At 46.4% G+C, this 72,089-nt stretch overlaps 1 protein-coding gene across 1 annotated transcript; it reads right to left on the bottom strand.

Annotated features, from left to right (window-relative positions):
• Nucleotides 1-39,768: 39,768 nt before the first annotated feature.
• Nucleotides 39,769-70,078, bottom strand: LOC119402271 (uncharacterized). Its single transcript, XM_037669406.2, has 5 exons — nt 69,978-70,078; nt 53,174-53,200; nt 49,854-49,982; nt 42,785-43,085; nt 39,769-40,707 (listed from the first exon to the last, which is right to left on the bottom strand). The coding sequence occupies exons 3-5, from the start codon at nt 49,951-49,953 to the stop codon at nt 40,386-40,388; spliced, it is 723 nt and encodes a 240-aa protein (XP_037525334.1). The 5' UTR covers nt 49,954-49,982; nt 53,174-53,200; nt 69,978-70,078; the 3' UTR covers nt 39,769-40,385.
• Between the last annotated feature and the right edge of the window lie 2,011 nt (nt 70,079-72,089).

The raw sequence follows: 72,089 nt of genomic DNA, 5'->3' as shown, positions 1-72,089 counted from the left end.
GCAAAACTTGGTTGGAGTGGTCGTGTAAGAAATGAACATACCATTATAATTCTTCAACGTAATTATTTAGTGTAGTTACCGTCCCTGCCATTGCTACAGTCCTCATATGTGGGCATGATTCGATCACCCTAGTTTGCATCATTCTAGCGAGCGGAGAAATCCCTTGTACAAAAAAATAGGCAGCATTGTCGCAATATTGTCAACGCTGCCTCGGACGTTGTGTTGTCATTTTCATCACCGTCCCATTGATCAGCATTGGGTGTTGAAGTGTCACTGAGTCTGCTAAAACATCGCCGTTCGTAATGATCACTATCATCATCGGTCTATATAAAGTGCAGTGCTGGACGAAAGGCTAGTCGCCAATAATCTCTCGTGTACCCAGCCTTGTGCAAGCCGATTGCATCGCTCTAGACAACTATTCACATTAAGAGATGTTTTATTAGCTCGTCAGAAAAAAAAAAACTACTCAAGTACGCTTACCAGATTTTCCGGTGCGTTAGCCATATCGTTGTGGATGGGGGCAGTTAATACCTCGGAAGTACTCCTGTACTTCGTGGCTCCGTTCTGTCGAACATAGTTTAAGACGCCGACACTCATCTATGATTGTTTCCAGGAATGTCCTGTATTTGAGCCAATGCAATACACGGAAATATAAAAGTCGCATTGTCTGGTAATTTCCAAAATGTGCTGCATAAACGCTATCTATCATCCGGAGAAGTGCTTTTTGTTACTCGCTCAGTGACTAAAGCCCTCAAATATTTTTTTTCTTTTCAGTGCACATGGTCTTCGTCGCCAGTGAAGTGATCTTCGCTGTTGCGAACTTCGGAGCTTTCATCATGATGCTCATCGCTTATTCATCCTTTTAATATTTTTTAAAACTTTTTTCCCCACCTTCATCGCTTCTTTTTTTTTTTGTGCAATGTGCCTAACTTTCTACAATAATTCATAGTTTAATACTGTGCGCGTCTTACTCCCTAAACCTCATAACTTTTCGTGATTATTGAGTGTCACTTCATTTTATCTTTCGCTCATCATCATTACACTGTTCATTTTTCATTTCATTTATAATCATTTTATCAAAAACAGCTGCCTCATGTGTGTTGATCATATTGTTGTTTTAGTTCTAAAAGACGTGTAAATGAGTGAGTGAGTGAGTGAGTGAGTGAGTGAGTGAGTGAGTGAGTGAGTGAGTGAGTGAGTGAGTGAGTGAGTGAGTGAGTGAGTGAGTGAGTGAGTGAGTGAGTGAGTGAGTGAGTGAGTGAGTGAGTGAGTGAGTGAGTGAGTGAGTGAGTGAGTGCAAAACTTTCACCATCTCCTACTAAAGGAAACCATGCGGGGATGCGAAGCAGCGCATGGGTCGAATTAAAGTTCCGTTCATCACGGGCACCTTGCCCGATGTTAACGCGTCCTTGTAAGTGGAGCACACGACGAATTCACTGTAGTTGCTGTTGCTGTTACTCGTCCCAAACTCTTCTTGGAGCACGCCACGCGGGTTCAGCACTCGTCTATTCGGGAACAGAACTATTCGGGAAAATGACCGGATATATGCTATTAAGGGACGCTGGGTTTGGGTAGGAGTTTGCAGGAGTCTGAGCGTGACCACCTGCGGTCTGTTTAGCTTGTAATGTGGCGGCGGGAAGACCATCCTCTCTAAGTAACATTATTTAGTAATTTCATTCTGCCGCCTAGAAGCATCCCTGTGTTAGGGGTAAAAGTCACCCGATCAAAGGGCAGCGCAGTCGGCAAAGCCACGCGCAGCCTCGTGGGCAGACTCGAAGTTCATGGGAAACCCCTCGATCGCGCGACATGGGCAGGGAACCAAAAGAGGGAGTGTGTGGAGCTGTCACCGTTTTTTGGAGCATTTCTCAATTTCAACTACCTGCCAGGCTACCCAGCCTTTCTGGAATGCATAGGCGTATCTACCGGGGGGCAAAGAGGGCGCTAGCCCCCCTCCCCCCACTTCCGACACTGGTCATTGTCGGCTGCAGACTGGAAAACTAAAAAGTGAGGCAAAGATTTACTTGAACGCAGCAATAACGTAATTACGTAAAAAAATTGGGGGACGCTTAAGCTGTATCTTTAAGAATTGAATTCGATAGCGATATCCTGCCCCTAGTGCGCACTTTGAACACTACGAGTGTTTAACAGAGGCGCGCACTAAGGTGTGTGCCTTAGTAATGGGTAGCATGCTTTAAACCAGGAGCAATTATGCGCGAGAAACTTTTTCGAAGTTGCGATGCACCCACTACGTGGCCCTAAGGGAATACGCGCAGTATTGTGTGTGTCTTTTGCAATGGGTGGCTGTCTTTAAACCACCAAGTCGTTATGATATTGACATGGTGTGACGCCCGATGGCAATGTACGCTTGTACCACGCAATATTACTGCGATATTACATTTCGTACTGTGATACCTGTATACCGGACGCGTATTTTTGGGGAGCATGAAAGTTACTTTCAGTGCAGCTCCAAGCAGAGGCGTGGCTCTGTGGTAGAACACCTGCTTGCCACGCAGACGGCCTGGGTTCTATTCTCACTCGGACCCAACATTTTTATTATTTTGCTTGCAGCTTTTTCGATTTTTCGGTCACGGACAAGATGATGATTTTTCGCTCACAACCAGCGTTCCGGACACCGACGGCGGAATTTCTGCGATACGAGCTCTTTAACGCTATCGCGTTAAATGTTTCCTACACTTCTGCTGTGACGACTGTCCTCCGTGTCTCATGACAACGCATTTTAGGCTCTCTGTAGTGCGGGCTGCCTATTCCACGCTTTCACGCCTTGCGCCCGTGCATTGCAGAGGAGGCTATCGCAAAGCTGGGGCTCTATAAGATTACAGCAATCTGTCGCGATTTTATTTTGTTCAGCTTGGCCCGAAATTTAAGTAATCGGCGATGGAAATACGGGCGAGAACCAGTAAACGTTTTATAGCCCGATCAAACTCTCTCATTTTTCAGAAACTTAGTTTATTTCTTTCAAAACGAACAGCATCGCCACTGCTTAATATCCAACTGCTGTGAGTTGAGTGTGCAGAAGTGTCGAGTATTTTAGTTGTGCCTATCCAGGAGAGCTAAAAAAGATTCCCACTCTAGTCTCCGATTAGCCTGCTTCACAAGCTGCTTATAATGTGGTAGCCTGCAGCGATCGCGGCGGCTACCATATGAAACCTATGATACCATACGATACAATGCAGCAGACTCAGCACATTGAAAAGCCCAGCTTTCACGTTTGCACTATAGCTTGATCTACCTCAACAGAAAGATGATCAGCGTCCACGGTTTCCTATAGAGTAAGAAGGCTGCCTACCTGCGAAGGATTGAGTGTGTTCCTTATAATGTTTTTTTCTCTCTCCAGCTCTCTGTCGGCAACGATGAGTTCACAGAGAGTTGTATACGCGCCAAAACAGCTCAGCGTCGTTATACTACAACTGAAAGTATCTGTTATACACATTTGAATTCATCTCACCCGCTGCTATAAGTAGCCGCTGTCATTGTTGGTGGACAGCCTTCTTGAATTACGGTCGGAATGAGGCACTGTCTGGCTATTCGAAAAAAACTTGCAGTGGCTCAGATCGGCTATGCCAGAATATACGTAGCGTTAGCAAAGGTTCAGCTGATTATTCTTAGCTTTCCAGATTGTGTAGGATGATTAGCCTTCTTCTGTTCATTCTTCGTACGCTGAACCGCTAATTGCCAGGCAACTACTTCGGGATCCGATGAGATAAGCTTATCGGCTCTTCTGCGCCGTCGAGTAGCATTTGCGCTCTCCTTCTCCATGGCGTTACCCACCTGCAAACGCCAGTCAGAGGCGCTATCATGCGGCCCCAGCGCAGTGCCATACGGCGACTGCACAGCGAAGGCGAATAGCTGCGCGCGCGCCGGCGCCACTGTGTCTATGGCTACGACATCACTCCTCTCGAATGCGGCGCAGACCAGCAGCGGCGAGCCGCGCGCGGCGGTGGCGGAGTCTACGCGCGCGCCGGCGCCAACGTGTCTGCCGCGCTAACGACGCCACTCCTCCCGAACGCGCAGACCAGCAGTAGCGGTGTCGAACAGCGCGTGAGATGCCAGCTCCGGTGACCCAGCTCTGTGACATCACTGATCCTCGCGGATGCGCAGCACGGCTCATGACACTCCACGCGAAATCGGCTCCGGCTAGGCAAGTGTAGCTAAAGCTTCAAAACAAATTAGCCATTGTTCAGCAAAGTAATGCGCTGCTTATTGTGCACACTTCATTTTGACGCCGCGAGTTTTCGCAGACCTGTGACGTCGCGTAACAAGGAGGCGATTTTATGGCACACCGAAAATTTTTGACGAATAGCGAAGAACCAATGTCGAACAATACGCCATATTGAATATAGTTTATTACTTTTTACGTATTCACGCGTAAGTGGTAATTACGCGGTGGATCACTTAGGCGTCATTTGTTGCGTCGTATTAAAAGCACGTGCTGTGAGCATGACCCAGAAAATTTCGACCAATGATTAACAGCTAGCAACCTATACGGAAGGAAACAATGCCGCGCAGTTCAACGTTATAATCGCCCACATTTCTTCAAATAACACGTGAGCTTACACAGCTTACGTAGGCTTTACTTGGAGTAGCCGGAGGGGATCAGTAAAAGCCACTTTACCGCTTTCCCGTTCACCCCACTCCCAAGCTGGGAAAAGTAGGAGGGCAAGGAACGACACCTAGCATATAAATTCGTAGTCATTTACAATCTTATAGTACACGGAAGCAGCTCCACGAGGCTTCTTATAAATATTAATCTACTGAACTTGGTCTTCTTCTTTAGAAAGATTTTATATTAGAGGGCTCTAACAGCAAAAAGCTTGACACTCGGCTTATTCTGAAGACTTCTGCGAAGTACCTTGCTTTGTCAGCCACATGTTTTGTTCAATAAGTGAGAACTTAAGGTACTACAGTCATAGCAGGTTCTTCACACTCACTGTATTTACAAAGCCAAACTGAGACTGTGAAGCTTGCAGGTGGAATGCTCAGATGAAGAACAGGTTAAAGATGGCTGTACTTTTTAAACTTGGCGGTAAAATTTCCAAAATGTTGTAAAGGAAAAAGGGGTTGTAAAAAAATGGGTTGTAAAGGAAAAAGACGGACTAAAAGCTTGTTCGTGTAATCACAGTTTAAGTGCAGTGCAGTGCCCTCATTGTCCACCCCACCAATTACTTTAACGCGGTAAACGACGAAGAAGGACGTCAAAAACGCCACCCGTGGCCCCACACCGGAAGGGGCCATACTAGATGCGCGGGGTCATTACATTGCCCGTTTGGGGGAAGGTGGGTGCGCAGAGGCTCTATTGCTGTCGCTACCTAAACGAACACAATGTCCGCGTCAAGCAAAACCCTTCTTACTGACCTTCCTGACTTTTCTTTCTTTTTTCTTTTTTGTATTGCTGTTATTGTTGTTGTCGTTGTCGTTATCCCCCCCCCCTTTTTTTTCTCTGTTACTTGTTACGTTCCTACTTCCCTTCATTTCTGTCCTTTCCCCTCCACTCTCAACATGCTATAAGGGGACACACACACGCTGAATTTTATGTCCTGAGGAAGACGGGGCTCCCGTCAAAACGTAGACAAAATAAACAGTTGTTTTTCTGAAGGCCCATATACTTTCATACTTATACATATATATATATATATATATATATATATATATATATATATATATATATATATATATATATATATATATATATATATATATATGGAATGCCCTGACGGCCGCTTTCGAGTCGCTATTTACGTTGTCTGTCATTCCGTCTTGCATGGCGAGTGCAATGGGCACTTACTCGGCCACCTCCGGTTCCGTCGTCCTAATCGAGGCACAGTTGGTGACTTTTGCCAGTGTGTCTCGACGCAAACCGCAAAAGCTTTGCCGTCTCGGTACGTGGCGGGTTCCACGAAGCTTGCTTCGATCTTATCATTGGTGATTTCGTTTAGTATCTTTGACGCTCTTGCATTGTGATGACCTGCGTTGTGCAGAGGATGGCGGTTGCGGGGGGGCGGATCGACGACGAGCTTTTTCCCTCATTTATGTGCGGATTTGGGTGTTGCTAGCTAACTTCTTGTTGGTGGCGAGTCCGATCTCCTCCAGAATCGGCCTACTGACCGGCATGGTGCAGAGCCGAGTTAGCTGGGCCCGTTCCTGAGCCTCGGCAATTTCCTCCATGGCGTTGTGTATGCCGATCATGGAAGGTCCTCGGTATGCAATCTGACAGGCAGCCCGAGTGCTCGCTTGACGATTTTTCTGAGGGCATTCTGCTTGTCCCGGTCTGCTCAGAGCCAGTTGCGCATGGCCACCGTGTAGTGAAGTTACACAGCACACAGGCGTTGATGAGCCGAAGGTGCTTCTCCTCGTTGAGGCCTCGACGTCGCTTCGAGGCCCTTCGAACAAAGCGAAAAGCGTTATCGGTCTTTGCGATGATCTTGCACAACGCAGTTCTGTTGCCGCCACGCGATTCGATGAACATACCCAGGACTATGATGGTGTCGACCCTAGGTATCGGGTCGCCGCTCCGAGTGAACAGGTGAATGTCACTTTCCGAGACCGGCTTCCAGCCCTCGGGTCTGCCCCTTTTTCTTTTAGATGCGAAGTATCTTAAGGCGGAGCTCAATCCGGTGATGGTGATGATGTGCGGCGTGACCACCCTTACTGCGCATGCGCATACCCTCCGCACACCTCCTCTCCACTCCCTCTCACCATTCCCCCTGGCCTCAATCCTTTCCCCTTACCCCTCCACTACCCTCTCCTCTTCCCGTCTCCACTTTCCCTCTCCCATACCCCTTTCCACTCTTCCTCTGAAACGCGGGCTAGACATGCCGAAATTCTCTCCTGCGCAACGCCCGCGATGAGCTCGAGCGCATGCGCGACCCCTCCCCTTTTCTCTCCTCTCCTACGCTGCCCCCCTCTCGCCTGCCTGTTGACCGTGTTAACCGCTCGCCCTGTGAGAATAGCGGCCAGGCTAGATGGAAGATACGACGCGCGTAGCGTCCCTCTTCGCGTTCCACGACGCGAGGTCGGTAGCATGCCCAACGAACGCCAACGGAACGCGATCGTACAGGTGCTCCGGCTTCGCATCGCCTCATGGTCCCCTATAGCGGGATATGGTGTAATTTTCTGTAAAGCAGGAGCTCGGATTCCGCCGGGGAGCACCTGAGTCCGACGGGTAGCAGGTGCTGTTCCGTGACGTATACCGCCTCTTGCATGGTACTTTCCACTTGTCCTTCACTACCGCCGGTGCACTAGAACGCGATGTGATCGGTGTAGATGGTCTGTTTGATACCTTGGACTTGGGCCAGCTTCCTCGAGAGTACGACCATGCAGATGTTGGAAAGAGAGGGCAAAATGGCGTAGCCTTGTGGCGTACCCCGTGGGCCCAGGGGCACTTCGCGGGAGGCGAAGTCGCTAAACCGCAGCTTCGCTTTCCTCCCGGTCAGGAACGAGCGGACGTAGTTATGCAGTCTGGGGCCCAAATCGAGGTCGAGAAGCCAGGTTGTATTCGTGGAGAGCGTTGTCAAACGCCCCTTCTTGAGATCGAGTCCGAGCAAGGCCCTGGTGTCCCTGGTACTGTCGTCGATGATTTGATGTTTGATCATCTTCATGGCGTCCTGCGTCGGCAGGCCGGCTGGGAAGTCAATCATGTTGTGGGTATTGACGTTGTTGTCTTCGAGATATCTGTTAAGCTTGTTGAGGACTACGTGCTCCGCCCCTTTCCCGACACAGAATATGAAAGAGATGGGTCGGAGGTTATCAAACATTCGGTGCCTTGTCTGGTTTCGGGATCAGGACGGGGTTGGCGATCTTCCATTTTTCATGGACGCTGTCGTTTTTCCAGGTCTAGCTGACCTTCTCGGTGAGGTTTGTGATCGAACGGCTCGTCGAGATTCCGTAGCATCTTATTGGTGACGCCGTCGGGACCCGGCGCCGACTTGCTGTTCAGTGAAAAAAATGGCTTGCCTGACTTCCGGCCCGGTGAAGTCTTCGTCCAGCTTAGGACGGGCCGGGCCGAGGTACTCGGGAAACTGGACCTCCTCATCTCCCTGCTTTACGGGCAGGTACTTCTCCATGAGGTTGGCAAACAGCTCGTCCCTGGAGCACGACCTGGTAGCTTCGTGCAGGGCTCCGGCGAGCGTGCGCCTCTGATTGGACCTTGTGCCGCCTTCATCGAGGATGTTTGAGCAAGCCCCAGGATTTGCCGCTGCGCATCTGGCACACGATCGAGTAGTGTGCCAGATTTGTTGCTATAGCATTCATTCCTTCGCCGTTGGGGCGAAAGAATGCCCAACAAACGCTCAACTACGTCTGTGAAGACACGTCTCACTTTCGTGTTATACCGATTCCTATGACAGAGGGATCAGCCATGTTTTTTCTTGCTTCTATATGTCTTTTCTGCCTTTTCTGTCTCCGTTTATTTGCATTTCTGTCTTTCTCTCACTTTTTCTTTTTCTTCCTATCTTTCTATGTCTCACTCTCGCTCTATTTCTCGCTTGCTTTCTCTTTCTTTCCCTTTCATGCATTTCCTGTGTGTCTCTTTCTTTCTCCTTCTGCGTGTCTTTCTTTCCATTTCTCTCTTTTTCATACTTCGTATTCGACGCTTTACTCTTTTCCTCATCTTTCTTTTAATCCTACTCTCCTCCTCATCCTCACTTTCCTTTTCACTCCCCTCGCTATACTATACTAGATAAGGCTATGCTACGATCTGCTAGCGCTCCTGGACAGCCAAGAGGTTCAGATGCTCGCCCTCGGATTGTTGGTACGCGGGTTCGAATATCGCCTCGCCAAGAAATTTTCACCGCTGAGAATCCCTCTTTTTCTTTCTCGCTCTTCTATCTCATTCATTCTCTCTCCCTGCGCTCGTTCTTTCGCCCATCAATGTTATTGCATACCGCAGAGGACAAATCAGCGCAGGTGTTCCGGGAGCGAAGCAGGAGTGGTCGAATAGAGCGTGTGACGGTTTATGATGACGATAATTTGCTATCCATGACACACGGCAAACATCGACCATAACAGCCCTGCTGCAATAAGTAAATAAATAAATAAGTAAATATATAGGTAAATACATAAATAATTGAATAGGAAAATAAATTAAATAAATAAATACGTAGACAATATCTAAACGAAGGAGTAAACAAATAAATTAATAAGGAAGGTAGTATGTGAGAATGTTAATAAATAAAAAGTTTTGCAGATCCCACGTACCGTGGGAGTCGATGTTATGCGAAGCATGCGGCGGGAAGATGACTGTGACGTAATTTTTTTACTGAGAGAAATGTTACAAAATGACGCTAAAGGTTTGTATATATTTTTATACGCACACATATACGTTGAAGAGCCGAATATGTGTTATGTAACCAGTTGCTTATAGTTGGGTAACGCTGCCAACGGCAACGTGGCTCATACGAACAGCAGAAGCGGTAACCTGATATGTAGTGCTTATGCTTGTCCGTTATGATGGAGGACGCATGCACGTTTCACTAACATGTGTGCATGTGTAGAAGAGGCTCTTGACAGTTCTTGATCATCACTGATCATCTGTGCTCACTGATCATCACCGTCATCAGTGAGCGCCAGCAGCTGGTCATGACTTGTCATAGCATCGAATCGTGATCGCGGTGACGAGGGGCCATGTATTGTGAAGTAAGACGTATAATACAGCTGTTGGAAATTGTGAATATGTCGGTCATTTCGTTGACAAATTCTCTGCCCATATAGGCCGACGAGGCTGGTAGGCCTGGATAGTAGTGATGCAGAACTATCGGTAAAATGACTTATCGATAGTATCGATAGTGTTTTTTAAACTATCGATAGTGTGGACAAACTATCGATAGCACTACTATCGACAAACTATCGATAGTGCAATCGGTAGTACCATGGTTAATATTACTAGCGCTATTATTGCCGCACGTGTTACTGCGGCATGATATTACTGCCACACGTGTTTATTGCTTTGTTTTGATGTATTCGGGTTTCATCCGCAAAGACTGTTAGCAACGTTTGACGCAGACCGCGCGTAATGTTTGAGAAGCTTCACGATTGTTTGATATAATTCTGTTAAGATTAAGCACCGGACGCGAATAGTCAAGTTTATCCGAGAGCTTACGCGACAACCAGCGATAACGCTGGATGGTTCGGTTACAGATCTACATAGACGACGCGTTCCACCGATGATCAGATTACACGACGGCCGACGACTGTTCTCGCCGCTATCAGTGCGTAGCCTGTATCGCTTGTATTAAATGCGAAGCATTTCTTAGCGAACCTTTGGCAATTTGAGCGTTTCTATCTACGTATCTACAGTGAAACTCCGGTGATACGATCACAGCTCATACGAATTTCGGGGTGATACGAATTTTTCGTTGGTCCCGGCCAAGGCCCATTGGCCTGCAATGTATTGAAGTACGGTTGTTGCGCACCGATTTTCACCCAGCGACGTTTCATACGAACGTACGCTTTACACAGCCCAGGTACGACGAGGTTCTCTCCGCGCTGTGAAGGAAGACGCGCCAAGCACGTGCGAGCGCGGGAACGCAAGCGTGGGCATGCGCGCCACACCGCCAAATCGTCAGAACAGAATAAACCTTCAGAGACGCGTCAGGGCCTCCGAGATTTTGTGCGCGAATCTATGAGGCTCTTATGTGCCTCCGTGTGCCTTCGCGTTTAGATTACAGAGGAGATTAGCGTCATGCCTTTTTTCTAACGCGTCGACGCGGCCTGCTGTCGTTGTACTGTGTTTACACGTGCCTGCCTCGTGCATCAGACATCCTGTCAAAGGTGGACGAGGACCGAAAGAAGGCGAGGACGGTTTTGGCGAAGGAGTCAGGCCTCAAAACGTCAAAATGCGCGACTGTTCATGTCGCACTTGTGCGGGCACGGCCGTAAATATCCCAAAAAACATCCCCAACACCACCGCGATAACAAAATCCATCGCATCAAAGCGCTTCTTTTGTTACTATCGCTGCAGCACTCCAGTGTGATGCAAAATAGCATACTAAAATTTGGAAGGGGCTACTGCTGTCGCGGGCAGTGTGTCGGAACGGAACAAAAACCGAAAACGAAAAACGAAAAAAAACGATAATTTTGACCGGAACGAAAACGTACCGAAACTTTATCTATTATTTCGTTCCGGAGTGAAACCGAAATTTTTTTTATCGTTTTTCGATTCACGAGAAAACCTGGCAATCCGGAACAACTGAGCTCATGCAATGTGAGCAATTATGCATATCTCAGGGTACAGTATTAACGTGTTCCTCAGGCAGGAATTCCACAGCAAAGATATGTTGAAATTGTGCGAAAAACGAAAACAGTGGCAACCAGAGATGCTTGTATTAACGCAAGTGGACTTCTGTGCGCCTGCCACGTAGACCAAAGTGGAGAGGGCATTGTCGGCGCTGAAGTTTGTTACAGCGAAAGCTGTTATGAGATCACATCAGCTGATTCTGGCGTCGTAGTTCTCCGCCGCCGCCGGCGTCAGTGACCGCTATGGCATGAAATATGAAAACAAAATGAAATGAGAAACAAATTTCTTGGAACGGATGGGATTTTTACCCGCGCCCTCTGCGTGGCAGTTGAGTCTTCCACCACAATGCTACGCTGGTGCTCGTAACTCCTTCGCAAAAATACTCTATACAGTCGTCAAGTCGGGAAAGGAATCGTGCTAACATGTATAATATAGCGTGACTGAAGAGTAAAATAACCACCAGTCATCACACAATGCTAATTACACAAAGAATGTGTGGTTTAATGCTTCCCACCCACTGCAAATACCCAGCCATAATTCTTCATCGTCATCAGCCACAGCCCAAAGTGCACATAATGCCTTACGGATGTATAGCGGGTACCACGATTCTCTAAATAATGACAATAAATAGCATAGTGGGAGCCCCGCTGCTTCAGAAAAATTACATTGATTAATGGCGTAGTGGATATCTTACATGTGTACTTTTATTAGTTGCCCCAAGAGACTTTACACCGGGCTCTACAAAGTCCGCTCTTCCAGCTTTCGCTGTGACTGTGCTGCGTGTTCCGCGCAGGCCTGGCGATTTTGTAGCGTTAGCTACACTGGCCTAGCCGAGCCAGTTTCGCCTGGCTCCTCAAGAGCCGTGCTGCGCATGCGCGAGGATCAGTGATGTCACACAGCTGGCGCATCGGAGCCGGCACCTCCCGCGCGCGACTCACTGCCGCCGGTCTGCGCTTTCCAGAGGAGTGACGTCGTAGCCGTGGCAGACGCACTGGCGCCGGCGCGCGCGCAGGTATTCGCCTTCGCTGTGCAGTCGCCGTCTGATACTGCGAGGGAGTCGCTTGATAGCGCCTCTGACTGGCGTTTGCCACTGTGGCTCAGCCATGGAGAAGGAGAGCGCAAATTCTGCTCAACGGCGCAGAAGAGCGGAGAAGCTTAACTAATTGGATCCCGAAGTAGTTGCCTGGCAAAATAAAGGTATACATGTGCCGCATAATACGTATACCGTGTGTGTGTCATTGCAGTAGCAGTAAGCATGATAATCAAGCTAATCCTAGACAATCAGGTAAGCTAGGAACAATCTGCTGAACCTTTGCTAACGCTGCGTTATGCTGTCAAAGCCGAGCTAAGCCACTGCAACATTTTTTATACGCACATAAGAATGTACAATGAATGACGTGCTGCCTCTGAGATCGTGCTCACACCTTTGACAAAAAGCACTGAGCGCGATAAAAAAACTTTGAAGGGCATAGTGGTTTGTGCTAGATAGGAATTCGTGGTACAGTGACTTTCGCTCCTCTGAAGAACGTGTTTTACCCCTGTCCCACTTTCTTAAGAGGGGGGCAAGTAACTACGTAGTTGCCCTCCTCTTAAGAAGCTGGAAGTTAAGGTAATCATAAAAAACAATAGGTTTGTGATACAAATCACAAATGTAATGTTTCTTTCTGATTGCCTAAACTTCAAACATCCGCATACGAAAAAAGTGTTCCAAACCGTTACAGAACATTTTTATTTCGTTCCGGAACACAAACGGAACGAAACTTTTTGCTATGGAACGAAACTCAAACCGAAACGATAAACATTTCGTTCCGACACCCTTGTCGCGGGTCACAACGCACCTGGTTAATTATTTAAGTACGCGCGTATGGGCCGTATATTTACGAGTGCTGGTGTGATTGCCGACATCTAAAAAATTAACTGACAATAATTCAGGGTTCTTCCTGACGCTGCTGTGGCCCTGAGAGACAATAAATATATACGCCAGCTTTCTTTTGTCGCATGCTAATTTTCCATGCTTTCTGGTTATACGAATTTCGAATGATACGAATATTTCTCGTGGTCCTGTGAGATTCGTATCACCGAGGTTTCTATCTATCTATCTATCTATCTATCTATCTATCTATCTATCTATCTATCTATCTATCTATCTATCTATCTATCTATCTATCTATCTATCTATCAATCAATCAATCTATCTATCTATCTATCTATCTATCTATCTATCTATCTATCTATCTATCTATCTATCTATCTATCTATCTATCATCTATCTATCTATCTATCTATCTATCTATCTATCTATCTATCTATCTATCTATCTCTCTATCTATCTAGCCGCCTACGTCTGGGTGCTCTCATGATCGCCTCCTTAGCTTGGTATAGACCAAAATTGGCACAGTAGGGTAAGATGAATTGACAAATATGACTGCGTGGTCATGACATGAATAACGTGAAAATCCTGTCGCATATGTCGTCAAACTCCGCAGTGTACGGTTATGGCCGCGGTGTGCGGGTATGCGCCACAGGTAATTCACAGTTTATATCTACCCAGGAACGGTGAGAACGGATATTGCTAATTTAAATGAGAGAGTGGTAAGAAAAACTCGGCAGATCCCACGTACCGTGGGAATCGATGCTATGCGAAGCATGCGCGGCATGGTGACAGTGCTTAATTTTTCGCATTGAGAGAAACGTTACGGAATGACGCTAGAGAAATGTGGAAGTGGCATACGCGCACTCATATGTTGAAGAGTGGCATATGTATTTTAAAACCAGTTGTTTACATACAGTTGCGTAATGATGCCAACAGCAACATGGGTGTTACCAACACCAGACGCGGGAAGCTGATATGTAGTGCTTATATTCTTCAATACTGGATAGCGCGAATCCGAACAAGACAAAGAAGGAACACAGATGCACAGGACAGGCGTTACTCGCAACTAAGCTTAATTCAGGAAAGTTTCCCTAGATGTACACATAGCCGAGTGGCGCGCGCAGGCGCACTGCGTGTACGTTACAGTCACAGTTGCAGTTGTTACAGTTGTTATGCTTATACTTGTCCGTTATGACGGAGAACGCACGCACGTTTCACGAAACCGTGTTCATGTGTGAAAAGGTTTCTTGACAGTTATTGAACAAGGTCATCATCACCGTGATCGGTGAGCCGCAGCAGCTGGACCGGACTTGTTAAATCAGATCCGTTCGTGATCGCGGCTACGAGGGTTCTAAGTACAGTGAAGTGCGACCATTGCAGGTTTACAACTGGTGGAAATACTGGATGCCTTTTACGATGAAATCATCTATGATGTCTCCTGTCTTGGATGTGGCAGCGAGGTCTTTTGATGTCGTGTCCACATCCAAGCCGTATATCACGCAGTATAAGGACCAGGCGTTGTTGGGTCATGATAAATCAATGTTGCAGTCACCGGTAATTATGAAAGGCCTGGTTCGCTCGGCCTATTTATTATAGGAAGCATTGATCCCGGTTTTTGCGCAACCCACGTGGTCCGCAACGTGGACCACGTGTACAAGTGGATGCTAGTGGAGCGTCTTCCAGGGGTGTTCTGTCTTCAGCTTCCTCGCTTTCCTTGCGCCCGCCGCGATGGTGTAGCGGTTACGGTGCGTGGCTGCTGACCCGAAGGTGACGGGTTCGATCCCGGTCGCGGCAGTTGAATTTCGATGGAGGCAAAATGCTAGATGTCCGTGTACTGTGCGATCTTGGTAGAAGTTAAAGAATGCCAGATGGTCAATATTTGCAGAGCCCTTCGGTACGGCGTCTCTCATAATCATATCGTAGTTTCGGGGCATAAACCCCAAACATTATTGTTATTATCACATTCCTTGCGTGTCAATGTGTGTGTCTTCGTGGATACTTTGTTGGTTAAGACTCTGTATCACCTGTGGCCCATACCCGTATAACATGAATTCTGGTATGCGGCTATGTGCCACACGTGACTGATAGAAAGGGTCTCATGACGGGCGCGACAGGTATTTTGCGTTATTCATGCCTTGACCAGTGAATCGCGTGCGTCATACACCGATCCCCGACTATGCCAATTTTGGTATATGTCATGGAGACGACCAAGAGAGCGCCCAGACGTAGGCGGCTAGATAGATAGATAGATACGTAGACAGAAACGGCCAATGTGCCTGAGGTTCGCTAAGAAATGGTTCGCATTCAAAACCTACATCGGCAGTATTTGCCAGATGAATGAAAAGAATAAGAATTAGAATTGCAGCAGGAATCGAACCCAAGCATTCTGCGTGGCAATCAGATATTCTACCACAGAGCCACGCCAGGTTTATAATCTGGTGTAGAAAAAGAGCCTAAGCAGGCGAAATGTCGGTGCAAGGTCAATTGCGTTTGTGGTGCTGGTTATCTAATTTTACAAGAAAGCAATAAAGACTACATATGTACTCCTACGATATAAGCCTCAGATCAAATTAACGTCTGTGGTTCCAGTGTTAGCTCCGCTGATGTAGGCGTCTAATAAACATCACGTTTGTATTCCTATGATTCAGCAAACTATATCGAAGCGTTGCTCGACCCCGGAAGAATACGCTGACGAAGGTTACGCATGACATTGACATGACTGCAGCATAATGTGCAATTAACCTCGATAATACTGACGTATGTACTCTAACATGAGGGCTGACATTACGTCGCACCATAAGTTACCCTTTAAACGTCAGTGTTGTCGACGTGCCTGGTAAGCCCACGATCTGCACACAGCCACTACACTTAGAAAGACACGTCGCTCCACCTCGCATAACGCTTGGCTCAAAGCCATAAAATACAGCATAGAAGTACTGGCTGACTGCTTCGCATGAAACCGATTCCCACAACGCGTGGGATCTCCCAAATGTTTTTGAGTTTTGTTTTTCTGGGTAAAAGATCGCCCAAATAAAGAGCTACGTATTTCCAAGTCTCGACTGCTGACCCGCAGGTCCCGGCCGCGGCGGCCGCATCTTCGATGGAGACGAAAATGCTGGAGGCCCGTCTACTTAGACTTAGGCGCTCGTTAAAGAACCCCAGGTGGTCGAATTTTCTGGAGCCCTCCACTACGGCGTCTCTCATTATCATATTTTGGCTTTGTGATGTTAAACACCAACAGTTATTATTATTATTTCCCAGTCTCGCTGCAGCATTCGTCACCGTCACAACCAAGTGTCAATACTATCGATAGTGGTGTGAATAATAATGCTGTTGCGGGCCGGCCATATTGCCAAAATATTTGAGATAGCTTACTATCAGCTTCGCTTAATTAATGAGCAATTTTTTGGCAAGAGAAATAAATTATTTCCGCAGTGAAGGTGGCGGAATATGTCCATAAACAAATCAATACGTTCACATCCAAAAGCAACCAGTTACACCTTGGAATTAACAAACTTAGTTCATGATATCATTTTTATTTTGAAATCATAAAATGCTATGTAAATTTCAAGCAGCGCAGTTTCAGTACACGCAACGCCTTCCTTTCTGCAACGGCTGAATAGTTTTACTTTATGATCTTGTGTCGGCAAAGCACTCAGGTGAAGAACACAAGCATGTCAACTTTCTTGCCCTTCAGCCTGCTCCTCCGGCTCCCCTATGTACCACGCGCGCGGGAAACCAAGTTTATTTTGCAATGAGTTTGTTTTGCTGATTTTATACTATCGATAGTGCCATTGAATTTTTTACTATCGATAGCGCTATCGATAGTATTTGTTACCATCGATAGTTCGGTAGTGAATCAGCTATCGATAGTATCGATAGTACACTCTAATCACGGTAACGTTTACGACAGCATAAAAAGACATAAGTTACATGGCTGTTACAGCAATTTTATCTTTGTGTTTTCTTCATTTCCCTCTCTCATAAAGGTTACATCGACAGCAGCGTGCCAAGTTAAAAGCTAAAGCACCGCGATCAGCATTGCAACCTTTAGATTGTAACTTATAAAAGCGCAATGACTCATCCGTCAGGGGACCTACACTATGGAGTGGAAGTTTATTGATCAATGTGTCACATCGCGATCTGTCTTGTTCAAGGTTGGCTTTATCAATTGAACAGCGGATGATGTACACACAGAACGGGTCTTGACAGCAGAAAAGCAAATCACAGAAGCAGCGATTTTACATTGCGGCATACTGAGGCAAGCGATGGTGGGGTATGAACTAAAACTGGAGTTCAATAAGGTGAGCCCGCTTCCAAAACCCGTAATTTATGAAGTGACATAATCTGCACAGACATCGGCAGAAGCACAAGAACGAAAAACTATCGTATGTTGGTCAAATGTTTGTGCTACTCTTATATCTATTTTGCTTTTAAGCCGCAGAAGTAATTAATTTGCCTCCGGGAAGCTTCGCATATAGCGACAAGATAAAGTACTGTGAGCACACGACAACCGACCAAATTAAACTGACGATGCGATCGAAGAACCATCCCGTGGCGCGAGAAAAATATTTTTCCGAGACTCGCAATACAATTTATTCGAATTTCGCTGTCGTGTTGTCTAGTTTGTTTCTTTTTTTTTCGCGTTATAATTAACGGATCGTAAAGTGCAGCAAACGTCACGGGACAACATAGCACCAAACACGCTTAACCGTCATCAATTAGCCAACACGGGAGAAAAAGATGCCGCTGAGTTCACAAAACAGCGTGGGACGGCCGCTCCAGTAGAGAGGCCGCGTAGAGAGATGTATGAGCTCGCGGTGAGTAACAAATGTGGCGTCCTCGAGGCGCCGCTTCAACTTTATCGAACCAGGGACGGCGTCATCTCTCCTAGGCTTTGCACAGCTTGAGGTGTATGCCGGGAAGAGCATTCGAATGCGAGGCGGTTGGTGCGGTTGTTGAAGTCGCGTTTGTGCAGTGCTGCTTCTTGTTTCATCGATTTATCCAGGTTTTACACTCCGCGCTTTGTTGACGTGCGCGGTCTCTAATCGTGTTGTGTACGTGAGTGGCGTGTAACTAGTGATACAGCACGTAAGGACAGTCAATAACGTGCGCGATCCGCCGCAAATCAGCCACGAGGCATTGCAACGGGCACGTTCAGTGGGCTGCGCGGCCGTTGCGACGAGCTGCATTGCTGATTCTTCGCTTGCCTGCATCCGTTGTTACGTTGCCCGAAGACAGTAGTAAATGTGATTTGCAGGTAAGCAATATTCTCTCTTCAGTACGTTATTTGCTTGTGTATATGTACTTATGTCGCGTGTTTACCTGAATTCATGCTCAAGCTTACGCTACTGTACGAGATGGGTCGTGTCATACTTTTATGTTTTAAATAAATCGTGTCATACTTTTATGTAATGCAATGTTATTGCGTTTGACATTACAAGATGAGTGTTTGGGCGTATATTATCAACCATCCGACTAAGATCATTCGTTATCATACACGTTTATGTGAGAAGAGATGGACAGAAGTTTAACCCTTCTTGCTGTCGCCGTCTTGGTACCTTCAACACGCTCGATGAAGGCTGCAATCACGGTGTGAAATACTGTAGGCGGCATAAACAAAGTGCCCCAGGTCAGCTTTGCCCAGACGAGCTCTGCGTGCGCAGTAACTCGCTCCTGTCAATGGCAGTCTGAGCTGTTTGCCATGTCCTTGTCACCGGTACATGATATTTCGTGGCGTCTATACGCAACGTGTCGGCTAATTCAAACTTTTCGCCATGCTTCAAACTCTGCTGCGGTAGTTTTAAGTGGACAAGTGAGGGTTTAAGGCGGTAATGCGGACTAATTGTTTGTGATCACTGGTGTTCATTTTGGTAGCGCAAAGAAAATTAGACACATAAGAATAAAAAAAGCTGTCGTAGAGTGATGTAGCGCGTCGCGCCTGTGCAACAAGTGTTTGTGTGTTTCCTTGCGGTAAAGTCAGTTGATGTCTACGTGTCCTCTCTTGTCTTTAGATGTTTTGCGCTACCGAAATGAATAAAGCTTTCAGTACCGAAAGACAATGAAATGGCGTTAAGAGTGCGTTTTAAGTGTAGTTTTAAGTGTCTTAAAGGAAATCACAGCATCCTTCCCTGTGTAGCTGAATGTAGAAAACCCGAGGCACTGCGCCGACCGAAGTAAACATTTAATACACACACGCAAAAGGACGTTTATGACGTGAAAAAATAAATTGTTATATCCAGTGCTTTGGCTGAGCACGTTTCAGGGGACACGCAATCGACTGGGGGAAGGCACGTGCTCGCGCTAGAGAAAAATGACTGTCATGACGTCTTTATCTCGAGTCGCTCTTGATACCGACCATTCCGTGTGTGTGTGTGTGTGTGTGTGTGTGTGTGTGTGTGTGTGTGCGTGTGTGTGTGTGTGCTCGCGAGCGTGTGTGTGTGTGCTCGCGCATGCGTGTGTGCGTGTGCGCGCGTGCGTGTATGTGCTCGCGCGTGCGCGCGTGTTTGTGTAATTGCGCGGGCTCGCGTGTGTGTGCGTTTGTTCGCGTGTGTGCTCGCGCCCGCGTGTGTGTGTGTGTGTGCGCGTGCGTGTGTGTTTGCTCGCGTGTGTGCTTGTGCGTGTGTGCTCGCGTCTGTGTGTGTGCTCGCGCGTGTGCTCGTGCGTGTGTGCTCGCGTCTGTGTGTGTGCTCGCGCGTGCGTATGTATGTGTTAGGTCGCGTGTACGTGTGTGTGTTTGCTCGCGTGTGCGCGCGTGTGTGTGTGCGCTCGCGCGTGCGTGTGTGCGCGCGTGTGTGTATGTGTGTGTGCGCGCGTGTGTGTGCTCGCGCGTGCGTGTGTGCACTCGACATCCAATTTCCATTTTCATTTCCTTCTTCCTTTTAAGAATCACCTCCCCCCCCCTCGTGCGCGTGTGTGCTCGCGTGTGTGTGCGCTCGCGCGTGCCTGTGTGTGCGCGCGCGTGCTTGTGTGTGTGTATGTGTGTGTGTGTGCTTTTTGCTTTAGTCAGCTCAGTGCCTCGGGTTTTCAACGTCACCACGTATCAACCCAACCAGACGGGCTTCCGTCAGACTTCAAACTTCTGCGTCTTGACCTAACTTGAAACCTTACCACAAATATATGCTGAATTCATCTTCATTCCATAGTTGCACTCATACAGATCACAATGTACGGCCTTCAAAGTTCAGATAATTCATGCTCATGCTTACGCTGCTGTAAGAGTTGGGTCGAGTCAGAAAAATAAATTGTAATCCTTTTACGCATTGTTGCCGGCACTATTTGCTCTGCGTCACTCGATTACGTCTAAATGCTTCTCTATCGAAACGGATGTTACGCGATAAGCGATACGCTGTGGCTTAACGATTTTTCAGATAGCACGAATACCAGCAATCGTGCAACGTAGGAGTTCAAAGGGGGACATGGTCAGTGTGGTTGGTATGTCTTTCGATGTCCTTAGTTCCTTGGCGATAAAAATTTGTTCTCTGGCACTGAGATAACTTTTTTTGTTTTCTCGTTCTGTTCTAGGGTGCAAGCAACGTGTCATTGTGGTTAGAAAAAATGAATCAGTATACATATGATTTAACTATCAAAGCCGGAATGTTTAAAGGTACGTAGACAACACAAATGATTTTTTCCCGCCATATTAAATGTGTTAAATTGCGTTAGAAATATTTACAGCATACATCCCGCCAAGGCATGCTGGGATGATCTCCTATCAGGCAGCTTCGAAAACTTCCAGACGCCGATATGCCTTACGTTCGGTGCAGCCGAGGTTATGAACTGTCAAGTGGAATATGCCCCTTGAGGAAAACCAGCATATCCAAGCTCCACGTGAAATGCCAAGTATGGTCAATGAAAAATGTAAATTGTAATGTTTCTGTTTCAAATCACCTGCTGTCGTGTTTCTGCTACTAAACTGTCACTTAAATCATTGTATTGCTGACTCTTGTGCTAAAGAGATGTAAATTGCATTTGGGTATAACGTGCGTTTTCAAATAAGATTTTTGTTTTCCGATAAACGTATTGCACAGGATAGTAGATTTGAGGAACGCTTATGTATTGGTCAAGTAACACCCTTTTTTTGGGGGGGTGGAGGGTGGAGCATGTGTCTCACATTACATGTTATCGGCAGTTGTGTGCAAAGTGGCAGTAACCGTTGGAATAGTGTAAAATAACGGTAATCTCCTTTTAGGATTCACTGTCCAGCGAGGAGATTGCGGAATCAGCAACTGACATATTGACTGATGAAACATGATGGTGCGTGCAGCAACAGAGGGTTTGACTGCAGATCCTGACCACCTGCTCCTGTAAATTTGTACCAACCACAGGCGAAAACAAGGAGAAACGCTCTGAATACCTGCGGTCTTCTGTCAGCTAGACAAGTCGCTGAAGCTATAAATCAATAAACTTTGATGTATTCTGCTTTGAAGGTATAAAGCAATGAAATATGAATTCTTTTCGAACGGTGCATGCTTTATTTTCTTCAGAAAATGTCTTGTGAGCATGCACAACCCGAGCAACAAAAGTAAAGGACTGACAATCACCTTCTTTTTGGCTGCCCTCTGGGTTTCAGCTATCCTGCTTATGTGCAAAGTTCCAGCAGTTATGGTATGCCGCACACATTAGTGTACTTAAGGAGAAGCACGATGCTGATCATGTATTATTTGCAGGGGGCTCCACTCAGTATGACCGCTCTACCGTGGCCCGCCGACCCAAGTGTCGCCTAACAAAGGGTATGTGCCTCTTGTTTCTTTCTATCTTCTTTCTGCGACACATTTCGGACCACTCGCTACGCGCTTGATCGGCCCAGCCAAGTGTCGTCTAGCAAGAGAAGCGTGGCTCTTCCTTTAGGGCTTCTTTCTGTGCACGCCTAATCTTTTGTACTTCATTCTGCGGCTTTATTATGCAGTGTACAAATATGTACACAGAGTAATGAGAACTTTCGCGGCGATGTCATATGGCCTGCCCTGTCCTGAATACACACGCTGGAGCTTTGGAATAATTCTAGTACATGTCTGCTTAGAGCACGACAGTTGCGGTGTCCGTGGCAAGAGATGTACGCTTCCCTCATCGCAAGGAAAAGCACAAAACAATTTCCTTTGGAGTTGGCTTGGACCTTGCATGCATCATAACGTCACACCTTCGCCCACAAGCATCGTGTTGTTCAAATGTGGTCTGCCACTAAAACGATAATTAAGAAGAGCAGGTGATTCACAGATATTCCTAATAATGAGTTGTGCCATGTGTATCAGACAAGTATCCTCTCTTGATCCAATTAAGTAGATGTTTAAGCATTACAATTTGCATCTCTCGAGAAAACCGCGTTGCGGCTCTTGGTATGCGCTCTTGGTATTATTGTATTTTTGCGTATGCATACATTTATTTTCACTGCGTCTTTATATCATTCAGCATTCGTATATAATATGCACATACGTACCAGCCAGCTACTTATTAAGCGATGATTTCAGACATTTCTTTGGGTTTTGCGAGAAGTACGTAAACTGACTAAACGTGGCGTATGGCGAACGGTTTGTATATTAATTTTGAATATGCTCTACCGCCGTGAGGAGCAGTGTTAATTCTCCGCGCACTTCTTTACGGCCTTCAGCAGCTTCCCTGTTTTGTCAACCTCACATTTTGTCAGTATCCACGTTTGCATTGCTGATCCCACATTTGAAGGTGAACAAAATCGCAAATAGCCCTGTAACAAATAGACGGCTGGTATTTATTATCAGATAACACATAGTTTGATAAGCACGAATAACACAGTCAATGAAAGTGCACGAGCAGCAGAAAAATAGTTAAGTGTTATAATTACGCCAACCTATGCTTAAACTGCATAGAAGTTGGACCAAGAGAGGATGGCCTGACACGTATACGAAAAGCGATCATAACAACAGCTGCCACCCGAGAATATTTGAATTGCGCGGCTGAGACGGACAGAAGACGCCAGCTTCCGGGACAAACAGGGGACCTTCCGGTGGCTTCGCAAGCGCCCGCCTCGCAGAGCGGGGATGCGCCGTCCAGCCTTTTTAATGGAGGTCAGTGCTCGAATATGCGGATGTTTTGTTAGCTGCCTCTTTCTAATGAGCGAAGGCGACGCGTTTGGCCTCGGTCACCGCAATTGTCACGTTCTATAAGCAGTCATGCACTTCATTTATTACAATGCGCCATCGCGTGTGTTCCGAGAAGCACCTTTTATGTGACACCTTCCGCAAAGGTTCGCATTTCTTAGCGTACGTATATAGACGGTGTATTAAAACCGCACAAGGAAGCGCGGAAAAAACACGAGGCATGCGCAGCACGAAGTGCGATAGAGTGGAAGGCTCTGCTTCCGTTGCTGTGGCACACCTGGCTGATCCAAGCATGCGATGAGCGTAACCTCCTGGAATGCGCCGAAGAAAGAAGAGCGAAGGAAAGAAGAGGCGCAGAGCGGTGGCCGTATAAAATCTCCTGCAAGCCGTTTTGTGTAAACAGTATACCGTGTACTGTACAACGTAACCTCTATTTTTACGTGAGAACGCTCGATATTGTGAACGGGTACTAAAGGTTATTTCCGTAACTTCTATTTTAAAAGTAAATTTCTGCATTTTTAATACAGGTTAATTTTGCAAAGGTTACTAGATCACTTATACCTTGTAGGTACACAAATTTGTGAAAACGTGCACCTTTAGTAAACGTTACCGTGCTTAGAGTGCACTGCTCGAGATGTCTCGACCGCATTCCTGGCCAGCGGCGAAGACGATGTGCAGAAGACAGCGAGCTGCGGGTTACATAACTCCCACTGCGTACACTCAAAACACTCAACAGAACGGTGTAGTTGGACAAAGGAAAGGGAGCTACGGTCGCATCACCCACGTGGTACGATGTTCAGTACGGCTGGCAATGACATAGGCGGTGACTGAGACGCCAAGTTCAAGTGAACAAATGCTGATTTTCTTAATTTGTGCAACGCAAGCTAAATTATGAAGCAGATTGCAACACGTCAATGCGACGATCCAACGGTTGGTGTCCCACGTGCGACAGGCAGCTCCGCAGAGCCTTAGGCCTAAAGAGTCGCTCGAGGACAACCGGCATCCAACAAGAACCCCGCACAGGTGCAGAAGAGGCAGCCGCGAGGCGACATCAGCACTGTGATGTGGCCCTACTTGCTCGCTGCACACAACAGCTTACCGAGCAATCGGTAGCGGCCCACCGTCCCGGACACCGTCCCGGACGGTGTCACGATGTCCCGGCGTCGAGCCCCAATACCAGGAGCAACGACACCCGTGGCCCCTGGCCGCCCGGCTACACAAGCCTCGACACCCAGAGTCAAAGCGACAGAAGAAACTATTTACAAAAAACTCGGACCACCTATGAGGCCTCCGTACTCACTCGATTCGGGCTTGCCTACAATTCACGTGCTTGATGCCTCGCTCTCCCACGATGCAAAACACGTGGCTCTCGTACCAAAAGCTCAACGACGTTCTTAAAAATAAAAATCAACCACTTGCGAGCACCAGAAAACAACCCTTAGTGTGCCGACAAGTTCAAATACGCCACATCAACTGATCGCCTCGCTCTCAAGAAAGCACGTCGCCGAAGCTAGCGATGAAAATTCCCCACTAGGCCTACTCTTAACCGGGCTCAAACAAATCTTGCCCGAACCGCGAAAACCGTCGTCCGATGCCCGAAGAGATCCATGTTGGGCAGCCAGTGTGGGGTCTGGATATATCGCCGCTCTCGGAACATATGCAGACAGTTCACGCGGTCATGCAACAACACGTGTTCGTTTATTAACCCCTTTTACATACGGCGAGCTCGCCTGCCGTATCTAGTACACAACTAGTAACTTGCTAAATAACCTTATACAATGATAATACAATGCTCGGAAGCATAACACACACTCAAGAGAACATCAGACATACAATTCCCGCGTATTCGACGTCACCGACTCACATCGAGGGGCCCGGAGAAACGAGCCGCGGTATCATCCCCCACGGACCCACCGCGAGATACGTCCGTCCATGGCGCTACCAAAACCCCAAAGAGACCACCTGCCGTTTCCCCCACCCCGGCATAACTTCTCCCGCAGGCGGCGCTGCCGGCGCCACCGCGCTAAACCTAACCCGCGCGAGCACAGCGCCACTCTCGCTCGGCGGATTTTAAACCCAACTACGGCCAATATGCGAGACGTGCGTGCGCCATCAGGCGGAAACTATATTACCGGGGGTGATAGCGCCCCCCACAAATGTAACGCGAAGCACGGAAAGCAGCTCGAAATTTCAACCGTGTCGCTCAAGCGCGAATGACGCACGATAAGAACACACATACTACGAGCGCAAACTATCAATTGTCATAGCTCGACACATAGAGCGCGTTGCTCAAACATAAAGAATGGCGCACGAAACGAACGACAGGTGTACGCAATACAAGCTCAAAATAACAACTGTCAAAATTGTTACTTCTTTCTGTTTGAACAGCAGGCTCCTTTCGCAAACGCGGCCGCTGCAGCGAGCGAAGTGACCTTCTCACGCTCTGTAACTTCAGAGCGGACATTGCAGTGAAAGCACGCATCATACAAACCACCCCCTTCACAAGATAGTGCGCGCGCAGGTGACGACGCCCAGTAGGGCAAAGTGCGCCTGGCGACAGGAGGCGCGAGCCCATCGCAACGAGCGTAGCGACGACCTTTAAAGCGTGCTTTTCGCGCTTTTCGCAGCATCTCGCTGGTGACCAAGAAAACACGCCTAACACCCCTGTCACACGGCACATGTAATGTCATTCCCAGCGAATGTCAATAGGCGTTAATGCCATTTTTGTTGCCGCTACACGGGCATAGCGAATGACATTCACACCTAATGGCATTCGCCCGTTGAATGAGTTCGGTGAACTCATTCAGGCGCCACATGTGTATTCTCGTCAACAGGCGCTTGGCAAAAGATTGCGACATCGATATCTTAAAGCATGTTAAAGCAATATGTAAACGATGTTAGCGTTCTTGTTAAAGGTTGTTGTTAACTTTTCGGTAACTTTTTTACGTACAACGCGATGTTGGAAGCAATTTGTGCAGCTATACTCTCTTTCCCGTATTCTGACTTGACGCTAGAGCCACCTCCTGTCAGCCATGTGGCCATGTTTACAAATGCTCGCTGTTGTTTTGGTGAAGCGACGCCGCGGTAGCCGTACCGATAGTTGCACGCCATGGATGCGAACCCTGGAAGCAAGAAAATAATATGTAAATTAAAAGCACAATTTGTAACTTTTTGTTATCACAGCCGCCTGCCAATAAACATTGACATCAATTGCGAATGTCATTTCATATGGCCGTGTAGACCCGGAACGCAAGCTCGCAATGACATTCGTTTTCAATGTCATTCGCAGCGAATGACATTACACGTGCCGTGTGACAGGGGTATAAGTAACTGGTGTAGATAAATAGCTCGCCGTTAGCACGCCATAAGACGGACGCCTCGTGGCCTATCCGTCTAACGCCCGCGCGCTGCGGAGCGAGAGGTAATCCGCTCTATTTCGCGCTTCGGAAAATATTTCTCAATTATTTATATTTATATATATATATATATATATATATATATATATATATATATATATATACATATACTGGAAAAGTGTGGTGCTCCTAGGACATACCGTTGGGAAGATAGTGTTATGGTTGAAGTCAGAGGTGCACTCAAGAGGACACGTTCCATTGGGCGCTCGCGGGAGGACAACACATGATACTGTAAATGGCGATGCGAAATCAGCAAGCTCTAAGCTGATATCTTGTTTGGATTAGCATAACGATGCCTTGTCATGGACGGGCACTCTTCATAAGCCATGCGAGCTGCTTCCACAATGATGCGGGTATCGTCGTCCGTGTAGCAGAAAATCACCTTGGTCTAAACTAAGACAGATGTGTGCAGCCGCATGCGCTACAATGTATGCCAAGAAAACTCTCATTTCCGTTGCTAAGAGCTTTGTCATGTTCTGGCAGTCGATCGTTCCAGCATTTGCCAGTTTGACACACGTAGGAAGCACCACAGCTCAAGGGGATGCCCTACACCAGGTACCTCCTACATGCCGAAAATCTGTTATGGTGGTTTACGTCACAAAGGGATTCTCGTTTATTCGTAGGAATGCTTCGCCCTAAAAAAGAACGATGCTTGAGTGTGCCGGAAAAAACTACGCTTACCCCAGCCGTTCTCTTCTTTTCTGTGGGTTATCTCAGCCACAGATATTAATATAATCCGTCGTGACACAGACGAATGACCTGTGTCTGAAATCTGGCACCTAATCTTTGGCAGCACGACTGGCTTTAGTAAGTTCACTGCGCGCAGGTGCGAACATTAAGATGGTTCATCTGTCCAGCTAATATAAGATCAAAGAGCCGGACAGAATCCTCGCGTAAAACATCATGTGTAATGAAAAGGTGCGATAGACATTCTTCAAACATTCCGAACATATGTTACAGCCCAGAGCGCAACCCCGAGTCACCACATTGTAAGACTATTAAGAAATTATCCAAATATCTCAAAACTCTTCGGACGTGGGTTCCTCGCAACCGCTGCTGTAGACTCTTTGATATTGTGAGAAATAGGTTGCTCCACAAAGGCGCCATGCGCGACCTGATAGACGCGCACTTCTTCTGAACGTAAAGATATTTATTTACTTGGACATAAGTAAATTTGAGATAAAATCGCATCACACTAAGAAAATTTCACAATCTTAATACTGCTTGATACTCCGTATCAAACTCACGTCCTAGACGCTTTAAAGGGCCCCTAAACCACCGAGAGGTCCAAATATATTTTGGTGTGGCAGTTGTGCAAGAGTCTACCAGGAAAACGTAGCCGTGAAAATCTTTCGAAAGCGTGCCGTAATAGCGGAGCTACAGAAGTTTGATGATCCAAAAGTGGGCATAACTCGTTTCGCTCTTTCCTTCGGTATGCTCCGTTAATCGGCTGGTATCTCCTCCTGGCCGAGTGCTCCTCGTCACCGTGCAGGGAGGAAGAGCGGCGAGCGTGCGGACCTGGGAGCGGACGCACAGGTTTTATGGATGATATGAGCAGAGGAAAAAGATGACGTCACACCGAACGCTGGGGGGCTACATACCCAGAGAGGAGAAGGGATTGTTTCTTTGAATTTGTGCGCCACCCGCGGCTCGTGGGGCTGTCGCTTTTGGCATTGTTGATCGTGACAGCATTGTGAACCAGAAGCGCACGTTTACATCAAATATTAACAAATTATTGGAGGGGCTTTAGGAGCCATTTAAATGATCTTTATTACTCGCTCCGACATACTGGCCGTTGTAATGCATCAATAAAATCCTGGAGCTCCAAGTTGCTCGACCATCGTCTGTTAACCTGCTGTAACGGTCGAAAGTTAAAACAAACGGAAAGCGCCTATATTGCGAAGAAGTATTCTACACGTTATTATTATTCGGTATGCATAAATATTCCCTTTTATTCTGGCTTCAAGGCAAATGTTTAGTCAGTATTTCACAAATACTCTCGTATCCAGGCTTGTGAACACTCGCCTTACTTTACTGAGAATGCCCTTTGCAAAGGAAGGCTGAAGGAAGCTTTTTGAATAGACTGGCTCCTTCAAGGAGATCCTTAGGATAAGGAGGCATGGAGGGCTTCTCACGTAAGTTAAGGGAATGGTCCGAGGTATGGAGCGTTTCGGAATACGGGCCTTAGCGAATGCATATGGGATGCTGGAAAGTTTTGTAGGAAACTCTGTGGCCATGGACTCTCTTGGAATATTGTTAAATTCGAATTATATCTATCTATCTATCTATCTATCTATCTATCTATCTATCTATCTATCTATCTATCTATCTATCTATCTATCTATCTATCTATCTATCTATCTATCTATCCGCCTACGTCTGGACGCTCTCCTGGTCGTCTCCATAACTTGTAATATACCAAAATTGGCATAGCAGGGGATAAGGGTATGACGAACACGATTTATTGGTCATGACATGAATAACTCAAAATACCTGTCGCCTACGTGATGAAACACTTTCTCTCAGTCACGTGTGGCACATACCCGCATATCAGAGTTCATGTTATGCGGGTATGTGCCACAGATGATACAGTCTCAACCAACACAGTAACGGCGAACACACACACTGACACGCAAGGAAATTGATAATAATAATAATTGTTGGGGATTTATGTCCTAAAACCACGATATGATTATGAGAGACGGCATTGCGAAGGGCTCCGGAAATTTTGACCATCTGGTATTCTTTAACGTGCACCGAGATCGCACATTACACGTGTATCTAGCAATTTGCCTCCACCAAAATGTGAATGCCTCGGCCGGGATCGAACCCGCGACCTTCGGGTCAGCAACCGAGCACCGTAACCAATACACCACCACGGCCGACGCAAGGAAAGTGAGGGACCTGAAGACAAAACAGCCCTAGAAGACGCTCAACGACCATACACTCGTCCACGTGGTCTGCATCGTGGACTACGTGGACTACAAAAAAAACCCGGGTTCAATGCGTCCCTACAATAAATCTGCCGAGAGTACAAGGCCTCTCATCATTACTGGTGACTTCAACATTGACTTATCAAGACCCAAGGACGCCTGGTCTTTCTCCTGCGTGAAAGACGGCTCGGATGTGGACAGCACATCAAAAAACCTCGCTGCCACGTGCAGGACAGGAGGCATCTTAGATCATGTCATCGTAAGAGGCATCCAAGGTCTCCACTGGCTGCACTATACCTCGCACTTCAGTACACTTAGACCCCTCGTAGCCGCGATCACGAATGGACACGATAACAAGTCCGGTCCTGCTGCTGGTGCTCAATGATCACGGTGATGATGACCTTGTTCAAGAGCTGTCAAGAACCCCTCCTACACATACACACAGGTTCGTGAAACGTGCTTGCGTTCTCCGTCATGACGCACAAGTATAAGCATAACAACGGTAACGCAACTGTAACAACTGCAGCTGTCACTGTAACGTACGTGCAGTGCGCCTGCGCGTGCAACCCGGCTGTGTGCCGTATATCTAGGGAAATCTTCCTAAATGAAGCTTAGTTGCGAGTAACGCCTGTCCTGTGCATGTGTGTTCCTTCTTTGTCCTGTTCGGATTCGCGCTATCCAGTATTGAAGAATATAAGCACTACATATCACCTTACTGCGTCTGGTGTTAGTAACATCCAGGTTGCTGTTGGCATCGTTACGCAACAGTAAACAACTGGTTATCAATACATGTGCGACTCTTCAACATATCAGTGTGCGTATACCACTTCCAGATTTCTCTAGCGTCATTCCGTAACGTTTTGCTCAATGCGAAAAATTATGATACAGTCATCATCCCGCGCATGCTTCGCATAACATCGGTTGTCACGGTACGGGGGATCTACCGAATTATTTATTACTCATTTCATTTGCATATTTCTCGATTTTTCGCCCACGGACAAAGTCATGATTGTTCACTCGCAACCACCGACAGCGACGCCGAGGCCGGAATTTCTGTGAAACGAGCTATTCGCCGCTCTGCCGTTAATAGGTTACTGTTGAGCGTAACTGAGCAAGGTAGCCTAACAAGACCGTTGAGCGCTCTTCCAACGAGAAGCGAGGATACATAAATCCCTTTTTTTTTGGCATATTGGAAGCTTGTAAATGATAGGCAACGCGCTAATTTTAAAACGTTGCCTACAAGGCTCCTCATTCGAAATTTCCGGCTTAAGTTTGCCCTATATATTTCTGGTCTTCTGTTCCTTCAACAGAAGTGCTACAAGTTACAAACCTACGCGTCATGAATTTCGTACTGCGTTCTCGTTGTGATATTTTTCTCTGCCCTTCTGTGTCGGAACGATTACTGTGGTGTGTCTGTAAACCGCATTTGCAAGGTAAAAGATAAGCGGCGTTCGACGCATGCTTTTTCCATACTGCGAACGCCGCATTTTGCTTAAACTCCTGGAATAGTTTTCTTTCAACTGATCCATGGATACATTTCTAGGGGTCAAGGGACGCGAGTAGGCGTATACAGCTGCCCCTATGTATCAGCGCTCACGAATTATGGGGATGATTTTAAGCCCTGACCACTCTTCCATGGGAAAGCAAAACGCTGTTCCTAGTAGGGCAGTCCTTAGAATACAAGACGAAACGACTTATAGTGCACAGCATTGTTGTATGGAAGTGCTCTATGCAAGTGCCACAATACTGTATATACTTCCCTTTAGGGAAAGTGAAAACAGTTTTCAGCACTGCGCATTCCACAACAGAAGAGCTCTGAGCTGTTCCCGTACTATGCATATCGAGTAATCGCTGTGGTTAGAAAAAAGTTAACATTTTAGAGTACTTTGTACTCTACTACGGAGCACTAAGACGTCCCAGGACAAACGCTTCAAAGAGACACTAAAGGCAAATAACAATTTAAGTCAGAGTAAAAGCTCAATGTATGACAACGTGTAAAACGGCAGCATTATCAACAGCAGTGCCCTCCTTGCCGAAAAATTAAGCTATATGTATCACACGATGAGCGGCACTACCGGAACATTTTGCAAATGATCCCGATGACGTGAGAGAGTCTGACTACAATTAATCACTCGTAATCAAGCTAGCTACAACAAAGAGAGAGCCTTCTGTGCATCAAGAGACGTAATAAAATGCTGCTTTTTCATTTCTCTTTGAATCGTGAAAAAAAGAACCTCTTTGGCGTTGCCATGGGGAACGGCGCGTGTGGTTCAAACGTTCCGTTTTCGCCGAACTGCGCTTTGCCCGGCGCCCTGCTTCTCTCACGCGGTCGTGTCTCAGTGGTAGTTTCGGTATCGCGTACTGCCGCACGTGTTTTGCGCGCTCGTGAAAGTCGCTCTGACAGAAAGTTCGACAAGATGCAGCATGCATGTGATGTTGCCGGGTGCCCGAATGGTGCACGCCGCCAGTGCACGCCGCTGCGCAGTAAAGGCGGGCAATGTTGGGCACGGCAACAGTGGCGTGAGATAGACCGCTTTCAGGCGAGTGATTTTAAGTGCGCTAAGGCGATGCGGACCACTAAAACATGATTTTATTTCAAAATGAGCATTTCCTTGGCACAACAGTAGCACTACGAGGTTTCTGGACCGCTATTTTAACAATCAACGTCCACTTAATATTGCCTTTAGTGTCCCTTTAAACACTGCTATACGTTCACCAGTCAGTGGAGACTATGCATACTGAAGAACCACTGCAGTGAAAAAAAAATTCACCCCACCTCCCGAAGGGAATAAGCGCGCACGCACGCAGCTGTTGCTATGGGAGAGGGAGTGAGAGCGGAGAGATCGCGGACGCCGCCTGGCATAGCTCGACTAAGAAATGCATTCACATCTAAAAGTGGTTAAACAGTTCGAGTAGTCTTACTGGACTACGAGAGAGCAGCAAGCTGCCCAAGACCAGATGCCTGAAGACGTAGACTAACGCCCACCCACTGTGCATGGAGCCAACCTTCACTTTCTTATGTCATCTATGCCTTATCACGCAGCCTCCAACACGGCACTGGGTGCACACATCGGGCATTTTGCTTATATTCAATCATCTGATGAAAACCTAAAGTTTGCCGGGTAAAAAGAATAGCAGATCATACTTCGCGCAAGTCTTCTAATCGATTAGATCGTGAAAGCTAAATTGTCTGTCTCAGACCACGCTTGTATATGTCACTGCTTGAAAGCTTATGTGAGACTTTTTCCGCTTAGTGCATTGCCATGAATTCGTGACTGCTTTTCATGACGATTGTTCTGCCGACCAAACGAACAAATTGCAACACAGAAATAATATACAGGTTGTCTTCTAATTATGTTCTTCGTGTAGAAAAGACGCGCATGCACCTAGTATATGCGTATGGTATCCTCGTGTTTGAAGTTTACTCAGGACGTTCTGTTGAGCTTGTCGATCGCTAGATAGTGCTCGCTCCCTTGGCCGCCCTCCTTTCACTGATCTATCTATCTATCTATCTATCTATCTATCTATCTATCTATCTATCTATCTATCTATCTATCTATCTATCTATCTATCTATCTATCTATCTATCTATCTGTCTATCTGTCTGTCTGTCTGTCTGTCTGTCTGTCTGTCTGTCTGTCTGTCTGTCTGTCTGTATCTATCTATCTATCTATCTATCTATCTATCTATCTAGGGCGTCGGCAGAAATGTTTTCAGGGGCGTATCTTGCGTATCTTGCAGTAAAGGCGCAATGCTAAAGAGGCAGCGGAGCTGATGGGGACCTATGTCATCCTGGATTTTGTGGTTTCTTCATGTTCTGCAAATTTTCTTTCTTTCTTTCTTTCTTTCTTTCTTTCTTTCTTTCTTTCTTTCTTTCTTTCTGTTTCATCTGTCTGTTCGTTGTCTTTATTTCTCTTTATCTTTCTCTGTGAATTTCTGTCTCTTTCTTGCTATTTTTATCTTTCTTCATCGTTCATCTCTTTGTTTCTATGTGTCACTCTCTTTCTTTCGCTGTCTTTCGATGATCTTTTCTCTTTTTCTCTGTCTGTATTTCTTCCTTTCTATTTTCGGTTTCTAATTCTTTCGCAGTTATACTTTACTCTCTCCCCTGCTCCTTCCTCTCCTCACCCTCAAATATTTCCTCCTCTTGATAACTTCCCTTTCCCACGCCCTTGTTGCACTATACTATACAAGGCTGTGCTATGCCCTGCCAGCATGCCTGGATTGCCGAGTTGCCGAGTTGCCCCGCCACGGTGGTCTAGTGGTTATGGCACTCGACTGCTGACCCGAAGGTCGCGGGATCAAATCCCGGCCGCGGCAGCTGCATTTTCGATGGAGGCGAGAATGTTTGAGGCCCGTGTACTTAGATTTAGGTGCACGTTAAAGAACCCCAGGTGGTCGAAATTTCCGGAGCCCTCCACTACGGCGTCTCTCATCATCATGTCGTGGTTTTGGGACGTTAAACCCCAGATATTATTATTATTATTATGGATTGCCGAGTTGTTAGGCCACGGGCCTATGGATAGAGCGTACGCGGGTTGGCATCCTACCTCGTAACCTATTTATTTTCGGCAACAATTTTTTCCGTCTCTTTCTTTATATCAATCTTTCATTCTGTCTCTCTGTTTCTTTCTTTCTCTCTTTCTGTACTCGTTCTTATGCCCTTCACGGTTATTACAGGTCACGCAAGAGAAACCGTCGCATATGTTCGGGAGCGAAGCAGATGATGAAGAAGCCAAAAAGGAAAAAAAATCGGCAGATCCCACGTACCGTGGGAGTCGATGTTATGCGAAGGCATGCGGCGTGAAAGTGACTGTGGCGTAATTTTTCTTACTGAGCGAAACGTTACAAAATGACGCCAAAGATTTGTATAAACTTGATACGCACACATATATGTTGAAGAGCCGCATATGTGTTATATGACCAGTTGCTTACAGTTGGGTAACGCTGCCAACGGCAACGTGGGTATTACCAACACCAGAAGCGGTAAGCTGATATGCAGTGTTTATATTGTCCCTCATGATGGAGAACACACGCACGTTTCACGAACCCGTGTGCATGTGGGGAAGAAGTTCTTGACAGTTGTTGAACAAGGTCATCATCACCGTGGTCAGTGAGCACCAGTAGCTGGGCATGACTTGTTGTTGGATTCAGTTGTGATCGCGGTGGCGAGGGGTCCATGTGTAGTGAAGTATGAGGTATAGTACAGCTGTTGAAAATCGTGGATGCCTCGGTCATTTCATCGACAAATTGTCTGTCGATAAAGCCGGCGATATGTCGGAACCTGAAGTCACCGTTCGCGTTGGTGAGGTATAGGCCGTCGACGCTGGTAGGCCTGGATAGTGCTAAGTAGACCAACATCAGTGGATGGCGCTTTTCGTTTTGTAGACTATCTGGTCGTATGTGGCCTACGTAGCCTAGTCTACAAAGCGGCTGTCAGCCAATCTGGCATCATCCTCGGTCAGCATGAGGCCATCGCCCAGCCTCGTAAGAAATGAAGAGAACACTGCGTCGTTCTGGAGGACTAAGTGCACTTTACAGTGCGATGAGGTGAATATTATACGTAACTATCGTTGATGTATTCCTCGGGGTAGATCAGTCTTCAATATAGCTTGCTGAGTCATAGGAATACTAATGTAATGTTTATTAGAATGCTATAAAAGCACAGCCAACACTGGAACCACAGACGTTAATCTGATATGACGCCTGTATCGTAGAGGTACATATGTAGTGTTTATTCTTTTCTTGCAAAATTAGATAGCCAGCATCACAACCACAATTGACGTCGCACCAACATTACTCCTGCGTAAGCTGTTTTTCTATATCAGTTAACAGACTTGCCGTGGCTCTGTGGTAGAATGCCTGATTACCACGTAGAATGCTTGGGTTCGATTCCTGCTGGGATCCTATTTTTCATTCTTTGAATTCGTCGGGTCAACGCTGTCGATGTCTGTTTTTCTTAACGCTGTCGCATTTAACTTACCGATGTCTGTTCTCGCTGTTCCTTGGTACATATAAACTGTCAATCACCTGTGGCGCATACCCGTGTACCGCGACCCGTGGTAAACGGGTATGTGCCACACGTGTCTGGAGGAAAGGGTTTGGCGACGTACGCGACAGGATTTTCACGTTATTTATGTCACGACCCGACAGTCATATTCGTCAAATGCTCTTACCCTCCCATGCCAATTTTGGTCTACACCAAGTAAAGGAGGCATATGAGCACCCAGACGTAGGCGGCTAGATAGATAGATAGATAGATACGTAGATAGAAACGCTCAAAATGCCAGAGGTTCGCTAAGAAATGCTTCGCATTTAAAAAGAGGATGACCCTAAAGTTTTTTTCGTAAGATGACTTCTCGGCCAATCCCCCAGAGTGGGTATGAGCCATGAAGTAGAGGGCACTACTACTACTACTTTTAAGTCTGGCGGTCCCATGCCGCCAATTTCCCACAGGGTGGGTGCCCACCCAAGCGACTGTGAACTTCGTTCTGCCGATCACCTGGCGGAAGTGCGTTTTTCCCTATTTTACCGGTAGGTGCCAGGCCTCCTACAGAATTCTCTAGGCCTCCTACAGCAGCTGCGAATGCTCGACTATTTCACTATTGCTGTGTTGAGTTAACGTGCGCCCAGGGGTCTTTGCAGAACATTAGGGGGCAACTTTTCGCATGAGTACCCATGAACATCCAAGCGCAATTCACATGTTTTGACGCCTGGCGCGATTGTGCACTTCTACCACGCAATATTACATGCTTTATGAGACTCCTTCCAGTACATGGTAATCATATAGTGTTTTTTCCCGAAGCTGTTTCCACCAATAGCATAACTGTGGTAGAACACGTGCTTGCCACGCAGACGGCCTGGGTTTGATTCCCACTCGAACCAAGGATTGCTTAAACTTTTAATTGCTTCTTTGTACATGACATTCATATCTTGTTTTTTTTTAATAGTTTCAATAAATAGCGTGACACTGTGATAGATACCTGCTTGCCACGCAGACAGCCTGTGTTCGTTCGCCACTCGAAGCGAATATTTTTATTATTTTATTTGCATCTTTCTCGCATTTTCGGTCATACAGAAGATAATTTTCCTCTCACCACCAATGACACCGACGCCGACACCGAAACTTCTGCGAAACGAGCTATTTAACTCTATCGCGTTAATAACACAAAATGCCGGTCGCGTACGTCATGAAACTTTTCTGTCAGTCACGTGTGGCACATGCCCGCATGCCACAGTTAATGTTATGCGGGTATGCGCCACAGGTGATTCGCAGTCGTAATCAATACAGTGAAAGCGGACCCAGACACTGATATTTCCAGGTCATACCACGCATTTCGAGCGTCGATATCATGATCACTGACCGACTTTAACAGCTGTGGCGTAACGTTAGTAGTGTCGCGTTGGCTATCCACTTTTGAAACAATTTGTAATTAGCTATGTTGAAAATTAAATTACTGTCAAAATATAAACATAAATGCAAATAATACATAAACGATGTTCACCACGTGCAATAGCCCGGCGGTCAAAGCTCGTGCACACGAACAGCTGGCACGTGGTCTCTCGACATTCCAAATCAGTCATGGCATGCACACGATGCGTCAGGAACGACGCAGTGCTCTCTTCATTTCCAACAGGACTGGGCGATGGCTTCATGCTGACAGAGGATGACGTCAGATTGATTGAGAGCCGCTTGTACACGCAGACGACCGCGTCCACATATGCCCAGGTAGTCTTCGAACACGATAAGCGCCATCAACTGAAATTAGTCTGGGTACCACTATCCAGAGCTGCCAGCTTCGACGGCCTATTCCAAAACCGCCACGGTGGTCTAGTGGTTAAGATACTCGATTGCTGATCTGCAGTTCGCGGGATTGTATCCCGGCCGCGGCAGCCGCATTTCCTATAGAGGCGAAAATGCTAGACGCCCGAGTACTTACATTTAGGTGCACATTAAAAGAACCCCATGTAGCCAAAATTTCCCGAGCCCTCCACTGCGGCGTCTCTCATAATAATATCGTTCTTTTCGGACGTTAAACGCCAGCAATTATTATTATTATTATTATTATTATTATTATTATTATTATTATTATTATTATTATTATTATTATTATTATTATTATTATTATTATTATCGATAGTCTATTCCTCAACAACACATAGGCTGACTTCAGGTTTTGACATGTCGCCGCTTCTTTCGACAGACAACTTGTCGACAAAATGACCTCACTAAAAACAGGCCTCTAGACACACAGTCCTACATCGGGCTACCCGCGTTCACTCGCTGCCACTACCACAACAATCACATCACGTTTGCCGCTCCCAACGTATAGTCTGTGCACGCGAGCGTGGACGACCTCGAAAAAGACGCTGTGCTCACAGGACCTGGTGTGTTAGCACTTGCTGAATCCTGGAGCTATAAGCCCACTGCAATCACGGAATGCAAATTTATTGTCCACAGCAAGCAGCTTAATTGCAGGTGAGGCGGCATGGCCATATACAAGGACAAGGCGATGCACAACTTCAGCATGGGTGGCATCACACTTTGCCGGGCGCCAGACACCGAAAACACACAGACGAGGAGGATATCAGTCACAAAAAGATGCACATACAAAGATATCAATCACAATAACATAAACATTGTGCTCACCGCCAACCACTTGAGCTCCGGAGGGCAAAAGAAGTCCGTCCATCGTTTCATATCAAGCGAACCTCATTCATTACGCAAACAAGGGGTCAATGCTTCTTAAAATAAGTATGCCGAGAGGGCCATGCCCCTCAGCATTGCCGGTGACATCATCACTGATTTATGAAAACCCAGCAACGTCTGGTTCTTTACACTGCATGAAAGCTCTTTTCGATGTGGACAGGGCCTCGGAAGACCTCGTTGCCATGTCCAGGACAGGAGGCGTCATAGATCATTTCTTAGTAAGAGGCATCCAGGACTTCCAACAGCTGTACTACACCTCATACTTCCCTACACATAGACCCCTCGTCGCCGTGATCAAGAACGCATCCGATAAGAAGTCCCGTCCAGCTGCTGATGCTCACTGACCACGGCGACGATGACCTTGTTCAAGAACTGCCATTAATAACCTCCACACATGCACACGGGTTCGTGAAACGTGCGTAGCGTTCTCCGTCATAACGGACAAATATAAGCACTACATACCAGCTTACCGCTACTGTCGTTAGTATTACCCATGTTTCATTTGGCATCGTTATGGAACTGTAAACTGGCTATGTAATATATATGCGACTCTTCAAGATATGTGCGTGTGCATAACACGTGTACATACGTCAAGCGTCAATTCGCAACGTTGCACAAAATAAAAAAAATTACGCCACAGTGACCTTCCCGACGCGTGCTACGCGCCGCGAGGTACGTGGGACATGCCTAATTTTCTGTTTTAATAAGCTCTATATTTGCCGCCTTTCTTGGAATGTTCTCGGCTTCTGCAAAGGCCAAGCGAATAGCGCTTCCCACGATAACCGATAACGCGTCTTTGGCATTAAGTTTGAAGCATATTTTCTGTGGTTGCACGCACCACAAGCAGGATGCGACTCTGAGGCACGGCTTAGTGTAGGGCTTCGGATATTTGCGACCATCTGTGTTCCTTCAACGTGCGTTGACATCGTACAGTACACGGGCCACTAGGCTTCGTCGAAATGCGATTGCCGTGGCCGATATTGAACCCGTGTCTTTCGGGTCAGCATCAATACGTTGTACTACGTGGCACTACGTGGTATTCGAACTAGGTTGTAGGAAACTGAATCTCATCCAGCGCTAACAGGTCATTACTGAATTGTACCTGCTGTAGTGAAAAGAGGACGACGACGAAGCACACGAGCAAGCTCGCAAGCAAGCAAGCAAGCCGCAGTGTCAATATTAGCAGGGGACACCAGTTCGCGCTTTCCCGGATTTCGGCTGCTTGACGCCCGCCGCTCTCCGACGCCCTACTCTTGACGTCTGTGGACATTCCCTGAAGACGCGTTAATAAATCACCTCACATTTGGTGGAGGTACGTGGATTCCCAGTACCAACCTGGACCTTCGCTCTCGGAAACTCTCCCCGGTTCGTGACCACATCGCCAACATGGCCTGAACAGAACCCCTCTCCAGTCTGGACCTTCGGCAGTCCACGTCACCTGCGGCGCCGTGTATCGCCAGCGAGATCCGCCCGTTTTCACCGACTCAGGCTGACTCGGACGTGGAAGAAGAATGGCTCTAGAAATACGAACGTGTGAGTGCCAGCAACAAATGGGACGACCAAATGGAGCTTGGTTACGTCCAGTTCTACCTTGCGGACATCGCCCAGCTGTGGTATAACAGCCGCGAGAGCGACATTACCACTTGGTCCGTCTTTAAGACTTCGGTTACGGACGCCTTCGGTCGGCCATCGGCTCGCAAGCTTCGGCCTGAGCAGCGCTTGCGTCAACGCGCGCAGCAACCCGGCGAGAACTTCACGGGCTACATTGAGGATGTGTTGAACATCTGCAACCGCGTGAACTCTCTGAAAACTCTGAAAAATCACACTCTGAAAAATCAAACAAGAATAATACAATACGCATTCCTACAAGCAAAAGAACTGGTTAATCAAATCGAACGCACGACACTGGCGAAAGACATTCAACACAATTCCTGTTATTGTTGGGTCTTGCCTGGCATGATATACAAACGTCTTCCATCGAGCGCCGAAGCAAACGATTGCGTCATACGCTTGGCGGCGAGTTATTACTACAACATATAAAGATTAGCAGTGTTCAATTGTAGGTAAAAGCTTAAGAAAGTAGCTGCGACATTCGCCGGATTAACCACGGCCCGACCCTTTCACGTGCTCTACACAAAGGGAATGTAGGCCGAGTTGCGTTTGCGCGCTAGTTCGGCCATTTTGCTGAGGAGTGCCGCCTTGTCGCCGCATTTTCCGTGAAAGTCGTCCGCATCGGCGTCATCGGCCGCGATGCAGAGCCGTCCATCGGTGATTTCGGCAATCTCGTTCGCCTTCTCCTCCAACGTGGCCGGGTCGTCGTACGAGACCAGGTAGTGGCTGCCTTTCTTGACGCTCACGATCCTGGAACGGCTCAGGTCGTTGCGCTGGGGCGGTTTCACTGTGGAGCAGCACTGGACCGTCTCACATATCTCCGAGTACCTAAGCACCACCCTGCACAGGTTCGAATTCAAGCTCAGCTACAGTGGGTACAATGCGGGTAACAATAATTTATGGCTCCATGTCATCAAATACTTGCACATGCGCCGTAGATGATGTCATGCGGCATTTTGCTCTTGGCCTCATTCGATGCGTATTTAAGAGAGCATTCTTGTTCAGGCCACCGCCGAAAGCCCACGCCGGATACCGGAATCCTAGAGGCACGAGTGACGATTGACAATATTTTTCTATTCTGAGCAGTTAAGGTCGAGGCTTACTTCCCGTTTTCCAAGGATTCTGGTAGTCTTGAAAAAAAATTTGGCAGAATTCCACGTGTTGTGGGGATCGGTTTCATGCGAAGCAGGCAGCGAGTATTTTTATGCTGCATTTATGGGGTTGAGCAAAGCGTAAAGAGGTGGATCGGCGTGTTTTTTAAGTGTAGTAACTGTGTGCACATCGTGGGCTTACCAGGTACGTCGACAACACTTGCGATTAAACGGTAACTTATGGTGCGACGTAACGTCAGCCCTCACGTTAGAGTACAGGCGTCAGTATTATCGAAATTAAATGCGCTTTATGGTGCAATCATGCGAACATCATACGTAACGTTCGTTAATGCAATCCTCCGGGGTCGAGTATTGCTTCAATATAGCTTGCTGAATCATAGGAATACAAATTTAGTGTTTATTAGACTGCTATAAAAGCGGAGCCAACACTGGAACTACGTACGTTAATCTGATATGACGCCTCTATCGTGCGAGTACATATGTAGTGTTCATTGCATTCCTGTAAAATGAGATAGCCAGCACCGTAACCGCATTTGAAGTTAAACCGAAATTACGACTGCATAGGCTGTTTTTCTAAACCAGTTCATAGACTTCTCGTGCTCTGTGGCAGAATACCTGATTGCCTCGCAGAATGCTTGGGTTCGATTGCTGCTGGGATCCTAATTTATATTTTGATTCGTAGGGTCAACGCTGCCGATGAAGGTTTTTCATAACGCTCTCGCATATAAATTACCAATGTCTGTTCTTGCCGTTTCTGGGTAGATATAAACTGTCAATCACCTGTGGCGCATACCCGTATACCACGGCCCCTAGTAGACAGGTATGTGCCATGCGTGTCTTTAGGAAAGGGTTTGACGACGTACGCGACGGTATTTTCACGTTATGCATGTCATGACCCAACACTCATGTTCGTCAAAACCTCTTACCCTCTCATGCAAATTCTGGTCTACACCAAGCTAAGGAGGCAATAATGAAAGCACAGAGACGTAGGCGGCTAGCTAGCTAGCTAGATAGATAGATAGATAGATAGATAGATAGATAGATAGATAGATAGATAGATAGATAGATAGATAGATAGATAGATAGATAGATAGATAGATAGATAGATAGATAGATAGATAGATAGATAGATAGATAGATAGAAACGCTCAAAGTGCCGAAGGTTCGCTAAGTAATGCTTCGCCTTTAAAAAATAAAACTGGTAAAAAATAGATCGTTCTAGTTCAAATTAAGAGCTACATTGGACACGTATGATCTCAGAGCATAAGTTTATTAACTATAAGTTAAAATTAACTGTCAGGGTAATTAATTAAAATTACTCGAATGCGCTCATTGAAAGAGCAGACGCTTTTCTTGTGAACAGCTGGGATCGTTGCGCCAACTGGCGGAGCAGATCTCAACCACTAGTTTCTTTTTACGTGGCTTATGAGACCCGCTTCGCAGTGCGACAAGACACAAACGTAACCCAAGGAGTTGAAAATCAGTTCTGCGGAAACCCGCAAGGCGGCGGAAAGGTTAAAAAAGGGAAAATAGACAACCACCCATTTGTAGCACGAAACCACCAGGACATCTATACGGATTTCTCATAAATAAAGCATCGTTGTCGCCGAAAAATTCGTCTGGTTCGTGGTTCAAACCCGGGTCCAATGCCTTTTCAGGGTGGTCGCTCTACCATTTGAGCCAACCAGGTTAATTGAGCTAACCAGGAAGCTGCGAGCGCCAGTGCCGGACGCCTATGTGTAGGTTTAGGGTCACCTACAATTCTTTTCATGAGAAGTACGGGGCTTTCACCGGAATAAACTCACCGCGTGTCCACCCTTATACCCATCAGACTTTCGCTGTAGCAGATGTTGGTGACGTTGGGACCTCCGGAGGCGATGTTCTTGGCCCTGTCGCTTCTGGCTCGGCTCAGCATGTTCACCATGGTCAGTGCCGGGCCCGTTGCTTGTTGATTCGGGTCCGTGTAGTTGAAGTTGTTCATGAAGATGGCGTCGCGTATAGTTCCGGAGCTGTCTACGGGCGCGTGCGTCTGGTACACGTTGGCCAGCACATTAGACTTTACCTGCGTCCCGTAAGGACCGCTACGCAAGATGACCACGGCCGAGCCTGCGGGAAGCCAGCAAAGCGCCAAATGAAGCACCGCACTGTTACAGTGTCCGTCCGAGCAAGGCTTTCACTAACGAACGCACAAACAAATATTTCGGCGCGTATTGTTGAACTCGATGCTGATACAAAATCCTCGTAATTGAACACACGAAGAATCGCAACATGCAGTTCAAGTAAATACAAGAGGTGATAAATATACAAAAATACTATTGGCATGAACTTTTAGACAAGGGACGGCAACGAAGAGGGACTAGCGCTAACTTCCAACATATTTACTTTAAACAAATTTTTTTCCGGGACGCCAATTAGATTGCACGAGAAATTGGTGAGGCAACCCGAATGCAGTGTGTAGGTAGTAGATGTGCTAGCTTGACCTGCTTGGTAGCGCTTGCTTTGATAGAGATGTGCTGGACGTACTGCGCATGTTCATGTTAGAAATTTGTCATGTTTTGATGTGCTGGTGTGCATAAGCTACTCGTTTTCAAAAAAAATCTGTTATCAGTTAGCGCTTGTCCGTGTCTGCTGCCCTCTCTTGTGTAAACTATTTTACCCCTAGTAAATTATTGAGTATGGATTATTAACTAGCTAGAACCCTCACGCTCTTATGTTACACGGTGTTTGGGATAGGATAGGCACTCATTTCAACAGGACAGAATCGAAAGAAAGGAACCGAATTCTGTGTAGCCGATCAAAAATTTTTGGACTCAGATTGAAACTGTTGGAAAACAGGGCTTCGTCCCGAAGGTTGATAACCTTCGTGATACCCAAGATAGCCAAGTAACTCAACCTTGATTGAGTGAAGTTCTCGCCAATATGCCCGGTATTTATCTATTCGTTAATCCGATGTAATTCAGTGCCATGTTTATGGATCGGTTAAGCCGAATTTTGTTTACAGCTTAGACACCCACTTTTGGCGGCAACTAGTTGGTCGACGATGTCGAAGCACGCCTTCACATTGTCGGCTGTCTCGTTTCCCTTCAGGTAGAACTCGTAGCCAGTAAGCTTGAGGACCTTCATCCGCACAAGGAGATCGGCGACGGTCGTCTGCGGGCACTGGTCACTGTCGATGCTCACGTAGAGACGCGAACGACCCACAGCCGCCTTGAAGAATTCACGCTGGCTTCTCTCTGCATGCGCAAATTGTGTCCCGTTATTGGGATTCCTTACTATGTGCGACATCATGTCTTTACGAAGCCTCTCACTATGCTTAAGCGGTGGTGTACTGGCCTACTGCATTCGCTCGCGTACTGCCTTTACTGGTCAAATCGGTAGATGCTGCAAACATTGAAAAAAAAATTGGCGTAGCTGGCACTGGAGGCGCAATGCTAAAACTACAGCGGAATCTGATGGGCCACCATAGGAAACGCACTCAGGCGGTGGTGCCGTTGTGCGGGAGTGAATGAAAGCAACTGGCGTGCTCCGTTCGGCAGCCGACCCATGAGTGGAGCCGTGTCAGGTTGTTAGCGGTGTTTTGAAATATCGCGTATGACTTGGTGCGTCGTAACTATGCTAATACCTATAAGAACTACCCACCCGGAACAAACGTATTCCGTTTTCTGCCGTGACGATGCTTCAGAAAGCAGCGGGGCCGCTGAATTCTAAGCGTACGCCGCGTAAAGCAAGTGATCCCAGGCATGTTTATAAAGCACATGCTGTAGCTAGTTTGCTGTGAATTTAGGCTCCACGCAATTTAGATGATATTTTCACAGTGCTGACAGAATTGAGTCGCAGTCGGCAAAGTGATCTCGAGTCTGCAGTCTACATTTCCTTGGTTTGAAGGAAAACCGTCGACAATTCCGAGCAATGCTCCCTCGTACGCCGCTCAGCACTGTTTTTCCTGCCGTACCACAGGTGGCCTACCGGCGCACTTCACAGTCTGCGTAGTCCGTAAAGAGGAACATCAATGAACAAGCCTTAGATGCGTGGCAAAATGCGTCGGGGACCGCGAGAATTTTAAAACTCATTCGCCTTGTATGCCTTTGCCACTAAACAACAGTGTGTTTGCAAGGGAAGTCGCGCCACGCCGCTCTATTGCGCTAGGTGTTACGGCTAAGAAATCACGTGCAGAGCTGACCCGTGGCACAGCTACTCAAGCACTCATGAAGCGCGAGCAAGCCTCCACAAACTGAGTAGAACTACAGCACAGAAAATTTCGCGGAATTGCTACGGCCAGCGGCGTAGGCTGAAATTTTTTCGTGGGGAGGCACCTCCATGATTCGACATGGAGTCTGGCTAGATGAGTGTGGTCGAGTGTCATTTTGTGCCCTCTATCCCGTGTGAAGAAAATTGGGGGGGGGGGGATTCGCCTGGTTTGCCACCCCCTGTCTAGGCCACTGGATAAAAGGGCGACAGTTGCATAAAAGGGGCAGGCCTTGAGAAAGTTAGGCAGTGCTGGAATCTTTTAGGGCACCAAACGAAGAACAAAACAAGAAGTCGGACTAGTTTGTCTTGATTTATAATGTATGAAATTACACAGCGCGAAATAGAGGACGAAACACTTGAAGAAGCACACACGGACGGCGGCCGACTCGAGACTTGCACCCAGCAGTCGCAATAAATGGAACAATCACGGCTAGGTCGAACAGATTTAGGTTACCACATGTGAAGGCGCCCGCTGTTCTAGAAATTGCATGTGGTAACTAAATCTGTTTCACCCAGCTGTGATTGTTCCGTTGATTGCTAATGCAGGGTGCAAGTCTCGAGTCGGCGCCGTACGTGTGTGCTTCCTCAAATGTTTAGTGGTGTATTCCGCGCTGTTTTTCATGGTCTTTGCTTCTATATTTATTTATAGATTTACTCGAGTAAAATAGAAAGCAAAAAGTGTACTAACGCATCGATATATATTACTTATCCATTTTATTTATCTACGCAATGTGTACTAGGTCCAAGACTCCATGAATATGCTATACAGCGAGTTGCGTGGTCGCCCTTTAAGGCTCGAGGACGCCGAAGAGTTGAGGCGCAGGCAATACTCGTGAGACTTCTGAAGGAGAGAAAGATGCAACTTCCGGAAAAGCTTTTCTCGATGTGTCCATCTAAAGCAGATGTCCACAGTCCATTTCGCCAGAGAGCATTCCGTTACTCGAAAAAGCGCTGAGCCGTGATGTCACCTCGATCTTGACCACGTCGACGCACCAACCCACCAGCACCTTCCCACCGTAAGAAGTGGACGAATGTACAGAAACGGGAACTTGTCAAGCATAACTTGCATATGAATGTGTCCCAGATGTTTGAGAACTATGCACAGAATGCGTACTAACCTTCAAAAGTGCGCTACACGGGCGCCCGCATCAAACCTAATTCGATGGCTAGTTCGATTAGAGTTTATGCACGGCCTCCGATATGTGCACCCAAAAGCGGATCTCTGGGGGCTGCGTTCGTTGCGTTGAAGCGTATTACGTCCCTCAATAATAATATCTGGGGTTTTGAGTTCCAAAATTACGATATGATTATGAGAGACGCCGTAGAGGAGAGCTCCGGTAATTTTGATCATCTGGCGTTCCTTAACGCCCACTGACATCGCATAGTACCCGGGCCTCTAGCATTTCACTTGCATCGAAATGCGACCGCCGTGGCCGGGACAGAACCCGTGACCTTCGGGTCAGCAGCGGAGCACCATAACCACTCCTCCACCAGGGCGGACCATTCCGTCCCTCTCATTTGTTTCAAGGGTTGTGAAAGCTTCGTGACGCCAAATGACGTTACGAAAGACGAACTGAAAACAAGGGGCGCGCTGCTCGCCGAACTCCACTCAATCAGTGGCAGCCGAAATGGACAGTGCACTAGGGAGACACATCGAGAATAACTCCCCAGCTACAGTGAACTAGATGTGTTCACTGGCATGCTGAGAATTGTGACCAGAGCATGGAGCACGAGGGAGGAGGGGCGTCGGAGGAGGTTGGCTTGTGGACGCTAGGCGCGCTCCCTGCTAATTTTTTTTCTCCAAGGTGTAAGCGCTAGGTATGAGATCATTGTGTTCTTCTCATTTGTGTTGGGAGTTGTGAAAGCTTCGTGACGTCAAAATGAGAAAACAACAGGAAACAGAGGGCGCGCTATCGCCGAGCTCGCGCCAATCAACGGCGGCTGAAATGAACGGTCCATAACATGGATAAATCGAGAAGAGTTCCCCCAGAGATGTGTTGAATGTTATGCCCAGATTCTCTGTTCATATTAAAAGAAAAGAAGAACGACGGCGCGCCGCAATTATAGCGCGGCGGCGGCGGCGTCAACACTCTTGGGATTTCGGTGGCAGCGCGAGCGGCGTGAGCAAAAACAGGCGGCGGCGGCGCACACCTCTACCCAGCAGACAAATGAAAGGAAAATATTTTTACACTTAAGCTTTGCACGGCTAGGGGCTTGCTTCTGTGCTTCCTTTTGCGTCCGTGAAAAAGCTCCTGGGAAGGTATGTGCCATGGAAATGGGGCAAATCCCAGTACTCATCCCTGGTCCACTAAACATGAAAAGGCAATGCATGAGCAGCATACTTTAGCATCCTGCCGCCCGGTTTTCAGCCCTGATTTTGGGCGAGAGCGCCACCAAGAAAAGGGTATCATCACCATCAAATATGATCGTGCAATAAACGCCAAGCGCATGCGCAAAGCCGGTGCATTTCGCGGCAAAAATGGATATGTTGCTTGTGGTAAGTTACTCCGTCAAAACGTGCAATGTGGCTCAGCCAGATCTCCAAATAAAACTGCTTTGCATAACATGAATTCCCGCAGTATGCACGGTATCCCTGGGTTTTTTAGATGCAAAGCAGCTTTTGCTTGGGGCTGTGTCCGACCTTCCATTGGCGGCCGTCCGCTCATCTCCCACTAAAGGAAACCATGTGTGCTGGCACGTGCTAGCGCGTTCAGGCCTGTGTAAGGGGCCGGGTAAGACGCTGTGGCCTCTTCCCCTTAAACTCTCTCAGAAATCATATGATGGCGACGGGGAACGAGATTATGCAGGCCCGCGAGGAACCTACGCGTTGTATTCTAGTCAGAACGCGCTGGCACACGCCAGCGCGTTCGAGCCTGTGTAAGGGGCTGGGTAAGACGCTGTGGCCTCTCCCCATTACACTCTCTCAGCAATCACGTGATGACGTCGGGGAACGAGATTCTGCAGACGTGCGATAAACCCGCGTGGCGTGTTCCAACAAGAGTTCGGGACCAGTAACAGCAATAGCAACTACAGGGAATTCGTGGTGTGCTGCACTTGCAAGGACGCGTTAACATCGGGCAAGGTGCCCGTGATGAACTGAACTTTAAGTCGACCCATGCGCTGCTTCGCATCCCCACATGGTCTCCCTTTAGTGGAAGATGGTGTCATTTTTGTAGTTCTTGTTGGTTTCTGAGTATGGCTCTTCGTGTGTCACAGGGAAAAGATTGATAAAAATTGTGTCAAACGTATCTACAATGAGCTAAGAAATCTGGCGTAAGTCCGTCGCGGATATTGATATACACTGGCTACGGTGTCCAGCTGTTGACCCGAAGGTCGCACGTGCGCCCCCCGCCCCCCCCCCACGCTGGTCAGAATTTGATAGAGCCAATATTCTAGAGGCCGGTAATGTGTTGAAGAGAACACCAGATGGTCGGAAGTTTCGGAGCCCTCGACAACGGCGCGCCTTAAAGGGGTCATGAACCACTTTTCCAAGTAATGATTTAATGGCCTCAGTATCGGAGTGTACTGCCTCCCGAATCGATTGCCGTAAAAATTTCTCGAATCCGTCAAGAATCAGCGGAGTTACGGGGGTTTGGCGCACGCTCCCAGCGCTTTCTCTTTTCTCGTGCCGGCGAGCGCACTGGAAGCTAGACAGGGAGGGATGGCATGGGGGAAAGAAGTTACGCCAGCGCGCGTCATGAAACGCGATCGCTCTCCCGCTGTGATTCGCTTGCGCGAGTGCGGCTACCGTGTACTGAGGAGTGCGGCCGCCGCCAAGGTGGCGGCACCCCGCGGCAAGAAGCGCATCTGATCCGAACGCCGCTGTCGATTTACGTCGGCTATCGGCCAATAAGCATGCTATGTCTCTTGCGACGTACAGCGGACAGACGCCCCGCCCACCGACGAGAGTGAGAACCGGCCTCTGTTTGAAAAGAGGGTGCCTGGGGAAACGGCAACTTCGCGCTCCGCTTGTGGCCATTACGCGGCGCGCACGACTGTAATATTTGGCAGAGCAGTTCATAGCCGTATCAGCTTTCCGCAGGATGTGTTTTTTCAATCAGCCCAAGGGGTGCTTCATGACCCCTTTAATCATATTGTGGTTTTATACTCGCGGACAACATTGCTTGGCAATGAAGCGAAGGCTAAAGAGCCACAATGCACGTTTCCTACCGCTAATGAATGTAGTCCCACAATTGCGTCCTTATTTTCTGCGTGAGATGTATGAAATACTCCTTCGTTTTCTACATGAAGCTTTTTGAGACGGAACGCAGCGCACACAAGCGAAATATTTGTATTTCTTTTACTTTATACGGTGTCACTTTGCGTTTTTGCGTGCGTGAAAAAGTCGCGCCTTTTACCCGTACGTTAGACGCTAAGCAGCGTTTTCGTCGAAATGCAAGGCTAGCCATCTATTTCCATGGCGTTACGAGACGCGCGCCAAACCGGACTACTTCGCGTAGCAGTACATGTGCAGACGCTCCGCCCCCGTAGCTTTGCCTTCATTGCCAAGAAAAGTTGTCCGCGAGTATAGCACGTAAAACAATAGGCATTGTGAAATCTGGCGTAAGTCCTAATCGCACAGAGGTTTCAGAAGACCAAAACTTGTTCTAGCCGTAGACGTCTCACCGCGCTCTTGGATGTTTGTGCCCCAGGGTGTCAAGATGAGATGGGAGCAGAACTCGGTGGCAGGTTGAACCACGTCGTTCCACAGGTCCTTGCTGCGCATTCGGCAGATGAGGAACGGCTTCCCGGGTGCTAAGGGAAGCGGATTATGCACGTATTTATATTACCAATAATGACTCTTAGGGTATCACGTTCCCAAAATGAGTTATAATTACGAGAGACACCGTAGTAGAAGGCTCTGGAAATTTTGACCACCTGGGGTACTTTGACGTGTACTGATTCTAAGCGCACGGGCCTCATCAAACGTTGACGCTCATCAAACCTTCCAACGAGAAATTCAACTGCCTGTCTCTATGAAGGGGCACGTACAAAATAGTTTTGAAGCCAATATGAGAATTCATCTTCGGGCCCACATGCTTTCATACTAAGTTTAACACCTGCGCTTGACAAGCGCAGAAATTCTGTCCACGAATGGCTGTGAAGCTTTTCTCTCTACACCGCAATTTGTGCTTCTAAGTTCCGTCTGAGACCTATGCAGTTTCATTTTAAGCTATACAATAGCCATAAAACATGATATCTAAACGATCATTGGTCCATTGAAGTGGCCCTGCAACATTTTTTAACTAATCGTGTAATCCAGGGGCCGCAAGCTCACCTCAGTTAGCGGGCCGCGCGCACGAAATTTAGTTGCTCAAGGGCCGGAATAGCAAAGACAGTATGAGCTGGTAGGGGGGGTCAGTTTGAATGAAACGTCAGTTAATTACCGCTGCCATCTGAAAGACTCTTTCTCTCTGTAATATATGAGTCATTTCTGATAAGAATTAGGCGTAAGGGCTCGAGAAAGTGTAATACCGATCTCCACATTGACAGAAATCTGGGCGGCGATTCTGAAACAGACACTTTTATTGCAATACCAATTATATGGATACTCTCGGCTGATTTTTGCCGCCGGCGTCATTGTCATGTCCCGCATATGTATATATGTGTATACATATATAAAAGCCAAAAAGAAAAATAATCCGGAAATACTATTCGACGCGTGGAATCGAAGGCCCGACCTCTCGCTCTGCAGCGCGCGGCATTAGACGGCTAGGTCACAAAGAGTACCGTCTCTCTGCATGCTAACGGCGAGCTATTTATATACACCATTTACTTCATAATGCTTCCTTGCTCACAAGCGAGATGGCGCGATGTGCGCGAGGTGCGCGCTTTAAAGATCATCGCACACTCGCAGCGTTACGTGCGCGCCTCCGTGCACTTCGCCCTACAGGGCGTGGTCGCCTGCGTGCGCGCTTGTCTCGTAGAGAGGGGAGGGGTGCTTGTATGTCTTGTGCTTTCACCGCGATGTCCGCGCTGAAGTTACAGAGCGTACAAAAGTCACTTCGCTCGCTGCAGCGGCCGCGTTTGCGAAACGAGCACGCTGTTCAAATAGAATTAAGTAACAACTGTGAGACTTGATAGTTCGCGCTCGTCCTGTGCGTGTTCCTTTCGTGCGTCCTTTGCGCTGGAGTGAAGGGCTGGAAATTTCGAGCTGCTTTCCGTTCTTCGCGTTACCTTCCAATTGGTTGCTATTGCATGCATTGCTATGCCGTTGCGACGAAAGTGTGATTTTTTTGTTGCACTGGTAAATTTCCACACAAGATGACTACATGCGGTGCCTGACGAAAAATAAGGGACGAAGGCAGCAATGTGCGAACCGCAGGCTGTTAGCGAGAGGTATGCAGGCCACATGCGGCCCACAGACCGCATTTGTGTCAACCCTAGTGCAATCCCTTCATTAAAAGAGCTCATTAGCTCAGAACTGTAATGCCGCAAAATTTTTATAATCCTTCATGTACGAGCGGAGTTACAGTAATTTGCCGCACGCTTTAAGCGCCTTCTCTCCCCTTTCGCACCGGCAAGCGCACTGAAAGCTACGCAGAGAGGGGCATGATAAGTGGGCAACAAGATGCGTCCCTTCGTCAGCGCGCGTCATGACCTTAGCACTTTCTTTTAATTTCTTCGAAAGCGCGCCTTACTTTCAGTTTAATCCCGAACACGCTTGCGGGCACGAGGCGGCATTCCCCGGCGTCCGCAGTAACTATGCAGCTAACGATGCTCAAATCAGCCAATGGCCGTGGCCTAAAGTTGATGGCATCATTTGTCGAGGCAAAAGGGAACGATTTCAGGCTGACTTTAAGAATGAATTGTAAATTCCAAACCCCATGCTGTAAATTTTTGTTTGGCTCACGTGCTCTCAGGAGCCTTGGCTACCGATCGGCAGCGTTTTCGGATCATGCTGAAGCGGTGTTGGAAGGCCCCTTTAATCACACGGTCACCTTGCTTTGTTTTTCATCAAGTGTCCGGCTGTCACATTTGGTTGCAAGCAAAGTGTGAGAGCCGTACGATTAAAGGCAGCAACGTCGCAATAGAAAATCTCGTGTACTTAGATTTAGGTGCACGTTAAAGAACCCCAGGTGGTCGAAATTTCCGGAGGCCTCCACTACGGCGTCTCTCATAATCATATCGTGGTTTTGGGACGTTAAACCCCAGATATTATTATAGCAACAGAAAGTCACACAGTGCCTTAATAACAGCGTGTTTCTGATAACAAGCTTAGCCATCATGACAGCTCAACAACTAACATCGTGCTCTGCTAAACGAAAGGGCGCGGGTTTCAGTCCCTCATAGACCCAAATCTACGAGATTATAATGGAGTAACCGTTCTACTTCGTTTAGGTGCACGTAATGGAATCTGAGGTGGTTGATGTGAACCAGGGTTCTCTTGCCCCCTTTGTGATTCTTTGTCACGCTGTGGGAGGTTAACCACTTACTAGAGCTTGTATAAGAATCACACCATGGTTTTATAAAATGCAGGAATCTAATTTATTAGTGACACGGGCACTAAGTGACACTTCTCTTTCTTTTCCGAGCACTTCCGGTCAGGCACTAGCGCGCGATTTTCGAAATATTCAGAAAGAGTATTTTGCATATTAAAGTCAAAGGAAATCAATAATTCTGTTTCAAGATTTCTATTGGGTACGTATGATATCAGAGACTAAGTTAATTTTGGTTAGGGGACAAATAACTGTACGGATAATTCCTGAAATTTCACTGAACGAGTTCACTGCAAGAGCACACGGTTTTCTTGTGAGCAGCTAGGATCGTAGCGGCACCTAGCGGAGGAAGTCTCCACTACGCGCTTCCCTTTACGTGGCATCTGACAGCCACTTCAATAGCTCTTTGAAAAACGAAGTTAACCGAAATATACTCACTGCCAGACACCGATGTCATGGATTAAGGCAAAATAATTTTTTTCGCGCACTTGAAACCGCATTACTCACTTGCAGCAGCGGGTTCAGTTCCAAGACCTGCACAAAAGAAAAAGAAACAGTCGAGAATATTTCCACATACGTTGAAATAAATAGAGATCATAAAGTTACTTTTGAGACATTCTGAATGTACACTCTTAAAAAAAAGGGTGTCTGTACTGACTACCTTTGGGTGGTAATCGCCTCGCTACACATATGATGACCTTTTGGATTGTCAAACGACTCCCTTCGTTCTTCAAACCAACGACTCCCTTCTTCACAATTTGGGGTGTCAAACGACTCCCTTCGTTCTTCAGACCAACGACTCCCTTCTTCACAAGCAGAGAGTCTACGTTACTCCCAACGCAGGAGTCTACATGACTACCTTTTATTTCCCGCTAGTACCTCTAGGTAGTCAGGGTGACCCCTTTGCCATGGTAACGCTGACCCCCACTGGAGCGTTCCTTTGACTCCGTTGTCCTTAAGGACAGTGGTGTACATGACTCCCCTGGCAAGAGTCAGTGTGACCACTTCGTGGTACTCAATGAGACACTCTGCAACAAATAATGCGTTTATTTTTCTTCTTGGTCGATATTGATGAAACTTGCTGAGTTTAGGTTTACTTATGTGGCGATTTCAAATATGCAATTATCTGGAAGAAAACGCAGTTTTTACACATAAAAATTTCATGTGTCTTGATGAGCAAGCCTTTCCAAACTTGGAGTTACAAAGTAAATCGACATATCGCTATAGTTAGGGGATAAAAACTGTATGCAATAGTTTTAAAGGAGTTTACTGCGCTGTTCTGGCAAAGGAGTTTACTGCGCTGTTCTGGCATAATGTTCATGAACCCACTAGCCCACATACGAACTCGCGTTTTAAACCCATTTGAGTTAAAAGTTACGTAATATTGAACTCTCGTGAGCGAATCACCAGCTAGACATACACTTACTGGTCAATGTTCAGCATACTATGACTATTGTTATGTGGGTTTAGGACATGCATTCTGGTTATGTTGCATACAGTTCCCATTTCATATTACTGTGATATGCTTACTTTGTAACTCGTGCAGGCCTAACATGGCACATGAAATGTTTGATATACTTAGCACGACATATAATAGTAGAAAAATATTTGCATTTTCAAAATCAGCGTAAAATACACATAAACTAAACAAGTTTTATAGAGATTGATCAAGAATTTCAAAAGAACTTCAAATCAGAGCGAACACCATTAGGGTTTTTATCTGACAATCGACGAAAGTTGGTGCCGCTACCTCTTGTTACTCAACAAGGCACTTCCACCGGGTTTACTCAAACAGGAACACTGTGGTGGATGCATGACAGCCGCAACAAGTTTTTGTAGCAACTTTACAGTGCTGCATTCGATTCCTCTGGGCGAAATAAAATACTACTCGAAGTTTATATAGATGAGTCTCAGAACAATTTCCGCTCGCGTAAAACAACAAAAAATGTTGATTCTAGAAGAAAGTAAGCCATGCAACACGGAAACAGAAGAGATGCGGACAGCTCAAACGCTAGCGTTTGGTTTGTCTGTGTCTTCTCTTTCACGTCTGCATGCCTTCATCCTATAAACAAACTGAAATTTCTGTGATTCGTAAAATTATTCTTTGAATCGGTTTTAAACACTTCATGCCATTTCATACATGTTCACATTGTAATGACAACCTACTGTTTTATCAGTAAGCACCTAAACTATCGGCACAACATCCTGCGAATAATGCGTAGTCCTTAGACACGTCACCACAATTGTTAAGGATTTTATATATATATATATATATCTGTGTGTGTGTGTGACATTTTTGAGCGCGCAAAAGAACAGGGACGAAAAACGACGCGGACACAGCGCTGACTTCCAACATATGCTTTATTTTCTACAGTGGTACATATATATATAGACAACAAAAAGCAACGCACGCAGGTGCATTTTACAGGAAGGCTTCATGTAAAACCACAAATAAGTATGCATGATAAGCAATCAAACAACCTGATACCGGATTTTTTTCTTCTTTAAGAGATCAAGCGGTCATTCCTGACTACCACTATCGTCTAGTCACCCTGTGGGCCTTGCTTAGAAAGTCTAGTTCTTTTTGGATAGGTCAATTGAAGGTGCACTAATGCACATGTCTCCCAAACTTGCAATCTTCGCCGCTTCAATTATCTCGCGTGTTGTTTGTGCCTGGCTCCTTCCTGTCGCAGTGCACTGCGAATACATGTGATCGCACCCACACTTCCTGCAGTGGAAAGCCACATGTCCCACACCTCCAGTTCGCACGTTATTTGCGTGCTCACGCAGCCTGTCATTGGCACACCGTCCCGTCTGCCCTATGTATTTCTTGCCACAGGACAGCAGTAACTCATAAACGATGTTGTTCTCACATTTAACAAAGCTTTCTTTGTGCTTTTTTTGGCACCTGGGTTTTTCAGAACCACTGTAGGAGGCCTTGCACAGATTATAAGCTTGTTTGGTGCTGAAAGGACGACTCTTACGTTGGCGTTGTTTCCTATCTTTTTCAGCCTATGTGAGACATCGTGAAGGTACGGTATGACGGCGCATTTCTGCTTGACAGGCTCCGTTTCTGGTGAAGCCTGCTCCTCACCCTCGCGAGCATGTTTGACAGTCTTGAGAAGACCCTCCGCCACAGATGTGACGACATACTGAGGAAACCCCGCCTTTTTCAGGCAGTCAGCTTGCGCCTGGAAACTACACGAACACTTGTGAGGACATGAGCGGCGAAGCGCATTCATTAGGGTTAATTTTGCAATACCCCTTTTAACTAGCTTGGAGTGGCCCGAAGAAAACGGCAGAAGCGGCTTATTGGCCCTAGGCTCGTACGACCAGCAGACCTGGTCTCGCTCGAAGAACATTCGTAAGTCAAGAAAACGCAAGGCGTTGTTTTGCGGCATTTCATGCGTGACTGCGAGCGGTTGCAGGAAACGCGTGAACAGATCAAGTACGTTTGAAGAATCATTGCCAAATTCGCCTGGACTTGATTCTAGAAAGACAACGTAGTCATCTACATATCTAAACACCTTCTTTACATTTGTGCCTGTTAGCTCTGTTTCTAGTTTCTAGTAACAGGCACAAATGTAAAGAAGGTGTTTAGATATGTAGACGACTACGTTGTCTTTCTAGAATCAAGTCCAGGCGAATTTGGCAATGATTCTTCAAACGTACTTGATCTGTTCACGCGTTTCCTGCAACCGCTCGCAGTCACGCATGAAATGCCGCAAAACAACGCCTTGCGTTTTCTTGACTTACGAATGTTCTTTGAGCGAGACCAGGTTTGCTGGTCGTACGAGCCTAGGGCCAATAAGCCGCTTCTGCCGTTTTCTTCGGGCCACTCCAAGCTAGTTAAAAGGGGTATTGCAAAATTAACCCTAATGAATGCGCTTCGCCGCTCATGTCCTCACAAGTGTTCGTGTAGTTTCCAGGCGCAAGCTGACTGCCTGAAAAAGGCGGTGTTTCCTCAGTATGTCGTCACATCTGTGGCGGAGGGTCTTCTCAAGACTGTCAAACATGCTCGCGAGGGTGAGGAGCAGGCTTCACCAGAAACGGAGCCTGTCAAGCAGAAATGCGCCGTCATACCGTACCTTCACGATGTCTCACATAGGCTGAAAAAGATAGGAAACAACGCCAACGTAAGAGTCGTCCTTTCAGCACCAAACAAGCTTTATAATCTGTGCAAGGCCTCCTACAGTGGTTCTGAAAAACCCAGGTGCCAAAAAAAGCACAAAGAAAGCTTTGTTAAATGTGAGAACAACATCGTTTATGAGTTACTGCTGTCCTGTGGCAAGAAATACATAGGGCAGACGGGACGGTGTGCCAATGACAGGCTGCGTGAGCACGCAAATAACGTGCGAACTGGAGGTGTGGGACATTTGGCTTTCCACTGCAGGAAGTGTGGGTGCGATCCCATGTATTCGCAGTGCACTGCGACAGGAAGGAGCCAGGCACAAACAACACGTGAGATAATTGAAGCGGCGAAGATTGCAAGTTTTGGAGACATGTGCATTAGTGCACCTTCAATTGACCTATCCAAAAAGAACTAGACTTTCTAAGCAAGGCCCACGGGGTGACTAGACGATAGTGGTAGTCAGGAATGACCGCTTGATCTCTTAAAGAAGAAAAAAATCCGGTATCAGGTTGTTTGATTGCTTATCATGCATACTTATTTGTGGTTTTACATGAAGCCTTCCTGTACAATGCGCCTGCGTGCGTTGCTTTTTGTTGTCTATATATATATATACGTACCACTGTAGAAAATAAAGCATATGTTGGAAGTCAGCGCTGTGTCTGCGTCGTTTTTCGTCCCTGTTCTTTTGCGCGCTCAAAAAGTCAAACATGAATTACCAACTTGCCGATGCCTACGCTCTCTCAATATATATATGTGTGTGTGTGTGTGTGTGTGTGTGTGTGTGTCATTCCATGCCAAGTGTCCCAGACGTGGCGCTCGCACATCACAGATTTTGCTGATAAAATTTGTGCCTTTTTCCTGTGCCACATGGAGTATTGTGGCAAAACACTTTTGGTCGAATAAAATTTTGACAATCATGGCACCCCCTCGAAATTCGCTTCTATTTATTAAACTGTACCTAATAGAAAAATGTGTATAAAATCTATTTTTGTGTGTTGAGCTACGAAACCGCGCTTGCGCTATCACAGAGGTTCTGTTTAGTTGTCCCATTCATTATTTCCGATTTTTTTTGTGTTTCACTACCAGCTACGTAGCTTCAAAAACTACAAAAATCTTCAATGTTCGTGAATTTTTCTTGAGCTATTTGCAACTCACCCTAACCAATATTAATCATAGCCTGATTTCCAGGAAAGTGTATTTTAGTACAGAAATGTTTAGGGGTAAAATAGACTTCAAATCTTTCCGAAAAAATTGTGATATTTGAGAAAATGTACGATTTGTCACACGTTTGACCGTATTTTTCATACTGATGCGGTCAAAGTAAAAATCCTCGTCATGTGGCGTTTGATAGAAGGCTTCATCGTTAAGTAACGAAGAAAGTCTCATCAAATCATTTTTTTTGTTTTAAGGAAGAAAATAATTTTTGAATTTGGCCCTCCGATCGCGCAGTGCATTTCATTTTGCTGCCACTTCGCCGCAAAGCACGTGGTCGCCCTTACAGCTGACACTCGTCACAGGCAGCGGCCAGATGCGAGATGTATGTCAGCGGCTCGTGAGTGGTCGAAAGTCTTGTCGCGCTGTCAGGGCGACGAGTAATGAATTTGCGTTACAATGAGCATTTGCTAGGCGGGCCCAATGGGAAATATGGACGCCCGAGAGCAGCATGTGGAGTCGTTGGCACAATGTCCTAGAGGGACGTCTGCACAACTAGCATACACATACTGAAAGAAATAATGCACACTGTACACACTTCTTTCTCAGGGTATACATGTTGTACAGACGGCCTCTAGCACAATGTGCCAACGACGCCATAGGCTGCTCTCGGGCGTCCATACTTCCCATTGGGCCCGCCAAGCAAGCTCACATTGTAACGCGAATTCATTACTCGTCGCCCTGACATCAACGTGACAAGACTTTCGACCACTCACGAGCCACTGACATACATCTCGCATCTGGCCGTTGCCTGTGACGAGTGTCAGCTGCAAGGGCTACCACGTGCTTTGCGGCGAAGTGGCAACAAAATGAAATGCACTGCGCGTTCGGAGGGCCAAATTCAAAATTATTTTCTTCCTTAAAAGAAAAAAATTATTTGATAAGACTTTTTTCATTACTTAACGATGAAGTCTTTTATCAAACGCCGCATGACGAGGATTTTTACTTTGACCGCATCAGTATGAAAAATATGGTCAAACATGCAACAAATCGTACATTTTCTCTAATTTCACAATTTTTTTTCGGAAAGATCTGAAGTCTATTTTACCCCTTAACATTTCTGTACTAAAATACACTTTCATGGAAATCAGGCTATTATTAATATTGGTTAGGGTGAGTTCCAGATAGCTCAAGAAAAATTCACGAACTTTGAAGATTTTTGTAGTTTTTGAAGCTACGTAGCTTCAAAACAAAAATTCGGAAATAATGAATGGGACAACTAAACAGAACCTCTGCGATAGCGCAAGCACACTTTAGAAGCTCAACAGACAAAAGTAGATTTTATACACATTTTTCTATTAGGTACAGTTTAATAAATAGAAGCGAAATTCGAGGGGGTGCCAGGACCGTCAAAAATTTTTTCGAGCAAGAATGTTTTGCCACAATACTCCATGTGGCACAGGAAAAAGGCACAAATTTTATCAGCAAAAGCTGCGATGTGCGAGCGCCACGTCTGGGACACTTGGCATGGAATGACCCTTAAATATAAGAGCTACAGAAAGATCACGAAGGTCCTGATACTGTAGGAAGGCATTTGACACACGACGTACGTTTTAGCACTATGCTAATGCTAAAACGTACGTCGTGTGTCAAGTACCTTATATATATAAGGTATGATATATATAAATATATATATTTAGCGGTGGTATGGAGAGTTCTCTACAGAACTGAAATACAGAAACACCGTCCAGAAATACAGCGAGACACATTACTGTCAGAATGAGTGAGATATGAAAAGCAATAGTTTCGCTAACATCGTTCATTACTGTCAAATGCGGCAATATACTAGACCTGGCATAAACATTAGCATAGCCAGCAGTCAGTTTTTATGAATAGGAATCAATGGCCAGCCATCAAGCACTTCTTTGCGACATCCATTACATATTTTATGTGGCATACAGCGCAAAACATGCAACATGTGTAGTTCTCATGTAGTACAGGATTCTCATGTAGTCATCTGAGATACAGGACCCCAATAGGTGACACAGCTTGCGTGCATGAGCTTGGCAGTGTCGTGTTCCCAGACCATGTCAGGGTCAGGTGGCATTCTGGCGAAAAGGACAGCAGGTTGCACTGATTCGAGACCACTCACGGCCAGACCTTAAGCGTGGCTATTCCGAATTCTTGGACACGTCTTGACTACCTCGAGACACGAAGTTTCCAAGGAGGCTTCCTGGTCAAATGCAGCTGTAGAGCTTCAATGTGCAGTCTTGAAGCAACCTGAAATAGTCAAGTGCACAAAAATAAACACATGATGACAGACAGATCGATCACCTTTTAATCTGACAAGGGCAGCGCTCACACACCAGATTCCATGAAGTGTCATGGCAATGAACAAAACCAGGGATACTCATTAACTTTGCTGTACTTTGAGGGTCTGTTACTCCCTTAGCCAGCTGCAACTGTTTCCGCTGCATGACCTCCGTACAATTAGAAGGATGTTTTTTTTAGAGAACGCATATTTCTTATCAAAATTGTATAATAGTCATGCTCAAGATGTTTTCGCGCACACACTCTATGTCAAGAAGGAAATAGTTTGCTGCAACTAAAATGGCAATGAAGAGATTAATTAACAAAAACTCATTAATTAACTTTTAATTCCTGACCTGGAGGTAGTTGTTTATATTAGAAAGTTGTATCGCGTGCCAATTTATGGCATACACATTTTTTTTAATCGCGAAAGTTACACGTAATTCGTGATATTCATCCTTGAATTTCAAGGACGAAATCGAAACTGATAGCGCCTGACATGCAGGAAACGTCGCTTCTCTGTTACGTAAGCTCGGAGCTACACGTGAAAAGAAGGTGATGATAGTTTAATGAAGGTGGGCCGAAGCAGAATGTGATCAGGAAAATCTGCAAGCATTCAGAAATACACAAGTAAACAGCTTATTATTTGGGTGCGATGTGTGGTACTTATCTGTAAACATAGAAAGAAAAGGTTGATATTACTGCCGTTTCGGATGCGCGCATCTCGAAAGAAACAAATGAGCACCAAACGCCACATGCAAAGGTAAGGCGATCCGCTGACGCAAGTTAGATGACTTGCCAGTTTTCACGAAAAGGTACGACCACGACGCGCCTTCATTCAAATTTCGTCACTCCCTTGTCGCGGGCAGCTCCGGTCTGACGTAACAGAAAAACCGCGTTTTCTGTGTGCCGGACACGATCAGTTTTGATTTCGCCCTTAAAATTTCACAATAAATATCTCGAGTTACGTAAAACTTTCATGATTTCTGAAAAATGGGTATACCATAAAGCGGCACGCACTACAAATTTCTAATATAAACAACTGCCCTCAAGTCAATAAATAAATATTAGTTAACGGGTTTTGTTAATTAGTCCCGTCAACGCATTTTTTGTTGCGGCAGAATATTTCCGCCTCGAACTAGAGTACTACTGGAGCGTGACTGTCATAGAGTTTTTTTATAAAAGATATGTACTGTCTGAAAAAAAATCACCCTGTATAGCATGGCACCAGTATTTTAATAATAATAATAATTGTTGGGGTTTGACGTCCCAAAACCACGATAAGATTATGAGAGACGCCGTAGTGGAGGGCTTCGGAAGTTTCGACCACCTGGAGTTCTTTAACGTGCACCTAAATCTAAGCACACGGGTCTAAACCATTTTCGCCTCCATCGAAAATGCGGCCGCGGCGGCCAGGATTCGATCCCGCAACCTGCGGGTCAGCAGTAGAGCACCATAACCACTAGACTAGCAGTATTTTAACGAAGACCTGTAGGTCGCGGGATCGAGTCCCGGCCTCGGCGGCTGCATTTTCGTTGGAGGCGAAAATGTTTGAGGCCCGTGTACTTAGATTTAGCTGCACGTTAAAGAACCCCAGGTAGTCGAAATTTCCAGAGCCCTCTACTACGGCGTCTCTCAATCATATCGTGGTTTTGGGATGTTAAACGCCAAATGTTATTATTAGTTTAACGAAGAAAACGGCAAAATGTGTATACAGCTACACGAAATATGGCGAATGTACGACAAGACTAGGCTTGCCTTCACTGCCTTCTTTCTGTCGCATCATTGTGAGCGTGCCCTTCTAGTGCCTGGCTTCAGAACGGCTGCACGAAGGTGCAGCTATTCTAAAGGCCTAATGTGCCATTTTTTCTTCAGATCTATATCAACAGGCAAAGGTCTCGTTTTTCCGTTTGTCTGGAAGGACAACCCACCAGCCAGCGTTGACCAGTATAGAGGGTTGGGAGCAAACTCGGGCAAACTGTGCAGCACAAACATCACCTCAAACCTCAAACAATTGAGGTGATGAGAAGCGGTCAAACAAAAAGGAACAGTGCTGAAGTGACTTATATACATATTAAAAACAACAGCTGATTATGGCACGAAATTGGGACAATTAAGGTGCATTGTAAAAGAATGTCAAATGAGGTACCCGCTGTAAAAAGTGCTAAATATTCATTGCAGACTATGGCGAATAGAATTCAAATAGGATACAGCGAGTGTTTCGAGGTATAATGACGAAGCAATAATTGCTAGAGATTTATGAGCGAAAAGCACAATGCGATTAAGCGGTGCTACGTAGTGGGAGATCACGGATTAATTTCAACTACCTGGAGTTCTTCAACGTGCACAAATCAAAGGGCATGGAAGTTTCTGTATCTCGCCCCCATCTAAATGCAGCTGCCGGGGTCAGGAATAGAACCCGCGTCCTTGGGCTTCGCAGCGTAACGCTTCCAAGTCCATTTTAAGGGATTTTTGTCCACTGCCCACAACATCACTGTAGACTGTATCTTTGTGTTGAAAATAATAACGAACTGAACCACGGCTGGTATAACAAAGGCATCCAATATCCACGAAACACAGCGTTTGAGCAGTATGTTTACTGCCATTATTACTAGCCGGTGTTGTGTTTACTATTAGGTACTAGCACCACACCACATTAGACAAAGCAAGTATCACAGGAGGATGAGGTTATGCTCGTATGCAGTTTGTGGAAAAAAAAAAAAAAACTACAACTTTGAAGTGAACTCACATTTACCTTTGTTGCATGATATTTTTTAGCATCATAAGATCAAGTCACCACTGTTTCAATTAAATGAAACCGTGCTACAAAAGCTATTGCATCAAAGTTTTATAGCAGTTACGCACGCACGCACGCACGGACGCGCGCGCACGCACGCACGCACGCACGCACGCACACACACACACACACACACACACACACACACACACACACACACACACACACACACACACACACACACACACACACACAAACAAACAAACAAGCAAACACGGCGAGAAGTTCGAATATGCAGCGAATAAATACGTATTAAACGTGTTTCAACGTCTGGGTAGCAAAGGAAAGAAACACTAAATTCTAGAGTTTCACGAGCCAAAATCATGATCTGGATATCCGGCATGTTCGGGCCGGGTGCATTAGATTGATTTTGATCAGCTGATCTTACTTACCCTTCAAATATATATCGGTGCAACGTTGCTCTACGTGTCACCACACTCGACTTGCAACCGAGATTTCAACTCGCAATTTCATGTTTTTCTGGCATGTATGGAATAAGGAAACACGATATTGGCGCGCACCACTCCGTTTTACCCGCTACTGGATAGTCCAGTGCGGTTTCGTCGTTGCCAAGCCACTGAAACACGATAGCAAAATCCGTGCAACTGGAACATCAGAAAGGCAAGTGGCAAAGCTACGTGTGAAGCGAGTAAAAGAGTTGTAGGCAGAAGCCGGCAGAACTCACCTGAAATCTATAACGACCGTAGGAGCGTCGTCCACAGGCTTCGTCTGTCGGTGCCACTGGGATCCGTCATGCGCTGCCATCTTGCTCAGGCAAGTTCACGACGAAACGAAGCTTACTGCAGGGACTTCTCCGTCCGGAGGCTGCTTTTCCCAAACACTGAGTGACACTGCTTCAGCCAGTCACGGCAAGCGTGAGCCGACGACACGATCTACGCCACGAATGCATAGCACGGAAGGAAAGTCACGCAAAACGATCAGCCAGACACGGCAAGAGCGAGCCGACGATACGATACTACGCCACGAATGCATAGCACGAAGAAAGTCACGCAAAACAACCACTTGCAATCACGCCTGACGACACAGATTATTCTGGCGGACTAAAGAACGACCACAACGAGACGGATCACGAACAATGCCGTCTCACGACGCCAGGCCAAATGGCTGTCTCGTATTGATGGCTTCGGCTTTGGATTAAAGTAGCCTCCACGAACGCCTAAATGGTTTCGGTTTTTGTTTGGTGCTATAGAACACACATCCATGCATAGTTAAAGCTCCATTGAATAATATCAGGGTGGAGGAGGCGAAGCGTGCCCTGTGTGTGTCTGTAAGGGCTGTACGGTGGGAGGGGGAGCAGGTGAACGTGCATCCCCTGCTCTAGGGCTAGGGAGAGTGCGGTGAGGCCGTGTGTGCGTGCCTAGCTGTGCTCAACGTTTGCTGAGCGATTTGGTGGCCCGCGCGGGATTATCGTGAAGATATAGTTTAGCTGTGGCGGGCAGAAATGATGACCGCGCGAGCTATAATTCTGGTAGTATTGTCGCTCTTTAGGAGACGCGGTAAAGCGTCGCCTTGATAACCGGTCTGCGCGGTTATCATGCCAGCTTTGCGGCACATGTTTTTACGGCCGTCGAGTTAGATGTGTTCCCGATCGCCAGTGCGTTCAACACCATGCACGTCCATTTCACTAATAAATGTATGTTTTCTGCCATACATGCTGTCGTAGGAATCTACAAACCTCGCTTGCAAACGTGCGAAGATTCGCAAATTTGTCAGCGCTGCCATTGTTAAACGTTGTCATAACTCTGAATGTTTCGCTTGGGGGCAAGATTTTTTAAGAACCCTGTTTACTTGTAGACGTTTTCGAAGCGCCGTTTCAGCAGTATCGTAACTGAAGCCATAACACAATACGTGCGTAATTCCACATTTTACGAATCCATGTTATATATTCTCAACCAAAATTTTTCGGTATACCACAAGCCAAAGCAGCGAACTGTATCTTGGTCGCAGCCAGTGAAGCTTTCTTTTTTAAAAAACCCACCCTGTATATGCAGAACCATCACTGACTCCCTTGGAGCAAGGGAGTCATCTATTTCATTCAGGAGCGTCGACCAGAGCATTGTGACTCCCCTTAGAAAAAAAGGTGGTCATCGGCTGCCACAAAGAGAGTCAAGCAGACGTGACTCCCTTTTGACTCTCTTTTTTTTAAGAGTGTAGACTTTTTAAACTTTCGCGCGAAATAATGGCACGTGAGAAATCTTTTAATATGAACGCGTTTTGGTTTTAGTGATAAGAAAAAAATCAGCTGTATAAACAGAAATCTCTTGGCTAAGGATGTTTCCTTCAGCCTTAGTAGATGCATCCGTATTGAAAATCGTGGGTTGGTGGATGCTGAAATTCTTGGTGGATTTGGTGGAAACAATAGTGGACAAGGTGGAAAGAATAGTGGATGGGGTGAAAGCTGTGGTGCTCATAATGGCTGATGACGGCGAGAGTGGTGGTGGTGGTGGCCGATGATGGCAGGTGGTGGTGGTGGTGGCGAGCTTCTTTTGGTGTAAAGTGGAAAATGCTGGCTGGTGGTGGCGATGCAAAACATGTTTTGGTGGATGGCTCGGTGAACAAGCTGGATGAGGGTGGCGTGATGAAAGCATGATGGACGATTGTGGCATGGTGGAAGTGCACGTGACATTATGTGAAACAGTGAAATCACTAATTTATAATGTTTTCCTGTTGAATATACAGAAAAATATGTTTACAGTTCAATGTAGCCATCGCCGATCATTAAGCTTTCTAGCACGCTTTTTTTCACTTATGCGGCGCCAATAACCGCCTCAAATTTTGTCGAGCACGGCAGCCGTGATTGTTTACATTTTACGCAAGTACTTATCAGGTTTACATCCATGATGTGTTGCTGCATTGTGAGGTTTACAAGTCGAGAGGGGGGGGGGGCGGTGTCGGTGTGGACAGCGACACTAACTGTGTTAGATCTCCGCGCAGTTGTCGAGAAGTAAATGGGCTCTGGCTGCGCAATTACCCCTTCCAGCGGGTGGACCAGAAAACACCCGCCCCTTGATACCTCCATGCTAGATGCGCAACTCTAGCAATTCTTGCACACTTCAGCGGCACTTTAAGGTAACAGGGAAAATACACGCGCAGATAAAATGGACAAACTTTTACCTTCGGCCTTCGTCGAGATAAGCCCCGCGAAGTACGAATTCCACCATCATATTCTACCACCATGATTTCCACCAAAGGTTAGGCATAGCGTACCGACCGAGCCCGTCTACGTGTCATCGGCGCTTCTGCGTTTCAGGATACACGAATCCGACGAGTACGAATGAATTTACAGCATAGCTGTGGCATTGGCTAACATAAATGAAGCATCTTTTCTTGTGTACCGTGTCGGCACAAGAAGCGATGAGCAGCGATGCGACGCGCTTTCAGCAAAGGCCTCCGTTCACCAAGCGCCGCCAGTCGCACTCGCCGGCTCTTCTCTGACTCGTATTCGAGGACATAGACTTGTCAATTCGTCCGCGTTACTGAATCAATATGATTGGCATATTTTTTTTTCTGCTCACTGCACTCGTTTTTGGTCCAGCTGTTATTAGTTGTAGATAATGATACAGCGTCAGGTCAGTGCGCTAGCACGGCTGCGCTGTAGGTTGTGCGAAAAAAAAGAAACATCGCAATACTCAGTCAATTGTACACGCGTATTTATCGAATGAGATTAGAGTCGACATAAAGTCTCTGCACATGTCGCCCTTTGGAAAAAGCGAGAAACGGCTGTTAAACTTGGCAGTAACAGCTGGTAAACTATACCCGCTCCTCGGTCCACTTGCTGTTTTTTGGAGCTACGTTGTGAATTGTAAAAAAAAGGTTAGCGCTCATGCCATTATCGGCGTGCCATTCTCTACCGGCAGCAGTTTGCGTCTAATAACTACGCAAATTTTAGTAGGAGGTGAAGGTCACGGCTGTCTAGAGTATGAGACATACAAAGCTGGAGCCAAACGGTTCATTAGTATGTTGACCAGTCATTCTACAGAAAGCAAAACTTGTGCCAGCGTGGCGTAGAGGTAAAGTACTCGACTCGGGATCCATATGTTCGACTCCTAGTAGAAATGTTTTTTTTTTTTTGCATACGTCTTTCTTTTCCTCTTTTTTGTACTAATGGTTTCTACATCGCCTTCTATACAATCATTTTTGTGTGACAGCTTGGCACGATGGTCCTGACGCTGTAAGCCGTTTTACACTCCGTCATACTCCAGCATCCAGCATACACCATACGCCACAATCTTCCAGCACCATATTCCACCGTAATGATGGATGGTGGAATCCCACATTCCACATGGTGGATACATTTTCAATATGGATGAGCGCTCAAGTTCAGTGCGTTGTAATCAATACACATGTCATTTCGGAATGCCACAGCTACATACTGGAGGAGTGATTTGCAGCTACAGACTGCAAACAACTGCGAATTTTCGCGCCAATTGAAGAATGAAGCAGGCGTACCAATTTCTACACTATTAAAATACGGCAGTAAAAGCTCTTAAATGCACGCAAATAGTTCGTAACCTCCGGCGTTACTACGTTAGAAAAAAGTGACCGTTTCATTTCGGCTATATAGTCACGGTAAAGCTTCAGAGCTGTCTTTCAGGTAATTTAGTAATGGTTACAACCTCATTTTGCTACTAGTACGTTGATCTAGCTCAGGATATTTTCTCAGCAGCCGTATATTCATTATTACTGCATTCATTATATCAAACTATCACTTATGTGCTACTACACTACACACTTGCATGAACGCATTATACCACACAAATTAACGACTATGACTAGCACAATTTCCGAGAAGGCATACGTACACACATGCACTAAGTGCAGTTCCCAGAAATGCGGCTACATCTACATTTTTGGCAGCTAAAGGCCATTGTGTCTGTGTGTACATTTCGTTATATGATATGCTGTTTTCTGTCGCATATACTTCAATAAAGTGCAAGTAAGTGCACGCATGCTAATGTTGCTAGTATCATAGTTTTATTGACTTGATTAGTAAAGTAGTGACTAGGCTTAAAAAGGAATGTGTGTGAGACCTTCACCTTTTGCCTTTTGGATTGAAAGGGGCCCCTAAATAAAGTAGCATTACTGTGGCTCAGTAGCTTACAAAAGGTTAGTTTTGGTAATGATAATTCAGGAAGTTTATTTGTTATTCCTTACAAAGTGCTGAGATGATATATGCTCTATATTAGTATCGGCTTCTATGTTTTATAGCTAGTAACTGTTAATATTGATACCATTGTAAACTGCTGTTGCAAACACGATTCTCACGCATGTGGCAAAACGTTAAGTGCTGCAGAAATTGTTACTACTAGAGCTTTTTTTGTTATAGACATTTGTGGAAGGCGCGACAGGTCTTCATGTACATAAAAAGCGATGCATAAACCGGTTTGCCATCCATATACAAAGAGGAACGTGTTCGTGTACCCACCCGCATCTACGATGTAATGCTTAAGGACACTAAGCAAGATGAAATGTTTTAAACATTTTCGGTTTTCGCTGTTTGAAATGATAAAGCCTTCCTTGACAATATCTAGTTCCCGACACATTTTGCGCGTTTTGATTAAGCCAGAAGGACCAGGTTTTCGAGACCAGCTCACGATCAGCCAAGCCCGCTTTCCTCAGACCGTCATAACCAGAGCTTCGTGCCTCAAGTAACTTGTTTTATTAAAATGCGGTAGCTTCCCCGAGCTTAGCAGGTTTTTAAAGTTATATTCCGGCTACTTAAAGCGCATCGCGCAGTTTTTTTGAACACGCGTGTCACTTACCGAGCCCACATGCCTTGGGTGTGTCAGACGCGCATAGAGACGTGGTTCTGTGCATTTATTTTGAGTTTAGTTGCGCCTTCGTTTATTTTCTTGCGGTGGCAAAATATATTCTCGTGTAGACAAATCAACGATACTATTTAGAAGGCGCAGTATTATTGAAAATTGACACGCTTCGGCTACTAACAGAAACGAGACCGGGATCACTTGTGCGAGCAATTCAGCAAGTAAGCTTTGTCCTTATTTCGCGTCGCTACAAGGACGAAGTGTTACCTGCAGTGACAATGGCTACGCTTTTATTGATGTGGAGCTCACAAACTGCATTATGAGGAACTGTGTCTGCACACAATGCGGAGGAACCGTGGAACCCGTAGAGAACACAATGGATCATGTGCCTTGGAGTGGAAACACTCGGAACTGCCACCTTTGAAACCGTTCTATCTTTCAACACGGCCCCCAGTAAACTTTCTCAAGGTCTTTTGCCATATCCCCTAGGCGCAAGAATGTCATTTGATTGGGTGAGCTCGACCGCCATCGACTGTATTTGGCCCATAGAGATACAGAAAATATGAGAAAACAAGTCAGGGAACCAAGAAAACAAGAAAAGAAGGGAAACGTTTATTCGTGTGATGACTGTACGGCAGCTTGCAATTAATTAAATTGTTCAGTACAAGTGGTTTTTGGACATAACATGTAATCAACTTCTTTTTCCTCTTTAACTCTCAATATCTCGAAATCGTTTTTTTTCTGTTATATTTGCCCCATTATCAAAACAACTCGAAAAAACAGAACGCCGACTTAGTACCAGAATAAGCGAAGCATGAATAGGAAGCTACTGAACTAAAGTGGCGTATGTATGCGGAATAGTTTTATTTTTTAGGCATTTTACTTAAAAAAGTAGTGACAAGAAATACTTGCTTTAGTAAAAAAATGCAAAAATATCAGCACTTTAAATACGATTGTAATTCTGCCTCCATTGCAAGAAGAGAGGCCGGCAAATAAAATGAAACAAACCCGAGTGCTTTGCATATAGCAGTTTAAAAGAAAATTGGTCTCAAAAAAGCTTTTCAATACATGGCTCGTACAGGGCCTACCCTGTGCGCTTAGGAGTAGCAAGCCTACTGCGCGTAATTCACTCACGGCTCACGACGAAGATGAGCGCTAATCCGAGGAATCCCAGAATGACGGGTATGATGCAGGTGAACAAGATGTAGCTTCCGCTTCCTCGGAAGTCAAGCTGCTGTTCGTGTTCCTGGTGTCTGTGACGAGTAGGAGAGAACAAAAATTGGGGGACACTTAAGCTTCGCCTTGAGAGTTGAACGCGATAGCGATATCCTGCCCCTAGTGCGCACTTCAAACACTACGAGTGTTTCAGAGAATGCGCGCACTAAGGTGTGTGCCTTATGTAATGGGTAGCATGCTTTAAACCAGGAGCAATTATGCGCGAGAAACTTTTTCGAAGTTGCGATGCACCCACTACGTGGTCTTCAGGGAATACGCGCAGTAATGTGTGTGCCTTTGTAATGGGTGGCTGTCTTTAAACCACCAAGTCGTTATGATATTGACGTGGTGTGACGTCCGATGGCAATGTACGCTTTGTACCACGCAATACTACTGCGAGATTACATCTTGTACTGTGACACCTCTATACAGGACGCGTATTCTTGGGAAGCATGAAAGTTACTTTCAGTGCAGCTCCAAGCAGAGGCGTGGCTGTGTGGTAGAACACCTGCTTGCCACGCAGACGGCCTGGGTTTGATTCTCACTCGGACCCCACATTTTTAGTATTTATTTTATTTGCAGCTTTTTCGATTTTTTCGGTCACGGACAAGATGATGATTTTTCCTTCACAACCAACGGCGCCGACACCGACGCCGACGGCGGAATTTCTGCGATACCAGCTCTTTAACGCTATCGCGTTAAAAATTACTGGCATGAATATTACGCTTCGCTACGTATTTGTTGCTTTGTTTACTCTTTTTATCTTCTCCCTCGCACACACCTGGTCAAAAAGTTACACCTTCGCAAATTTCATCTCGCATGGGCTGCAGCGCCTGTCGCTAAAGCTACACGTTCAGCTCGTTGCCGTAAAGTTTCTGATTTCATGTTCAGCGCAAAGACAGTCATTGTGTGAAGGCGACAAACGCTAACTTTTAACTGAGGATAATACATGAAATAAACACGCCAACATGTAGCCATAGACAAATGAAAGGTAAACAATAAATAACCAAGTAGGAACTGTTTTTACATGCGATAACTTGACAGTTTTATCTCGTACAGATAATTATGTGGTAGTCTGCGATAGCTTATGCATTGTAAAAATCATGTTGAAATCCAGTAGAAGTCATGTTTGAATTATGCGTACTGGTAAACTCAACGTCGAAAGAAAGCGTTTTAGTTCTAACATGTTCGCATTTCAACTATTTATGATTTTATCTGAGAGGCTAAATAAATATGTCACAGTTGCGCCACAAGGGCGACGTAATGAATGCGATAGCAGCAAATTGGAATGTCCACAAGAAGTAAGGCTAGCAGCTAACTTCGTAACATTCGACCTGGCGTAACTGAACGAAACGCTGGCGTAAGAAAACGCGGCCGCTGCAGCGAGCGTAATGTCCTTTGTGTTCTCTCGCACTTCAACGCAAACGGAGTGGTGAGAACGCGGCACGCACAAATTTATGAGATGCGGGCTTATATCTCTGTTGAGATAGCGCGACGGTGCGACTGCTCGGCGTTCGCAGGTCGTGCCAAAGCCACGCAGCTCCCCCTCACGGACAACACCCCCCCCCCCCCCCAGCCCTTTCGCGCCACGGAATGCAGCCGGCGCGTTTCCTCCTCGCATGAGCCGCGATCGTCGGCTGCACTCGCACAAAGAACGTGCAAAGCGCGGGGCGATGTTGCATCGCACTTGGACTTTATATGGAGCATCACGGCGACGCCGACAGCGACAACAGCAAATGCGCTTACAGTGTCGTATAATTAATATCGCAATAAAACAAACAGGCAGGACTGCCAATGAGCTACCAAGATGGCTTGATGGAGTTACCGTACCTCTTCTTCCATTAATGAAACTGACGGCATGCTTACACCCTTATGTGTTACCTGATGAATAATAAAAGCCTAGAAATTAACTCTTCCTCATTCCAGCTTGTATCTTTTTAGAACAGGGGTATATATTAGGTCATTCGTTTCAGCATTTGAAATTTTAGCGTGTGGGCCTCTCGTAAATTCTTTGGCAGTGCGGAGCCAAAA

Source organism: Rhipicephalus sanguineus, chromosome 8 (assembly GCF_013339695.2).
Source record: "Rhipicephalus sanguineus isolate Rsan-2018 chromosome 8, BIME_Rsan_1.4, whole genome shotgun sequence".
Classification (NCBI taxonomy): domain Eukaryota; kingdom Metazoa; phylum Arthropoda; class Arachnida; order Ixodida; family Ixodidae; genus Rhipicephalus; species Rhipicephalus sanguineus.
Note: the sequence above shows the minus strand (reverse complement) of the source record. Positions and strands in the feature narration are given on the sequence as shown.

Excerpts from the sequence above, each read along its gene's own strand:
- LOC119402271 (XM_037669406.2), bottom strand. The coding sequence starts at position 49,953 with ATGCGCAGCAAGGACCTGTGGAACGACGTGGTTCAACCTGCCACCGAG. Across the intron at positions 43,086-49,853 it reads CACAAACATCCAAGAGCGCG|GCTCGGCCGTGGTCATCTTG; the intron begins GTGAGACGTCTA and ends GGCTTCCCGCAG. Across the intron at positions 40,708-42,784 it reads GGTATAAGGGTGGACACGCG|GGTGGTGCTTAGGTACTCGG; the intron begins GTGAGTTTATTC and ends GAACCTGTGCAG.